This window comes from Manacus vitellinus, unplaced genomic scaffold, assembly GCF_001715985.3.
Source record: "Manacus vitellinus isolate BGI_N305 unplaced genomic scaffold, ASM171598v3 scaffold_5_pilon, whole genome shotgun sequence".
NCBI lineage: Eukaryota > Metazoa > Chordata > Aves > Passeriformes > Pipridae > Manacus > Manacus vitellinus.
Window position 1 is genome coordinate 40,853,491 of NW_021940682.1, and position 72,089 is coordinate 40,925,579.

Genomic DNA, 72,089 nt, shown 5'->3' on the forward strand with positions numbered 1-72,089 from the left:
CAGTCTTCAACACATAAGAAGACTTAAAATGGAGCCTCTATCAATTTTAAGTAATTAACTAATTCTCCATTTTACAGATACTTCTGAAGTTACTGGCATGACAGAGCAACCAACGGGCCAAGAACACTCAGTGCTCACTACCTGTATCTATAAATCTGGGGGAACTGAAATTCAAAACTTAGACTTTATTCTCTCTTCATTTTTAAATTCTCATTTTTTAAACCAGCAAACAACAAATGATGAAGTGAATTGACTGATTTGCTTGTAAGTTTTGGCATATTGGAAGACTGGCACTTAGTGTAAATCCAGCTTAAATAATTGGTATAAAGACAGACTAGGCCTAAGGCATTCTATTGCTTAAATTATTTATTTGGTAACGCATATTTTCAAATTACATTAAACATCTAATTAAACAACATTAAACAACACTAAAGATACTACTTGGAAGAACTATACATTAAAAATCTGTTTACTTGAAACAAAATACATACCATATACTTAAAGCAAATGGTTATTACCTGAAGTTATTGCAAATTAAAAGTTCTTTGGATCTCAACTGTGTATTTTTACAGTTTTCATTATTATTAGCATTTTATCAATATTAACTTAATTCTGACTTGTCTGGTTTCAAGATCTCACAGTGTTTCTCCCCTTACTTTTACCTACTGTTCCTCTCAACCTTTAATCTGTTTTTACATTATATAGGTAACACAGACCTGTTAGCTATCATATTCCAGGTCATGATACTTTAGGTTTCGCAGCCCTGTCTGCAGCCTCACTGTCTCTTGCACTACAATCAACATTTGTTTTATGGACAACTCAAACCATTTACTTCAACTGCTACACATGCCCTGCCTCCAATTCTCTCTTGTTCAAACTACGAACATAGAGGAACAATGTCCCATCTCCTTCCAACCCACAGCACTGACGTGATTATTGCTATGCTGAAGAACATCTGCCATGCCATCCTGTTTATCTTGATTCCTGAGCCTTTCTGGAACCCCTCCAAGTCAAGGGGCTCACACTATATGCATTCATTTGGACAACAGCCCCACAGAAGCAAGCAGAAATGAGCCCTTTCTCATATGCAAAGGGCGGAAGATCCCATCTAACACCTGACTTAAAATTTTGCTGTGATCAATAAATTATTTTCTGGTGGGATAGGTAACACGAGCAAACTCCCTTGCAGGCAAGCAGCTACTGTGACAGAAAACTGCCAGGCGGATTTTTGCTGCCATCACACCATGAGAAATACGACAGAGAAGCTCCCCTGCTGCGTTCGGTGCCGGGGCTGGGCAACACATCTGTTCCTTGAGGAAAGACACAAATGCTGCTTGAGCATAACGTATTTGCAAAATGACAGCTTGGACTGTGAATGCAATCTCCTCTTCCTGGCTCCACCTTCTAAACAATTAGCAAAAATGTCCAGACCTAAACCATGCTATTAATCATTAGCATTTTTCTAACCAAAATACACGGTCAACTTTTTGGTGAAGAGGAAAAGGTGCATTTTCATGATTAACGCATCCCATCACGCAGCTATTACCAAACACACAGAAGACAGCAATTCAATTTTAAAGAGATGTTTCAGTAACTGATTTATTCTCTCAAACATAGCTACTTGTTAGTAATTTCAATTAATACTTTGGCTGTTTACACAAAGACATGGGGAGTGGTGGTGTTTATTTCGTTTTAAACTAATGGCCTTAAAGTTTTGGGTTGAACACGAGCTACATATCTCAGCAAATCACATTTAAATTCCAAACAAAATGTGGACGCCCACTTTTAAGTATTTATCAACTTTTGCAAACATAATTTAAAGCAAAACCTCGAGTCTCAGCACAGATTTAGAGATTAAATTATCTAAAACCTTTTCAATATGTAAAGTTTTTACCCTAATTTGTCTAAGAAAGTTGAAAAAAGTACCAAAACCCAAAGTTGGTTTAATAGTTTATCTTCGGCTGACTTTACGTCCAGGTGAGGCCCACTTGAAGTACTAAACCCAGTTTAGTACCTACAGCTTTATTCTTCCATTTTAGTACTTTTTTTTTTTTAACGCAATTCTGTAAGACTTTTTTTTTTTTTAACAAAAAGCCGTATTTAGCTAATATATCAACACAGCAGCCTTAACCCCCCGATGAATAACTCCGTTAGTTTCGAGAGGTCACGACCGTCGCCCGACAGCGGATCGCCGGTGCCGGCGCGGGGAGCGACTCCCGGCAGTGGCTCCATCTGCTGGGTGGCCGGCCCGCGCCGGGGCAGGTCGAGTGCCGGCACCGGGCTCCGCGCCGCGGGTCCGCGCAGGGGGCCGCCCCCGGGACGCCGCTGTGGCCGGCGGTCCCCGCGCCCGCTGCGGGTGTCTGCCGGGCCGAGCCGCGCTCGGTGCCGGTCCCGCCCAGCTCCGCGGCCCGCCGCTCCGCTCTCACCTCCACAAGGCGGCCGGGCCTTCCCGCCCCCCCGCCGGACGCCGACCATGTCGAGCCCGAGCCGGCGCCTCCCGCTACGGGCCGCGCCGAGGCTCAAATGCCGCCGCGGCACCCGGGCGCGGCCGGACAGAAGTATTTGAAAAAAAACCCAAGCAACAAACCACCAAAACCCCCAACGAAACCTATAAACACCGTCAAGTAGTGCTTAGGCACGGAAGCGGGAAAACTGTGTTTGAATTACGACTGCAAGGCCAAGTGAGCCCTCTCCATCCTCTGGCACGCGGGTGACTCGACCACCTGTGTTTCCTTACACTGTACGGCGGAAATGCACGTTTTGAATTGGCCCTTGCAGGCAGGTGGGCAAACAGCGGGAAGTTCTGGATCTTAATAGCTCCACGGCTTAGCGAGGCAAACCAAGGGGAGTCTGAAAGCAGCTCAGACAAATGCTGTGCAGTGGCTCTGTGAACTGCAAGTGGGCTGGGCTGCTGGGGAGATACATTCTTTGTTGCTGTAATTGCTTCATCCCTTACTGTGCCCAGTTCTGGGCTCCTCAGAGGAAGCGACATGGAGCTCCTGGAGTGGGTCCAGCAGAGGACAACAATGAATGACTACGGGATGGAGTACCTCCCTTACAAGGACAGGCTGTGGGAGCTGGGCCTGTTCAGCCTCAAAAAGAGATGACTGAGAAGTGACCTCATCAACGTGTATAAATATCTAAAGGGGAGGGTGCCAAGAGGAGGGACCTCCAAGGGGCTCCCTGTGGAGGTACCAACCACTGATGAACAGGAAGTTCCACCTGAATATGAGGAAGAACTTCTTCACTGTGCATGTTAATGCACACTGGAACAGGTTGCCCAGCAAGGTTGTGGAGTTTCCCTCACTGGCGATACTCAAGAACTGTCTGGACATAGTCCTGTGCAACATGCTCAAGGATGACCCTGCTTGAGCAGGGAGGTTGGACTAGATGACCCACTATGGTCCCTTCCAACCTTAACCATTCTGTTATTCATCACAACTAGCCTCTTCTGCCTCTAGTCAAAGAGTACTAGGGCTGACACCCTTAAACATCTGAATGTGACCGCCTGTCTTTCCTGCCTCAATCATTCAGACAACTGATTCACAGGAATGTCAGCTGTCTCCAGAATCATTACTACTCTTCAAATTTTAAATAGAATAGGCCAACAGGCCTAAGAGTTATATGGGTTAAAAAATGACAAAAACAACAACAGCCATAAAAACTGTAACCTTCCCAACCAACCAACCCCACAAAACAAAAAATCCACAAGCTGTTTCCCTTTAACAAACAGAACAGTGGAACTCTCAGTTGCTTAGGGAAGGTCACATGCTTCAGATGCTTTACCATCATTCATAGACAGTATTTCATTAGTACTGTATCTATCCAACTGTGATTTAGGAATACTCTTCAGGCAACTATTGACACTTCTTGGTGAATATTTTACTTAGAAAGTAAAAAAACTCAGCAAAGTTTCTGTGAAATCAAACCTTTCTAAAAAATCTTCTTGCTATTCTACAGGTCCAAAACAATTGAGAAAAAATGAGGAAACAAAGAAAAACAAGCAGAAAACCTGCTGCTGATTCATGGAGATATGATTAAAAGCCTTAGAATGATCACACTTTTAAAGCATGTCAGCAAGACTCCCTGAAGCAGAAAAGGACAGAAAGGTTCTGCAGGAAGCAGTACTGAGCACAGCTGTGAGATGCTATTTACTGATTCACTGTCAAGCAGAAGACCAGAATATACTAGTGAGGCTCTGCTGTGCTGGGGACACACTTCAGATCTGCTGAAATTGAATCTTCCCACAGTCTGGATCTGAGAAGGAGCCTTGAATTTTCAGTGGCTTTCTTTTGTTATTGCCATCCTTTTCTCAACACCTCCAGTACTCAGAATCAAGATGTAGAAAAGTACAGCAATGACCTCAAAGGGGCAACCTACAACAGGTGCTACAAAAATATTTCAGAGAGATAGAGAAGAAATTAAGAACATGTAGTGAGAGATGAGAGTAACTGAAATAGAAAGAGATCAGTCACATCCTAAGTGGGTAAGCAAAGAAACATGATACAGGATCAACTGGAGGAACTCCAAAAGCCCTTCTAAAAAGCAAAAACTTCAACTGAGATGTAGAAGCTGAAACTGAAGTACCAAATTTAACATCTCTACAAGACAACTATTTTCTTGATGATAAGGAAAATAACTCTGCATTGATTTCACTGGATTTCAGCATAAGCAGATTGTCCAGAAAGAAAAGACAATATCTCCACCCCAAAGAATTTTTTAAAATGTTTTCAGTTTTTCAGATGTTTTTTAATAAATGTGCTTTGTTCTGAAAAAGTAGTGACATAAAAGACAACAGAAATGCAAATACACATTTTCTTCATTTTCCTCTCCAGCACCTTAAGAATGAGAGATCTCTTGCACATGCACAATTTTCAAATATTTCATAACCTAGAAATATTCTTCTTGAACCAAAGCCAAATATACAATAACTCCTGATACCTCCACTTTATTGTTCAGGGAGGTATAAGTATTTATGTAAATCCCACTTTCTTCCTCCACCACAATCTACTGTCCCTTGTGAAAAAAAATAATACAAACCAAAACAAAAAAGGAAAAAACCCCAAACAAACAAACCACAAAACCAAACCACCAATGAACTCACTTTGGGTATTTAGAATGATAGTCAAGAAAAGTAAGCTGTTATGAATCTCAGGTCCCTAACCCACAATGTTGTCACAAACCTGTCAAAAAGGTTTGAAGTTTGAATGTTAGTATTTTAAACCATTTTGGGGGGGGATAAATCTTAATCTGAATTGCCTTTTTTTTTTTTGTATTAATCACAAACCAATTTACATTAGTCAATGCCAACATATATGTTTTGTGAATCGGGACTCTTGTATGTCTAAACATAATTCTTTTTTTCATCAAAATATAATTGTTTGGTTTGTATTACCATATCATTTAGATTGAATGACAAATTTGAATCAGGTATTTGGGAATGCTTTAAATTCAAGAAGAGACACAAAAAGCTTATGTTAGAAAATACAGCACCATAGTCCAGACCACATTTGAGTGTAAGCTAGACCACTGCTGATTACTCTATGCAGGAAATAGTATAAAAGAAAAACAGGTAGGTTAAAGTGTGAAAGTTTCAGTGCAAAATTCAGTGGAAGGAGTAAGTTTCATTTTCGTAGCAACCACTGTAAAATCCACACTACAACTTCAGTTTATCTGGTAACTTCTGTATTATAGCTACAAAATGTCAGGTTAATATGGTGTATTTCCTCACAACCACCTGTGAAACTATATTAGTATTTTTTACCAATTTGCTGAAGTTGGACTTAAAACCATGACATGGCACCTAGTTCAATTCATTTATTAGGCACTTACATATAAATTTAACAGCCTAACATTCAAATCTGAAAATTCTGGCCATTATTTTTAAATGGAGGGAAATCTAAGCTAAACTCATAATAAATCCTCCTTTATTTTAACCACTGAACAGAATTGGTTTTTCTTGCAAAAACCCAGAGATTCATTACACAAGTTAAAATAGATGTAAAAATAGATGTAACAGATGTAAAAATAGATGTTCCATCTCCTTCCAGTGCAGACCAGTTCTCAGTCAGCTATGGAGTTTTTATTTAACTGAACAGAAGATTTTTGGGTCCTAATAAGCAAACAAATGGTGTATGTTAACTTCACATGTGTGGTCTTAAATGTATTTTGCTTTATGTAAATATGTATATCCTTGAAAAACTTGTATGATTATGTTCCTTTTTACAAAATCAGTCTGTAGTTACCAGAAAACTTAGAGGAGGTCTACAAACAAGTACAATTCAAGAAAAAGTTGTTTGTTTTTAAATGCATAAATAATTTACTTTAAAACATGACAAAACCCACCCCGTCTCCCCAAAAAACACAGTTGGAAGTGAATACAGAACACCGTAATTGGGGAAATACTGATATATGTTAGTGCTTGTACACTCATAAAATTGCAAAAACGTATTCCAGCTCTGAAGTGAAACATAATTGTCTAGACGTACCATACTTCTCTGGGGGGAAAAGCCTCTTCAGAAATCTCGTGTCTAACTGCTATTTATGCAGTGAAATTACACATGTATAATTACGGAATGAATATATTCCAGTATTTTGGTGTTATCTCAAGAGGGCTGCAATAAACATAAAATCAAATGTGCAAGCATTATAGTTTCTCCAGCCCAGGCTTAACCAGAGTGAAACAAATTTTGGAAAAAAAGTTTTGTTCCATGATTAGAGAAGGGACATTTGTAACCAAGTGTCTTAACCTATCTGCACATTTAATTAAAGTGCAAATTATTTCTTCCTACATATACTTCTCAAAGCCCACCAACTCCAGTGCCTTAAGCTCAACCACACTGAGTTAAAATACTGAAACAACATTTAACAAATTAAATAGAATTCACACTTCACAGCACTAAAGAAAAGAATGGTACCTTTCTGGAAAAAAATTAGTGACACAAATCTAAAGAAAGTAACAGCAATTTATGCTATGACATGAGTCATTTGCATAAAACTTGTATTTTTTTCACTTTCATACAAGAATAAATTTTAAAATTCAAAAGTAGAAAAAAATAGCAAACTCTGTAAACCTTTGCATTTTCTTTATGCAAACCATTTTTGTGTGTTGAGCCCATGTTAGTATAGCAAAATTAGTTAAGCAAGAGGTTTGAAAGGGCATTTCAACAACTACATTAACTTAGAAGCAATATAGGATCTTCTAGCTCATAGAAAGGAATTGAACTAGACTGGCTTTCTCCAGAGTCTGAGTCATAAGGAGCATCAGGCAGCTCCATAAAACCGTAAGCTAGCTGTTCGTCTTCTGTATCTGATCGAACATAGCAGGAAGTGTTGGAATACTCCTCATCCTCTATACTGTTGAAATCCTGTGGGATATACAACATTCCTGGGTAGTTCCTGCTAACTAAGTCACTGGTTGTTTGCAGGGAAGTTTTTCTAAATGCCATCAGGTGCATGTGAGAAAACTTAGAATACTTGAAGCGTTTAAAACCCAAGGACTCTATGGCAATTTTCCAGCTTTTCATCATCATAGCCCGGCGATTCTGGTGAGATGAATCAGGAGTTATTACAAGCAATAAGCCATTTAATACGAGAAGTTCATGTGCCTTCTTGCAGCATATCCATCGTTGGTAGGGTGATGGAAAGTAAGAAAGGAGGAGTGAGAAAACGACGACATGGAACAGTTCTCCAGGTAGAGAATCAATGGGATTTTTCAGTTGTTTAAGAAAGGCATCTATAGCATCTTGTGCCAGTTGGAGAGGTTGCTGAATTTGAAGATTTAGGAAGTCACATTTGTATACGCTCTGGTGGAATAACAAAAACAGAAAACCAAGCACCAAGGTTAGTTTAAAGAGCAAATACAACCAAGACCCACATTAAAATCAATGACCTCTCAGTTCCCTTGAGGAAATGTCAAGCCTGCTGAACATTCCTCTTACTATTAAATCAAGCAATCTAAAAGATAAATTTAACACACATGCAAAATTTTAGATGTGCAGTATTTTACTAGAGATTTGATAGCTGAGAACTGTTAATATAAAAAAAATATTTAGCTCAAATAGAAAAAGTATAAATTCAGCTATCTCAAAAATGATTTAAGAACTCAGATAAGCCTACACTGCTTTTTTTTTTCCAGGTGCTGAAAGCCTTTTGCAGGAAATGAGTAATTAGAAACTAAATTTGAGACCTCAGTATTTTCTACCAGTTCTTTAAAAAGAATCCAAGGAACTTAGTAGTTTGGTCATTTGGGAAAAAAGTGTCATTCTTTACTAGTACAGGAATAAAGAATGGTGAGGCAATATCCATTATAAAGTTACAGAACACTGACTGCTTTGCAGCAGTGATATAGGTACATGTTTTAACTTTGTTGTAAATGCAAAATGTAGTGGTAAACATTTGGGCAATTATCAAAATAAGGTAAGGACTACAAATCATTGTACACTCAAGCTGTCAAAGACAGGAAATGACAGCACAATACAACATACAGAAGAGTAAATTCTTAGCATCCTTAATCACAAAGCATGCTATTTAATGAATTTAAGTTTTGACTTACTTTATATCATCAAAACCTGGGACTGACTTTTCATAAATATGTATTAAAATGTATTAAGATATAAAGTTTTGATCTGATAGCAAAAAAAATTTAATTAATGCCTAGAGAACGTGCAGTGAATGACACTAAACAGGTAAGTGAATGTCAAAGCAGACACAAAACACTCTGTGGAGCACATCTGAAAAGTTACACCTGCTGCATTTTAATACCATGAAAATATTTGTAATGTGTTTTATGAAACAATATTAAAAAAAGATTACTAGAACACTATTGCAGAGGTGTTCATTAAGGAACTGATATGCACAATTGTTTCCAAGTACAAGATAATGTAATTTCTTTATGTACGTAAAGAAAAAATGTAATTTAGTTATATAAAATCACAATCTCTCCTGAGAGTGAGCAGAAAATTAGAAAAAGTAATCAATGTTAAAAAAAATCTGAGATTTATTTTTCATTAGCTTTAATCTTGGCCTTCAATATGTAAAAATCAAGAAAAATATTTGCATTATGTGGCTACAGCCAAGAAATTTTAATTGCAATCATTATACTTGCAGGGCTGTATTATGTTTTCTTGTAATACTTAGAATAGGAAATTAACAGTAGCAATTTCATTATATTCTCTTTTAAGTTTTAAAAGAAGCATTTGAAAACTAATTGTTCAGAGTGACATACCAACTTTACTTAGAACTTCAAAACTTAAAAGACTTAAAAAGTTAGTGGTTACACAAATACAGTTGAAAAAACAATTTAGACTGCAAGTATTTCTGAGTAGTGGAGAAATACAAAGCAGTTATGCAGAAATAATGTTAGACAGTTTCAGGACTAAAGTATGTTTCGAGTGGACTCGGAATTCTGTAGGCAGTTTTAGGACAAAAATGCTGCTAAACTGGAGTTTGCTACTAAACTCTAGATAGGGAAGTCTTGAACTGATGTTAAAGTCCTCACAGATACTGAAACACCAGTCATATCTCAGTGCATCTGCTGACATTTAGGAACACAATCCTACTTATGTGAATAATTTTCACAGATATTTCACAAAATATTCTGAGTTGGAAGGGACCCTCAAGGATCATTGAGATACATATTCTAATTTTTAATTCCAGTACGCTTCCAAACTCTTTTTTTTGTCTGACTGTATTTACTCCAATACAACATCTGCTGCATATTCAGCATGTTTTGTAGCAGTATGAAATTTTACTTGGATTTTCCCAAAGTGAAGATTCTCCCTTCATTTCAATCTTTTCTTTTTTTTTGTAGATAAATTAAACTCCTCTAAGAAAACAACCACTGATTCTGGACTATCTGTGTTTTAGGCAAAATGTTTGAAGGAATAACCAAGAAAGACTCTAGGTTGTGTCAGATTACCCCAGCCTTAGTTTCCCTCCTCCTAGTTTCTAATACTGCATGTTTCCCTCAGTGTACCTTACACCAAGACACTGGAAATGGGTACACACTGCCTAGCTAAAGGAAATATTAATCTTTTCTTGGTGCTGTTCCCCTCTCTCTCTCAAAACTCAAAACCTTTTAATGGAAATATATTTCCATATTCATATACCTACAGTTTACATTCTTTGTACACAAAAGAGATGCTAACATTTTGAAGACATTAATCCATTTGTTACATAACTAACATTCCAGTTCCTCTCCTAGTATTTCCACAATTATATCCTTCTTATTCCTCAAAATAACTGAATTATTTTACTCAATTACTTAGTCTATATCCAAAGCATTTCTATATGCAGAAAGTGGATTAATCTACTTTTATTAAAGAAATTATTTAACCCTCTACAAAACTTTATTCAAGACACTGACTCTGTAAGAAGACTCTGTACTTAAACTTATGTTTCAAAGAGTACTTTGGCATCTTGCCTAAGAGATCTGCAAAATCAGAAAATGTTACCAGTTCTATTCTCAGCTTCTACCACAAGTTATCAGATCAATTTTTCAGGTCAGAAGATGATATTAACTACCGTAGCAAACCTCTAGCTATTATTTAAAAAATCTTAAATCAGTCCACGCAACTGCTGGCCTAAAGATAAATTTATTCAGGAGGTTATGGTGCCGATACAGCTCATAGCAGAGTCATCTTCAAAACATCAGGCCTTATTAATTCTGTTTTGGAGGTAGGCCTAAGCTTATTCTAGCACATGCATTTGACTGTGCAAACTGTACTCCATGTCACTCCAAGAACACTTTCTATTAGGTTTCAAGGTGCCCTGAACATGCCAAAGTACCCAAAAGAATGGAGTAAGTTAAGTCAGCCAGAGAGAGGCCTCACAGTAAATATGTGTGTAGCTACATGTACAGTCACACTCTGGGAAGCTCCTATCATGAAGCTATGGTACTATGTCAGATGACAAGAAATCAATTATCACTCCCTTGTACTGAGAGAGAGTCTAAAGAACTGGTTAGTACACAGAAATTGTGTATGTTCCTCCACTAACTCTACAGAAGTTACCTTCCTGAGGCTTTTCCAGCAATCCAGCTTTCTTATGAAAACAGAATGATAGACTAGATAGAAAAATATTAACTATGCATACCCAAAAATTAATGGTTAGGTTCAAACGATATAACTTTAGGTGCCGAGGCTCCCATTACAGTCACTGGAGAACTAGTCAATACAAAATCCAATTAATCTCATCATCAAACAGCAGACATTTAGCTTTCACTATTTTTAATAGATCTCCACTAACTGTAATAAGAACTTAGAACTTGAGATGTAGACACTGAAGATCTATGTATCTTAGCTGGAAATTCACTTGCCATGTATTACCATTTTGGATGGTGGTGGTGGCCATTTCAGTGGCCTGTGTCTCTTGTACATGCTGTGCCATGCCCAACAGCCCTATGCAGATGTCCTACAGCCTCTGAAGTGGTGGAAGGCAAGAACATTTGGGCAACTGATGCCTATTTTTCAAATTAGGCAAGATGGTGTCCACTTGAAGTTTGTGTTTTACATGAAATTAATATTGAACTGCTTTTAAAAGCAATTAATCAGACTCAGATTTTTAAATAACATCTTTCAGTATCTTTAAGTATATACACAAAATACAAATTAGGTGTTAGTGGACTAAACGTGGTAGCCAGAACAAAATACCACACATTACACATGTAAACCACACTGCAGCAAATAAGAGAACACAGCTTTCAAAGTAACTGTGTTATTTTACTTGTACACTTCTTCTCACCTCTCCACTTCTAAGGAGGATTACCTTAGGCCACAGATTTTAATAGAGTCTGATTTTAAACTGTAAGTGGTCAAGGTGTGTATAGTCAAAGGCTTTTCTGGTTTCTGTCAGAAATGTATATCTGTGTCTTTTTCATTTTTATTCCACTTCATCATTTTGCTTGGTTGATAAATGTGATTAGCGCTGACAAAAGTTGGGTCAAGAGCAGAAGACAGAAAGAACATATGAATACAGTAGAATTAATGCATTTGAGAACCTTACTGCCTAGAGAAAATGAAGCAACTTACTCCATATGTGCTGATAAATTTGTCCTCTGGATTGTGAAAGTTCAATAATATTACTAGCAATAAATAGAAATGCTCCCTTATAATGCACTTCTGATTACTAAAGCTCCCCAGAAAAACTCACCAACTATAGTCACTGATCATTTCCTTCCGTCAGCGAATGCAGCTTCTGAGAGGTTCTTGCCTAAGCATAAGCCTACTTAAGTTTTATTTATGCCTTTTAAAATGCAAGGATTTATCTGAAATACCATTAAAAAAAAAGACGGCTACTAAAATTTTCCAATTTTAAGATTAATAACGCCATTATAAAGGCATAGTTCTTGAAAAATATATTTTTAAAAGAAAATACAACTAGGGTTTAGAGCCTGTTCATGGGAAAGGAAGTAGTAGGAGTGCCACAATTCCTATTATAGCACAGATATTTTGAAAACATACTTAAGTATTAAATATACTTTTTTCATAGTAATTTTGAGACATTCTAAAAATCTGAGAATCAACTTTATATTAAATTCAGCAAACATTACATACCTCAACAGCTGGAACAATGTCTATGCCAACTGTCAGAAATTCTTCAAACTTCAGAAATGGATTAAAGCAGCTACCAACATCAAGTAATCTGATCTTTCCCAAGGAGTGAAGGAACCTAAGAAGCAGCAAGAATTCAGTTTTATCAAATGTTATTTTTAAAACTATATTCTCAATTACAATTTCAGATAGCTAATGCAAAAAATTCTCACAGAACACCATAGTAGTGACTAATAGAAATGAATGTCTTACTTCAGTTGCTGAGATACCTAAAGAACCAAGCTCCTTCGGTAAAAGCAGTTGGTGCTCAATCAGAAGAGTCTTGTTCAGAGCAGCTGTAATATTATTAACTTGTGTACTTGTAGTAAGTAAATAAAAAGGCAAATTGCGTGTCCACTAGACAGGTTTTCTCTTATTGCTTTGTGTTTCTCACTTACCTTTTTTGTGGTATTTATTGGTGTTGAAGTCATACTAGACATCAGAGTTAAAACTGCAGGAGTTGAAAAGGGAAACTGGCAACACTATGAACTGTGTAGTTGACAATTTCATTTTAAAGGACATCTGAAGTCAAGTGGCATAATTGGTTTAATGAAGACAAGAAAACACATTCCAAGGTAAAAACCCCAGCAACTATAAATGAAAGCATTTAGTTATTCCTTGCAAATTTAAAACAATATTTTATTTGCTTTATGTTAGCTAATTTTTAACAGATGACTGCTGGAGGTTCACTCCAATTCTGTTCCCAATGGATGCTGTGAAAGAGCTAAATCAGTCCATGCAGAGCCACAAACATAAAAACTAGCTGTTCAAGTTGTAGGGAAGTTATTCTAAACATTTAAATGAAATGAAGTATCTCCTCAAAACTACTAGGGGGGAAAAAAGTCTATTCCATGCCATGCATTCAATTTTCTTTTTGAGAATCCAAAAGGTTTTTAATGAGAAACAGTCAAAACCAGCCATCTAGTTTAGGAAAGAGGGTCCTAAATCAGAGTATTTCTGAACTACTCTAAAATAAAGATTTATCCTGTAAGAATTCTGGGGAACATCTGCCACTGTGTGATAACCCTATTCAAGGTGAAATTATAAATAAGAAGGCCAATGTCTGTAATGCTAAACACTTAAATATGCTATCAAACAACAAAGGTAAAAAAAAAGGGGAGGAGGGATTAACTTGAGAAATCATGACTTCATTACTTACTCCTTAGACTGATAGAAAGAAGACACTTTAATAGACAATGGTGTTCCAGAATGCTACAGAGATGCACACATACCCTTTCAAAACTTCATGGGAAATGAGAAACAACAAACAAAAACCCCACACTGAATAACTGGCCCATCATCTTCTCAAACAGATTCCAAAACTTACTGAGTTAAAAAAACAGAAAGGTGATCAGAAAGAAAACAGCAGACTGAAGAAAGAAAAAGAGGACATTCTTGTACTGTCTGGTAGAAGTCTCCATTACAGCACAGCAGAAGATATGCTACAGGCTGGCAAATGAGATTTGCCTTTTCTTTGGAAGCTCTGATGTCACCTATGACCAAATGGAAAACCAATCTGAAATGCCTTTATGAAGATAAAAGACACCATTGTTCTTTTCTTGAAGCTAAATACATAGTTTAAGGAAAAAAAAAAAGATGTGTGGCAACTTTTGAGGACAGTGACTGCTGACTTACCTCTGAAAGCATTCTTACCTTCTAAAGGATAGCCTCCTTTACCAAGGCCCAGAGTAACATTCGTGGTCTTCAAGTTTGCAACAACAGGCATTTTTTTCATGACTAAGGCAGTTACTACCATATATAATGTAGCATCAGGTAACACCAATGCACCTGTACAGAAGTACTGGCAATCAGCTGTCTTGTCATTGTTTAAAGGTTTTGCCTTGTCCTGATACTTATCTAACCTGATATGCTGCACTCTTGAAAGAATTACAATTAGAATGTTGCACTCAGTTATCATGAATATTAAGGACTCAGCTGTTACATATCCTACAATCAAAGACACATTTTTTATTTTCCTTGCATTCTGAATTTAGAGACCCCTGCTGCTTATTCTTTCTTTGCAATTGCAAAAAACCAGTAAATGCTGGAGTTAAACAATTCTGTTGCAGCCCACGTGTACAGACTCTACACTCACCTGTTCTATAAAGCATAACTTGATGACTGCATCCACATAATTAAAAAAAAAAAAAGAAAAAAAAAGAAGAATATATACAGCACTACTACCACCACCCAACAGTTTGAGCTCTTTCTATTAGATCATTTACAGGGCTGCATCTAAAATATTTCCATGATGATTTGTAACATATTAGAACATCCAAACTCCATTAATAGAGGCAAACAAAGTCACAGCTTTCACAGGGACTTCGTGGAGAAGAGAACGGTAATAAACCTTCCAGTAAGCAAATTTTGTTTTTTGCTTCAAGTTTCTATAGCCAAAACCAATTGTGATCTCCAAAATATCACTTGTCATGTTTCTGGGAAAGAGTCAGCCCTAGAGAGATAGATAACTTCAAAAAACTTTCAGAAACAGATCTGCAGGGCCAGTGGAGTCCAACCAAGCCATGGCGGTACTCATAGCAACAACAAAGCAGTAAGGAATACTGCAGAAAAAAAAAGCCTTTAGGCAACAATAAAGAGACCTAGGCTCTCTGGGCTCTTTCCAGACTCCCAGTCACCTCCCAGAGAGAGGATGTTGGAGAAGCAAGAGAAAACATCTTGTTGCATTTGGCAGAATAATAATGCCAAGTTTAAGTATTTTGCTTCTATATGGAAGAGAAGACATCCAGGACTTACTTCTCTCAAAATACCACCACGACCAAGGCAAACAATGCAAAAATTATCTTTTAGTTAAAACTGAAAATATTACCAAGCTACTCCGTAAGTCAGTACCCAGTGCGATTTCAGAATGAAGAGGACAGCAACAATGTTTCCAAGCTTCGATAACAATAACACTGTAATCTGTGCAACAGGAATTTGCATAGTGTTGAGGCAGATCCTGGTGGCCATAAATCACAAATGTGGACTGAGATCAAGTAGTGTCTTTTCCCATATAAGGGTAGTATGAGATTTCTCAGACCAGCATATCTCCTTGTCTATCAGATGGAGACACTAATGGCAGATTCTCACCCATTCAAACACAAAAATGTATGTCTTTATATGCTTGTGCTCCATATGAGAGTCCAATACGGTAACAACAAATCAACAGACACATGAGACCACAGCAAACATAACGAGAAGGAACATGGCTCTACCGTGCAGAGAAAACTTCCCATAAAAAAGAGAGACAGACTCTAGAGATCTAAACATTTTCCTTTAAAGTGTTCAATGAAATAGAACAAAATTAAGCCGCACAACCCAGAATCACCTAATTTCCAGAAGAGCCCATTTCACCTATGGTAGAGTGAAGAAAATCACGATGATGTATTTATTCTGTCTTCCTATTTACAAAACCTGTATTCTTTGCTGCAGCGTTATTTTTGACTGCTTAAAGGGGGACACTACTTCACACTGCTACAGCATTGGAGCACATTTCTGGAAACCTACAACTCTGTATTCTGAACTAAGCAGAAGCAAGAACCTCCCATCTACACTAATGCACAACTAAGAGATTTGACACAGGGCAAATTCACTCTGATAAGTGTGTCACATCTAAGGAGTCCTGTAGTCTATGTTCAATATATAAATATACTTTGAAACCACAAAAGTAGCAGATTCAGATGCTCACTTGTGTCTTGACTTCCTGTTGCTTGTCAGGTTTTGCTGCCTTTTGGAATCCTGGTACAATGAATCACTTAGTAGCAATCCTCAGATTGCCAGTTATCAGTAGGAGCAGGATGCTAATTAGGTGCTTAAAATAATTTTGAAACTGTTAAGAAGCACTTAGATTCTGTTACCAAACATACACAAAGAGCAAGGACCACTGATTCCGGTGGTCTGAAGATCACCAGTTCAGATACCTACTTTTCAGAACTTTAACTCTTAAGTCAGATTCCTCAGTGAAACTGTAACTGTTATCTATGTGACGATCACCGACCCCATAAGTCACTGATTTTGTTAGAAATGTACTCTTGCTGAATTAATTGTTAATCACCCTTCAATGTCCTGTTTCCTAATGATTTTCAGTCAAGGCAACATTAAAAACATGGGAAGTACTTTGCCACTACAAGCAATCTCCAAGCATATCTTGAATCCTAAGTTCTTTAATGTAGGTAGTAATGTGCAGGTAGAAAACCAAAATGCAAACAGTTAAACATCAGAAACTGGTAAAGAAGGAAACACAACCTGGAAAATCAGTGCATTTTAAAAACATCCCACACTTGTTCAGTTTAAAAACTTGTCCCTGCCCATGGCAGGGTGATGGGAACTAGATGATCTTTAAGGTCCCTTCCAAATCAAACAGATCTATGATTCTAACTTGATTGAATGGACAGCAGCTCTTGATTATTAGCCCACTTAAAAATACATCTATTATTCAACTAAGTGCTATGTACAGGTAAGTAACATTTTCTCTTGGAAGTAGATAAAAAGAGAACAATGGCATGACCATAAGAAAAGTCACCTAATCTCTGACATAATTCACTTCAAGTGCTGATGTCCTAGTTTACAGTTTTAAGTTACTCTACTATTTATCAAGGATGGGATGGGGAAACAGTTCAGAAGCCCTATGCCGCTGCCAGAAGAGCAGAACCAAGATATACATAGGGTTCTGAGTGGTAACACTGGGAGGCCTCAAATCTTTCATAACATCCACATATAAAGATATCCAATGGGAAGGTCTGTCTTGCTGAGACACACATGAAAGAAGGAATGTACTGTCAGAGATCAAATCAGCATCTGAGAAGAATCCATACTAAAAAGTAAGACTGCTCAATTTGACAGAAAAAGAAGAGAAACAATACTCAGAAAGAAAACAAAGGAGGGCCTGATTTATTGAAGGGAGGAGCTGTTAACCAGCAAATAACAGTCACTTTTATCTTGCAAGATTGAGTCACTTTGATGCTCAGCTTCACAACAGATGCAGTTGTAATGTTAGAGACATTAAAATGTCTCTAATCACATGTAGAGAACTCATTCTGGGATGGAAGGAAGTACTGTGGACAATACCTTACTTTTCATATAGACGAAAGTAAAAAAAAGACTGCCACATTAGTTATTTCTGAGAGAACTCATCAATTTTATTCTGGCAAAGAGGTGAGCAACATGAGCAACTGGAACTGGGTTCATCAAAGTAGCTGACTTTCTGATCTGCAGCAAACTTTGCGCTTCTGGTTCCTACAATATTTCCCACCATCGCCTTTAAGAGCTGAGTGCCCGAGTGCCTACTTCTCTCCACTTCTCCCAGCATCTTTTTTACTAGATGGTGAACTTTCATTACCATTTATTACCAAACTACCTTTGCTCCTTACCAAGCACAGGACAGTCTCTCTATAATAATTTGCCAGTACAGGTAAGTTCAGGAAGAGTTCTTACCTGGTTTTAATACTACTTGAGAGAGGATTATATATGGAAAGAAAAAAATTATTGTCTTTACACTTACCAGAGTAAAACAGAAGAGTCACAGACTTAGTCATAACTATAGACAAACTCACAACTCCTAATTGTAATACTACATGATTGGAATGTAGATTAGACCACTTATACCTTGTTGATTTAAGGTCTGTACAGCTACTAAAAACCTTACTATCATTTGTAGCTTACTCAGGTAAGTATTATAAAACTTGCCTTTGCCAAGAATGTCTTTATGGGTGTATACATTTTTAAAGTTTTGAGAATGAAAATAAGAATAATCATCACTCACTATATTAACAAATACTTTTAAAATAAGTTATAAAATTTCTCAATAACTACTTTCTATACACACTAGTCAGAACAAAAGGGAAGGCTACAGACTACTTGAAGCAAGAAGTAATTCCGGTGAAGTTAGCTCTGCAACAGCCACTATTAACTGTACAAAGTATGAAGACAGAGTGCATGCAAAGACAGCGTTAATGCTTTTTGACAATGCCTCCCACTGGAAGACAAACGAGCTTTAAGTAGTGTATGATCATCGAACCTATTGATTTAAACAAACATGAGAGACACAAAAAATACCAGTTCCTAAGGACAAACATGTGCTTATAATAACATCAGCAACTTGTTCATTCTTTTCCTAGCTGATACTACATCTAACTTCAAGTAAGTGCTGATCACAGAAGACGTGCTACAATAATGAGAAAAAAAAAATCTCTTTACACAACAGAACAAAAACCCAGTACTGTGGGCAGTTCTAAGAACTGGTCTATAAAGAATATAAAACAAGTCATAAGTGTAGCATATACAGACTCTATGCTTATGCTTTCATTATTTCATTGTATTTGCAAAATATGATTTTTTTTTTCCCATCACACACAGAATAGCCAAAAACATGACCCATATTATTTAGGAAAAAGAAACAGAGGGTGAGACTTCACTGAAATAATATAGTTAGTCCTGAACACCAAAAATAAAATTCTTACTTGAGTGAAGGTCATAAACAAAATTAAAACTGTTGTTAGGAAAATACCTCAAGGATACTACAACTTTTGCAGAGCCAGTCATCGGAAAGCTAGCACATTAAAAGTTAACGGTTGTAATTCAAAATTGCTTTTGAAGTATATAATTGGAATCAAGAGTTTCTCTGCAATTATTTATGAAGAGAAAGTTTTAAGTACTCTGATATTTACATTTGGCACTTAATACTTACATAAGCAATTGACTTTTCAACAGTGCTGAACAGCCATTAGATTCTAACTTAATTAACATCTCCCTTATTTCACCTCAAGGTTTAATATAAATTGCATTGCATACCAATGACATACTAAAGTGAAACTGCTCTAGCACTTAAATGAAGATGACTAAGTTGTCATTCTCAAGCAATTTTTTTATGGCATCCACCAAAATATACTACAACATAAGTAGTTCTTGAAATGTATATATTCATATGAAAATGCCCTTTCTTAACTATTAAAAACACATCAGACTGATCTAATGAGTTATGGGGAAAAATGTCAGTGTAAATTCTAAAACTCACAAAGGGGGAAAAAGTCAGGAAAACAAATAAAACTTACTCTTCCGTCATAGTTTCATGATTCGTCAAGCCAAAGTTTGGCAAAGGATCTTCAATCTTGGGAGTCTGAGGAACATTTAAAACTGGAGTGGTCTTAGAAGCAAGAAGGGCTCTTTTTTCATCTTTCTCAAGTGCTTTTCTTTTTCCACCATTCTGAAAATATTCTCGGCATACACTGAAAAAACAGAAAGAAAAATTCCCCAGGAAAACTGAATGCTCTTTTTGGTCATTATTATAAGTAAGACACAAACCAAAGGTTTGAGAGATACAAGTGCTGTCAGCTTTTAAACAAATCTGGGTTTTACTGCAACTTTGGTAAACCAGCTTTAGAAAGGATGTGATACGCCCAACAACACATTTGAAGTCCAGTGGTGGGGTTTTGTATTTTTTTTTCCCCTCAAATTAGGCCGTAAGTCACAGTTGAGTAAACAGATTCAAGACAGTTTTATCTGGATAGACCTTTAAGCAAGACAGCAGAAGTCTTGTCAGAACATCACCAGAGGGTAAACTGCAGCTGTCACCTGAGCACCACAGTTCTCCACTATGGTGCGAAGAGTTATTAAGTAGCTCCCCGTAAACACAGAGGATTTTGAAACATCTGTGTCTTGTCAGGCACATAATATGAGAGAAAAGAAACACAATCCAGGGTTATGGGCTGACTTACATTCACCAGTTATGCAGTATTTTTAATTAGATGTACCAGCCAAGTATTTGCATGGAAAGTTTAACAGAAATAGTACTTGTTTGAATAATGTTTTCTGAACAACCCACTTTTGTGATGCTTTCTTGAAATTCATTCCATTTTCCTCTAACAAAGCTGTAGAGGTTTGAAGGAAACATTCCAGAAAACATAAATTCAAGCGTAGTATAGTAATATCTTATACAAAGCAGATTCAAGATAATGGTATTTCAGATAATAAATTCAGGAATGGACATGTTGGTATAATGCTGCATTTAAATCACAAATTGCAACAAGGACTTGGAATACACGTGCCTTATCCAAACTTTTTATGGTATTTTAGGCACCAAATATACACCATATAAGATGTGAAGGATAAAAAAAAAAAGTCATTGGAGTGGAGTTGCGTTACGTTTCTTATGGAAACATACACAGTCAGACAGGTACAGACAGAAGTCACGTTACTCCAAGACAGGTAGGGAAGAAGCACCTTGAATCAGAAATGTATAACCACAGAATCAGTAAGGTTGGAAGGGACCACAGTGAGTCATGTAGTCCTACATCCCTGCTCAAGTAGGATCATCCTAGAGCACATTGCACAGGATTGTGTCCAGACAGTTCCTGAATATCTCCAGTGAGGGAGACTCCATGACCTCTCTGGGCAGCACAGTCACTCCCACAGGAAAGAAGTTCTTCCTCATATTCAGGTGGAACTTCCTGTGTGTCAGTTTCTGTCCATTGCCTCTTGTCCTATTGCTCAGCCCCACCGACAAGAGCCTGGCTCCATCCCTCCCTTCAGATAAACACACTGATGAGGTCCCATCTCAGTCGTCTCTTCTCAAGGCTGAACAGGCCCAGCTCCCTCAGCCTTTCCTCAAAAGAGAGATGCTCCAGTTCAGGTTGCAATACTACCAGACATATAGACTGTAAAACCATACCAACGCCATCCATTACAGATTGCACATATGGAAAGACAACAATTCTAAAATCAAAAAAGTTAAAGCAGAAGGAGCCAGTCACTTAAACTTGGCAGGAAAGAGAGTTAAAAAAAAAAATCAATAAGCAAAAGAGAACCAAAGAAAAACACTTGAATTACTGTTGGTATGCTAATTAAAGTGTATTTTACACTATATTGGATTATTTATTTATAAGCATGTGATCAATTTAGAACTATTTAGTTCTATGTGTCATTTAGTAAAAAAAATGAAACTTGGAAAGAAAAATTTTTTTCCTCAATTTGTCAGCTATTGGTACCACTTCGTTAGCACCTTCTAGTCTCTTTATTTTTATTCTAAGTCTTTTCCTTATTACATCTCTTAAAACATCCAGAATCAATGGCAGTTTAAATAGTGTTATACTGCCATTGACGCTGACATATAAGCCACAACACAGTTCACAACCTTGGGAGAGTGTATTGTTTTTTTCCTCCACTATTCATGTTATCAATTAATTCCCTAGAAGCTGGTAAACTGCCCAGCTTAACTCTTAGTGAGCTGTTGCACAGGAGAACCACCTACTCATAAAGTACAGTATAAATTCCTCTTGTCACTGACAAGGCATTGTTTCCTCATTTTTGGTACTGATGCAAATCAGTACTTTTTCCATCCTTCTATCCCTGTCCATCATGTCAACTGAGTTCTCATAATTCTGTATTCTTCTCAACTGATCTTGCTCATCTGCACATAAGACACTACCAGAATCAACCACAAGGAGAAGCATCTTCTACTCCTTGGTTTTCCCTGGTGGACAGAGGGTAAGAGCCACAGGAAGGCCCAAGAATGGATAAAATTCTTCATGTTCAGATCCTAGTCTGCATACCAGTGCAGTACCATGAAGTACAAAAAAACCTCCAGCCAAATCCACCTATCCAAACAAAAAAAAAACCCAGGTCACAATGCACTTCATAACCACTGAGGGTTATCTCCCTTTTATGCTTTTCTGAAGACACAGTGATTCTGGCACAATTACTGCATGTTGCCCTTTTGGCTCCTGAGCCTTCAGAGGAGCTGCCTATGTACTCCCCCTGTGGAACTGAACCACACACCCACTGTGGGGTAACAGTGAGCATGTGGGCAGGCACTGTGTTAGTAGCTAACCAGAAGTAATGCACTCTGTAGTTACCCCACAGTAACTTGTTGATGTAGTCACATGTTTAACTTCATGGCCTTTAAAAGCTGTCATTGGTCACTGGTTTTGAGTATGCAGTTATATAAGATTCTGCATTTAACAACTGTCTCAAGTAATGAACACAGCATCTCAATTATCCACAAAGAGAAAATTAAGGAATCTATTTTATAATTCTGAGAACTGATGTGGCTCCATTTTTAACTGACATTTAAACATTCGGTCTTTAATGACACAATATTAGGTCTACAATTAACATACCTGCTTGTGAAGAATTGTGCAATGTAAATGCTACCTGAGCTGACACTTGCTACAGTTCACACAAAATGTGAAAAAAGTATTTCAGGTCTAAACTGTTTTAAATTTGCTGGCAGAGATTCAGGTCGGGTTTCTGGGTGAAGTGTGCAGTTCATGTTGTTGCTTTAAAAAAGAAACAAAAAACCCAAACCTGTGTATTTCCTCAATGAAACTTGTTTTCAGTAGTTCAAATCTCAAATGGTAAATAACCTGTTCAAGCTGAGCCCCCTGCTCTGCCATGTGGGTTGGACACGGAAAGGAGATCTCAGTAAAAGCCAATATAAATACTTAATATTGTGTTAATACTCTCCAGCAAGAAAAGAGAAGCTTAGTTTTCAAAAAGAGTGATGACCAAACCTAAGCATTTCAATAGAATATGTAAAGAAAAAAATGAGGGTGCCATTTCCAAAAAACACTATATGAAATTTAAAAGCCGTGACAGAATTGGTGAATTAAATTAAACTAAATTAAATGGCGTGGTCAACTTTTATCATGGCAAAAGGCAGCTTCTGATAGATGTAATCAATGCTTGAGGATTTCAAGCACTCAATTTTACTGGCTGACTGACACAGTCCATCTCTTTCCTTCTGCTTTATAATGAGGAAAAGGAGAGCTTGACTCATGTTCCTTACAATATTTACTAACCAAAACCTAACACTGAAGATGACTTTCAGTGAGGACAGAGAGAAATAACAAACTTCCCTTCAGAGCTGAAGGGAAGTCTGGACTTCCCATCATGGTTTCTGCCAGCAAAACATTTCTCCCCTCCTCCCACACGCTGAGGAACAAATTTATAAATGTCAACTGTCAGAGCTGCTAGCACGAAAAAAATAAAACAGTAAATGCTTCTACAGGTTTAACCCATCCAACACCTCCCAACATCCAAAGTGAAAGAAGGGAGTGTCAATTGCCCTTGTACACATTAATCATACCTATAAGAGCAGAAGTTTCCTTTGGACTGGAAAATATTTTGCGATTGTCATGCACACACAGCTTCAGGCTAAGGAAATTCAGTATTCAGCACAGGTGAGAGCAGTAGGTTTCTCAATGTAAAGTGTTATAATTTTTTATCAGTATAATTATATTTTTTTAAACTTCAAGTTGAGAAACTTGTATACAATACATTTTTCCATTTTGTTTTTGATACTTGGTCTCAGTTCTAGGGTTTTGAGACATTTTCTTTTTGAGAAATGCAACTAGATCTGTAATCAGATGTTTCTCTGGTGGTGTGTCCACCCCAAGCCAGTTTCTGGAGGAAGTATCTTTTATTATGAGAGGATTCAAAGCATTTGAAAATAGCCAGCAGTTATCATATGATCATTGCTCTAATTAGATCTAGTGTTCAACAAATAGATACGGTTTTGTCAGAACAAAGCAGTCATAGAATATCCTAACTTGGAAGTCATCCACAAGGATCACTTAAGTCCAACTCTTGGCCCAGCACAGGACAGCCCCAAGAACTACACCATGTGCCTGAGAGTATTGTCCAAAAGCCTCTTGAACTATGGTAGGCTTGGGGTTGTGACCACTTCCTAGGGAGCCTGTTCTAGTGCCCAACCACCCTCTGGGTGAAAAATCTTTTCCTAATATCCAACCTAAATCTCCCCTGACACAGCTTCATGACATTCCCTCAGGTCCTGTCACTGGTCATCACAGAGATCAGTGCCTGTCTCTCTTCTTCCCTTCACAAGGAACTTGTAGACTGCCATGAAGTCTCCCTTCAGTCTCTCCTCCTCCAGGCTGAACAGACCAAGTGACCTCAGCTGCTCCTCATCCACTTCCCTCAGGGCCTTTCACCATCTTCATTGACCTCCTTTGGATGCTCTCCGATAGCTTTATATCTTTCCTATATTGTGGCTCCCAAAAATGCACACAATATTCAAGGTGAGGCCGCACCAGTGCAGAGCAGAGCAGGACAATCCCTTCCCTCGACTGGCTGGCGATGCTTTGCCTGATGTTGCCCAGGACATGGTTGGCCCTCCTGGCTGCCAGGGCACTGCTGACTCATCTTCAACTTGCCACTGACCAGGACCCCCAGGTCCCTTTCTGCAGTGCTGCTCTCCAGTCTCTCGTTCCCCAGTCTGTACAAACATCTAGGATTGCCCCACCCCAGGTGCAGAATCCAGCACTTGTCTTTGTTAAACCTCATACAGTTGGTGATTTCCCAGCCCTCTAATTGTCGTGGTCTCTCTGAAGGGCCTCTCTTCCCTCAAGGGAGTCAACACCTCCTCCCAATTTAGTATCTGTACACTACAGTATCACTGGCAAACAATGTGTTTCACAGCAAAAATTAAGACTGTCATACAAATGTGAACACTGAACGCTGTCTTTTCCTATTTTAAATGGTTTCCCTCCTCCTGTTTATGCCACCTCCCTCTTAATTCCATTCTCCTAAAAGTGAATTGCTTGAATAACTGCATTCATCAAAAAACCTGCAAAACAGCATTTAAGGGGCTTGCAAACATTCATTCATTCAATCTTCCAAACCAAAGATGATCAGCTTTCCCAGCAGAGACTTGTTATTCTCAAAGATCTTGTATGAGATTACTTAGTCTTCCCCCCTTCTGAAATTACTTAGCCTTCCCCCCTTCTTTTGACTAGACAGGTCCAGTTTCTAGAAAAGAACCCTAAGGCTTTTGTGGAAAAAATTAGAAGATTTTTCATAATTTCTTTATCATTCTTGGAGTTGAGCTGCTGTCTGTTGTTTTTTAAATGCAGTAGCCAAGGTGATATTTTGTCTAAGAGCAAAGCTAAATAAAGTCAGAGCAATACTTTACATATCTTGTTGACAATCTCATCCATACCCTCCAGTATGATATTTGCCTTTATTGCAAAAGCATCCCATGAGTGCTTCATATTCAATTTGTGGCCTGTTACAGAATCCAAATAGCTTTTCAAAAGACTGACACAACCAATTATTCCCTGGCCTGTATTTCTACAGCTGATAATGTTTAATATAGTTGATAACATTTAGTATAGTTAACAACAGTGTTAATTTTAATTCTGCTCTTAGAGTGACAATTCCTTTCTCTTTGCAAATTTACAAATTTAATAAATAAACTTTATTCTAGCAGACTTCTAATAAAAGTATTGATTAGTTATGGATACAGAGCAGACACTAGCAGACTCCTTCTCAGTAAATCACATTTTAAGATAAGCTCCTCATATCTGTTCTCTGCAAATCCTTCCAAACAGTTCTGCATTCACCTGACAGTAATTTCAACAGAATCATATTTCTTTGCTCACAAAACAGTCAAAAGAGTTTTTTGAAAAAATATAGGTCTAAATAATGTTTTGTCATGATAGCAAAAAATAAAATCTGCACTTCTAACTATTTAAAAAAACAGTCAAGTCAACACAAGTCTTCACACTGATGCAAAAGCAACAGAAAGAAGCAAACCTGCTGGTCTAGCTCATTTTGTTCTAACTAGAACCAGAATAGGCTGGCATTCACTGTCCACACAAATGTTCATCAGCCTACCTATGCCAGCAAAAATTAAGAGTTAGGACAATAGTTAGGGTAAGCACCATCTTACCCTTTTCTTCATTTTGTGTTGTAATACAAATGAAAGAGCATCAGAAGTGTTAATTTGCAAATACCATTTGCTATTTGCAATTTTCTAAATATATAAAAAGAAAGAAAGGAAAGAACAGTTGAGTGTTGCTCAGGCTTTTTACACCACTGCTCAGGGGATCATTAACCTGGATCTGGAAGTGGATGAAGTTTTAATTGCTCTTCTGCTGTCTCCCTCCCCAGTTCACAGTTCTATAATGTTGCCTTGAAACAAATAAAACTGGCCCCATACCACTCAGCATATGGCCACCAGCACAGTCTATAATGTACTGCTTTCCATCTTTTACAGTTCCTAGAGCCTGGATATGTGCTTCTTTAAATCAAAACTAAAGAGGTAAAATAATAAGTTTTATGTCATCTGGTTAAAGAAGTAATGTCAGAATTTTTCTAGTATCTTCAACTAAATAGCTAGAAAGACTTTAGAAAGGAGAACTCGGCAACAAAACTGTTATTCTTGATCCTGAGAAGTACACATAGCTTCTCTAGTTGTTATTCTGTCCTCTCTGATTTATTTTATCAGATGCTAAGAGAATATAAGGAAAATGAAGGAAAGAAAAAAACCCACAGTCTTTTGTGCTCTTTCTTTTTTTTTTTTTCCACTTCTCAGTTTCAGATCTCTGAAAAGATATTCCTTCAAATTAAAAACAAAACTCAAGTCTTTCCTTTCTTCAGCACAGATACACTGGTGGTTCCAAATTATTTTCAGCATTTCAGTCCCAAATTAAAATTCATCTAATATAAAACAGCTATCTTCCTGCTGTCATGCTGTCATGGTGACACAGTAATAAGCATTGAGCAAAAGCTTTCACTGAAGTCTCATGTAAGTTCTTTTGCGTGCAATTATGCAATCAGGCACAAGGAAGAGTAACAACAAGGGGACCTGCCACCTGTCTGGCACACCTCTTGGCCCTGTGAGAAGGAACAAAATATTGCAGAACACTAAGTCAATCTGGTATGTTCTGGTATTTAGCAACCCAGGCCTCGGTTTATCCTGAGACAGAAATGAAAAATACCCCTCTCCTTCTGCTGATGTAAAAACTCCTGACCCCTTGACTTCGCAAACTGAAGTTACATGCTTTATCTGAAGCTTTATACTAAAACAGAGCATTTTAGTGTCTCTTAATGGGTGAATTCTCTTCTTTATACAAGCTCAGGCTGCAAGGCCCAAACTGGACACTTATTTAAATGTTTACTTTGTAAATGATCTATAACAGAAACCAAGTGAGAGCCCAAAACCTTCAATACACAGGCCATCAGCTGTTCTCCTCTGTCCACAAAGAACATTATCCTGTCCTACAGGGTAACTGACAAGTTTGCCGCATGCTGAGGGAACACTGCTTAGCTGAAATTAAAGTGCACGCAGCCCTATTGAAAAAAGTTTCACACATTACATGACAATCAAATTGCAAGAAAATATCAAGCAATATTCCACAGAATCTGCCCTGGGTCCAGTACAACTAGTTTTTTCACAGATAACCTGAACTGCGGGTCAGTTCCAGTTCCTTAAGGGATCTGAGAATGACGCTAAACCAGGGCAGGGTGTGGGGAAAACATTGCAAGAAATTACAGTACTAGAATTCAGTATGATTCAAGAAAGTGTAATGCAAAAAAGAGAAATACAAGTATCAGCATTTCCACAGAAGTAATGAATAGCACAAATACAAAAAAACAACTAGCAACTGAGGAAGCCTGCAACAGAAACAGGCAGTTGGGGATCACAAGTGATCATAAATCAATGCCCTGCCAACTAAAAAAAACCCAAACAAAACAAGCAAACAGAACCCAAAACACCACCAACAAAAATACCAAAATCCCACCAAACAAGATCAACAGCATAAACAAGAGTTTATTACATCATCAATAAAATCTGTTTATTTTATTTATCCCTGACAAGGCCATTGAAATGCTCTGTCCATTTTTAGGTATAGTTCTTTATAACCGAATCACCTCTCTTGTAATTGGGATAAAGATACATAAAGCATGTCCAGAAAGGGCTCTATAAAGAAACACTTATCTGTGGTGGGTTATATCCAAGCTAAAGGATGAAAGTAAGTACAGGAATGGTTTTCAAAGATGTAAGAGTCTATGACAGGAAAAAAATCCCCTAGCTTATTATTACTTGCTCCATTTCCAGAAGCCATAGAACAGCTCAAGTTGCCACCAAGGTGTACTCTAGATCAACTGTTTCACAGTCAATCACCTCTCCTTTCTGTTTGATGGGCTCAAGGGAATTTAAATTTAATGATATCACATTTGCTATTCTTTGCTGCCTTTTACTCAGCACTTTGAAACACTCACCTGCAGGACCTACAGACTGGCACGCAAGATTACTTTTCCCTTTTCTGAAGTCATTTGCAAAGGCAGGACCACTGATAAATTCTCTTCCTATTAAAATTTCAACAGCATTTTGTTTTATTCTGCTGTACAGATTCTATACGACATCTTGGATGCTAGCAATTCTGAATGACTAACATTTCTCCTCTTTTAAGAATTTATTTTCCTCAAGGATTGAAATAGTTTACCTTCTCATTTCATTACTTCACAATTCGGATAGCCCAACAAAAATTAGATGCTTATGACTAATAGGAATTTTGAAGTTTTAAATACATTTGAAACAAGTTTCATGGTGGTTAAAGTCTGTTGCAGGAGATTAAGAATCGAAAACTAAGTACCAGAGATTTACATCTAGAGATCAAGCACTATTATATGCACCTATTATATTAAACCAAAACCCTGAAAATTAAACTTTAGCTACACTCAACACATTTACTCAGTTTAGGTTGAAAAGCATGGAAAATTAACTCACAGGATTACTTGCAAACAGCTTCAGTACGTCAGGAAAAAAAAACTGTTTGTTGAAAATATTGCAAAAAAGATCACCTCATAACAGAACACTTCATAAGCTATTTCCTTAGCAAGTTGGAACACTAAGAAGGTATTTGTTTTAGGAAGAAATAAATAATGAACATGTTATAGAACAAATCTAAAATACTGGCAAAAAAGTAAAAAACACTTAAGTTTTGTATTATAAATAATTGCAAGTAGAAGAGTGCAATTGTGTGTTTCAAATACATTAAGATTTACCTGCAACACCATTCAATTCGGCCTTCCCCTTCACAAGTTTTTGCCCAGTGATTATCTGCAAGGTTTTTCATTGCCACAGCATATTCACACAGAGTTTCCTCATCCTCACAGTGTTCACGCCAGATCTTATCAAAGTCTCCCACTAAACAAAACAAAACAAAAAAAATGCACATCAGATACAAAGTCTCTCATTATCTCCTTGGCAAAATCCCCATCTTCCAGTTAAAAACTTACATAATGCACCAAGAGATTAGTTTACCTGCTCATAACAAAAAACAAGGTCCTCTTTCTCTAGTCAAATACAAAATTCCAAGTTTTGGAGCAGGAAGGGGTTATCGGGTACTTGGGAAACTAGAAATATTATCAGTACACAGATTTTGTTCAGCTTGTTCTCTGAAATTAAAGTCCCTGGGAAGTTTCGCTTTCAGGTTTCTGTGCATGAGCATTAACATGACAAACATTTTAGAAATAAACGACTGAAAGGTTTTTTACTAGCATTCATGCCCATGGCAAATACTGTGGATGATATTACATGAAAAAGTCACAAAAATAAAGTTTAACCCAGAATACAGATTTCTTTGGATACACTGGAAAAGAAATTCAAGCCTTCATTGATTTCTGTCTAATCAAGCCAGGTCCAGTGAAATAGCTTCTAGGGGACAATACTGAAGAATCAAACTATGACCAGGAAATCACAGACAAACTCATCTGCAGATCTCTAGGGACAGATTTATTTCCATGCTCATTCACATGTTGAAAAGAAGTCTTGCAGAATAAGTTCTGGCACTTTAAAGTAATCAAACATGATGATTTTCCTTCTTTTGCTGCTAAGTATCCACTTCTAGCCTGCTTTACATAATGTACTGCTAAACAAAAACAAGACAAATGCTGGTAGTGGCTAGCCACAATTCTTATCGTGCTTTCTACAGCATGTAAACCCTTGGTGTACCTTACTAAAAGCGTGTTCCTGCTCTAAGAAAGAAAAATACATGTTCGCTAGTATGAGGTTCACTAATTTCTTTTGTGTTTCTTAATCATAAATGTGTGCACACATCTAGAATTTATGTCAATCTGTAGAATAAAAATTATGTATCGATTTTGCACCTACAAGCTAATACAGCTGAAAATAAGTCTTCAGGAGTACAACTGTACTTTAAGCTTTGATGTGGACAACCAACACACTTTTCACAACACGGTTCCGGAACCAGTTTTTGTAGCACCTTTATATTAGAAGGTAATACTTTGACAGTGTATCAGCCATAAACTAACAATTAATGTCTGTTAAAGCCTGAAAGTAGCTTACGGTAGGACCTGTCCTCATATCAGCAAGAGATTTCTGTTTCTAACCCACTTATGGTAGTTTCTTTGATGTGCTTTGTTTCAATTAGCAGTAACTAATGAATTTCTTCCAATGACAACCTTTATATTTTTTCCCCCCTATGCAAAGCAGTAACAAACCTCACCTCATCTGTCCTCCACTTACAGAAAGACTGGCTATGATGGACAAGTATAGATGTATTACTTAAAAGATTAAAACCAATCATCCAGGTTACTCCCTATTTAAGTTTGATTTAGGGATGTCATAGCAATTTTCTATTAAAAAATAATCATACAGCTCACTTGTATAATCAAAATGAGTCAAGTTTAAAATTATGTGTTTATATTCCCTTGTGTGAGATGGCAGTTGAGATGGAAGGGAGTGGCTACGATTTAGTTTTATCAAAACAGGGAAGCTATGCAAGAAATCACGTACTCTGCCTGCTATTCAACAAGCATATACAAGACAGTTGTTGCAATGGACAAAAAAAAAAGGTATAATACTGAATAGCATCCCTCATTATTTCCCAAATGATCCAAGTTCAGAGAGATATGCTTTATACGAAAAGGCACCAGCAAGCTGACCACCAGAGCAGAGAAAATGCTCACGTCACAGGCAGGCCCCCACAGCAGTTTCTGCTAAAACCTGCGGGCCACTTTTCCAGAGCTTTCAGGAGAGTCTTATGTACAAACAATCATGCAGAACAGAACATACTGTACTGAGAAAAGAGAGCAGAAAATAGCAGAGACAATGGCCTACCAGCAAAGGAGGCAAAACAAGCACAACTCTGAGGAATCTGTATTAATCTGTATTTCTCGTGTCATCGAAGTGCAGAATCTATACAGCACCAAGCCAGAAAGCACTAGCCAAGTTCAAAGTAATTCTCCATAGCCAATTAATTCTGGTGCAAGTTAGATAGTGTCATAGTTTCTTTGACACAATACTCTGAATCTTATTGAATGCTCCAGATAATTGTGAAATGCTTGAATGATCTGCACCTGCTAAAGATTTGTTTGAAGAATACATGGCTAATTAGAAAGTAAAATGTAAATGAATGAAGACTTATTGAAGGAAAATACCACAAATACAGAATCCAAAGTTTAATACTGTTCAGTACGTCATCTAGTCTATTCTTAAGAGATTATTCTATTGCCAAATACCCCTTTTCCTTAACATTAAAAAATAAGACAGATGGGAAAGAAGAAATATGCAAAAACCAGATGTTCTTAACTAGCCAGTCCTTACTTACAGCAAAGTAGTGATGTCTTGTAACACTGAATCCTGCTCTCATAGCAGCTCTTATTTCCTTCTGAACAAGGCATAGATTTGCACCTCTCCCTCAAAGTCAGACAAGGGTCAAAAGCATCCACAGATAAAAGATCTTAAATTTAGATATACAGCAACAGACCCAAAGCTGACAGACAGCAGGCTGGGACATGATCTTTGGGTTACAATAGAGCTGCCTACGACAGTAACAGCTTCTCGGCTCTGGGCTGACAAGAAAATAAAACTGAATTATATGAATGACATAGGATATAGAGTAGAATGATTTAGGAGAGAGATGCAGAACAAAATTGAAAAATTCATCACGAAGTAATCTCATCACACATCCTATATCAAGTCAATTCTGTGTGCACTTCTGGTTTGTCTTCATTTACCAACACAGAGATACAGAAAATGGCTACGTGAGACAGATACGGCACAACTTTTGTATAAGGAACACTTAAATAGAAGAAAGAAGAATATAGGTGAAAGCAGGAGAGGACAGACCTCCACAAGATCACAGCTGACAGGAAATGTAAATATGGAGCAACTGTCTGGTTGTTCTAAGAGTAGGAGACATTCAGAAAGAGCAGCTTAAAAGCAAAAAAAAAAAAAATTTATTTCCTCATAAAATGTATAATTGAGTTTAAAGTCCATGCAGCTGTGCAAACTATGAGAAGAAAATCCATGACAAACTCCATATTGAAGATGCAATTTCTACCTCAGGACCTCCTAGACCATGAAATCACTCAAAGATAGAATGGTAAGCAAGCACGCAGTGATAATCCAGCAGCACTTCTCACTTACTCTTGCCTAAGCATCTGCTGCCGACCCACTGTCAATACTGACTTATATAATGCCCATTTCTCTGCCCTTTCATGAAGAGAAGCTCCAAAACAACTGCAGATAAAAGGGTTATCTTAAAACACTGGCACCATTGTGCAGGGACTTTCAAAAAGAGTCTGAAGTCAAGCTTCCCTTGAGCAAGCAGAATGGCAGTGGATTGTTTGGTTTGGGTTTTTTGTCCCCATTATTTTCCAGAGTGAGCTTTGAGAAGACACAAACGGGCATATAAGATTCACAGAAGCCTTAAGTCCAGAATCATGCTCCATTACTGAGTTGAAAATGCAAATAATCCTTCCTATCTCTTGAGATTTTAAGTGACTACAATAGGTCTTGCAGCATCCAATTTCAAACTGATACCTAGAACACATAAAAGCTATGTATTGACTTTTTTAATCAATACATTATAATGCACTGTGTATTAATTTTTACAGCAATACATTATAATCCATGTGCAAATACTGCATTAACTCTACTAGAGTTAAACAGTTATTTATGAATCAATAAATTCTTGCTTGTATAACCAAAAAGGTAGTAAAATAAACAGGAAGGTTTCACTACAAAACTAACAGTTACTAGAAAAATAAGATAAATAAAATCTTCTGTTAAGCAATCAGTAACACTGCAAATAAAATAGCAATTTGTGGTAGGCTACTGTAATGGAATAAAAAGTCTTGCATCGCTGATCACATCTTAAAGTTAATACTTGATTTTGTGTATTAATTTTTTCATCTCACATACTCATGACCATATCATAATATAAAGGCAACTCAACACTCTTATTGTGCACCTAGAGATCACCTTTTAGGTAATTTAAAACCTCTTTTGAGCACTGAATTTTCAGAGATCTTCATACAGCTCAGATCTCCATCAAGGAACCAGGTATGCCAGTGTTCAACTGAAAAGTTTGTTTGGCAAACCTAGCTCATAACAGGAGTTTCACAAACTCAAATCACTACAGTGACGTTATTCTAAAGTTATTTAATATTTGCTCAACTTTATCCAGAATTACCTAGAAAATAAATAAATTACCTACTTTTCACCTTGAAGATGAACTATTCCTTTAAAAACAAGAAAGGCCAAAGCCCACCGCTTCCAAGAATTCTGTCAGTGAACAACTGACTGACCAACTTGTTCTCTCTAGCACACCCTTTTCTAAGGCAGTAACAAAAATCTAATACTATTTACCTAGAACAGATGAATCCATCTAAGTAATTTCCACCCACATTAATATTGCCTGCAGAATAGCCAAGTCATAACCCTGAACTCTCCCACAGAGTAATCAGCAGTTGCTGAATACTGTCACAAAGAGAACAGGTCAGGCACATAGAAGTTATTTTTCAATTATGAGATAATTTTAATTGTGGGTAACAGCAACAGAGACCTAACGTTAGCTGTAAGCTTCAGCAACTGAAAACATTTCTAACAGAGAAGAATCATACAAGATTGGTAAGAACTCGCCTCATTCCACATTTATTTACAAGGTCTCATCAAAGCTCCCTAGAACAATGTGAGAAGACCATTCTTGATGGGATAATCCTACACCATAATTCTTCCCTCCAGGAAGTCTATTATCAAGAACAAAAAAATACATTTTTCTTCCATCCCATTTTTTAAAAAAATTATTTTTAAAAGACACTTATTTGTAGAGTGTTAAACTCAACTGTCATTTAAGGTATGCTTATGAAGTTAACAGAAAAATTAATTAGTCCATTATTCTCCAACTTCTGACAGAACAAATCATATCAGTTGGCATTTTTAACAAAACACAACCCTCTGTAACGTAAAGGAAATAGAGTTCAGTTTTGTTAAAGTCAGTATTTTTCATTTTGGAATGGGATAAAACCCCAAACAACTAATCTGAATAATTCTGTTTTATCGAGCAATAAAATAGTTGTCATATACAGTTATAAAAGTATTATCTGCACCCACAAGAAGAGATGTATAACTACTATTTTCCTTAATTTCATTGGTACTCTCCAAAAAACAGCGCTGCCATCTCTGAAAATCTCAACACTAAGCACAAAATAGTTCATTCATCACCAAATAAACTTCGCATCCCAAAATTTAACTGACACTGTGCATTTAAGCCTTCATGTACACACAGTGCAGGTTTAGATATTAAGCAACAACTTCCTCCAAAAGAAACATTACTTTAGCACTTGAGAAAAAATGGGATTAGAACTGCCACTATTTCCTTTTGGAAAACTAAAATGTTCTGAATTCAAGGTAGCTGTAATTGAGTTAAAAAAAAAAAAAAAAGAGACCAAACAAGGGTTTAAGGGTCTGAAGCCTTGGCAAATACAAATAATGTAAAAAACCAGATTCAATTCATTCCTTTTTCAATACTTCCATTTACAGCAAATTGCCATCCTATTTTCTTCTCTACCAGAGCTTTGAAGGCTCTGGTAGAAGAGAAAATAAGGTCAATACATTGACTACCAATGAAAGACAGAAGCAAAACTGACATGTTAATATCTGTATAATAGTTATTAATGTTAATAATAAATTAATAAAAATAAATCTTGCTCATTGTAAAAAAGCAAACCTATCACAAAACTAACACGTGTCCACGACAATACTGGATACCTTCTAGATAACTGGATGACAGGCTGTTGGCCATAGCAATGTCTAGCAAAATATCTGAGTTTTCTTTTTAGTTGTTGATGGCAATGCACTGCAGAACGAAAAAATCCATCTCATTTTCAGTCTCTTAAGACCACCTCTCACTTGCTGGAAACAGTAAACTAGCTTCTACAACATATTAAACAGTAAATGGGAAAAGCAATCTTACACTGTTCATTAGGCTAAAGCTGAAATTAACTTTCTATGAATATCTGATAAAATTTCCTCATTAACCTTGTCAGTTGAAATTTAGCTGTACTACTAATGTATGGATGCAGTGGCAATGATAAGAAAAATTAATTATATGAAGAGTATCAGCAATTATACCTTCATAATTTTCAGTATATACAAGATAAACTAAAAGCACATCCAGCATTCCTTGTGAAAGACATTAGGCATTTTTGGCTTCAGTGTTTTCCAGTTTTACACATCTATGTACAGAATATGAACTTCAACTTGGACAAAGTTCAAGCAATCAGAGCTAATATTTTCCTTCTCTTGTCTGACTAGTATTTGTTTCGTATTTCTCAGGATTTACCTGAAATACTTCAGAATAAAATATTTAAAAAACCTGAAGTGTAAGAATCTAATTTTCTCTGTCTCAGTATCAATGGTCCTTCCTTCTACTTACATAGAAAGGATTCATTTGACCAAACGTGGATTTTTACATTTGACCTGTTAGATAAACCTCCTATCCATCTGTTTACGCTGAACAGACTCAGAGGGCACAATTCATCTGATATTTCAGCATCTACGGGGGTCAGCTTAGATCACCTTGAAGACTGATCTGTGTCTCTGATCTGCTACAAGTCTCTGATGGCTGTCACACAAACGCTGAGGAGCTTGTTTGTTATATTTTAAGCAATTACTGCCCCCAGGTGTTGGATCTGCTCTGCTGGAAACTTCACTCTCCTCTTCCCCAGGCCTGACTTTGTGGGATGGAATATGAGCTCACCATAACACCACCAACGCGGAGATGAACACTTTTAACAGAAACTACTGAATTTGGTAATTTGTACAAATGCAGGAGCAAAAACTGGAAGCAGTTGATGCATAGGTACAGATTTCATTATGCTGATGCTGCAACAGGAACACAAACTTCCCTACTAGGGCAATAAAGGAGCAGGGAAGAAGGTGACATATACCTGTTTGTTCAATGGGTGCAAGCTTGTGTTGCAGCCAGTGCTTTTTCAAATTTATGGGCTAACTAAATGATAGCAATAATTAAATCCTGCAAAAAGTAAAATATTATGGGATTTCTAATGAAAGCTTCCATGCAAAACTGTGGTGTGCAAACTTTAAAGGCAATCGAACCTCATGTCATAAAATTATATCAATTTTCATTTTAATTAAATAAAATTTAGTTTCTATTAGTTGAAAATGGAACAGTTAGTATTACAAAATGTCTTCTTCTTCTTCCAAGAAATTAATGCAAATGAGGAAACACAACTTGAGATCTTGAAAACATAGGTTTATTTCTACTGTAAAGCAGTTATATTTAGCAAAAAGGACTAACAACTGTAAACTTATCCTGTAGAGTTCAGTGATAAAGTTTTCCTGTCCTGTCAAAAATGACACCATTTCAGAATCTTTCACATAGAGAAGAACTTAAGCTCTCTCAAGGTTTTTCATGAAAAATACGAGAGACGAAGGCTCCATGAAGCAACTGACTTCAGACCAACTCTTCTGTCTAAATGTCTAAACCACATCTATTCAGGCTACATATTATCATCAGGCAGGGTCCTTAAATTCTTCCTTATTTTCTGAATTTGAAAAACCTTTAAGAAAGTTGTTATCCACTTCAATGAGTTTCAACAAATCTTTCTTTTAAGGAATCAAACTACTATCTAGAAATGCTTCTGCTAGTTTCTGTGATATCGTAACTAGTAAAACGACAAACACCAATTCTGTGTGATTCTTTAAGCCTTAACAGCCTTAACAGGTGCATGTAAGGAAAAATGAACTGTTTTGGTGAACATACAGGAAAATATGTCATAAAATACCTTTACAGACACCTCCGCAATTTTTTCCACTTGGACTCAACACGGGATTTTGAGGGAGAAGTACAGTACAGTACAGTACAGAAGAAATCATCTTTCAGACTACACACAAAACCATCTATAACTGAGGGTCATGTTGCAGAGAAAATGTTACTTGATAAATACAGCTCTGCATGACTAAGGTAATAAACAACTAAGAGAAAAACAGGATGCCTCTATATCAGGAGAAGGGATTTTTATCCCAGTAAAAATTAAACCTACTTGGTTACTGCAAGCAATTGGAAACAAACATACATCACACAGCAGATGTTCAGTAGATCTCGTGTAGTTCCTTATGAACCATTAAATCTGCTTTTACTAGTCTATCTGTCAGGCTCGACAGACATCAGCCTACAGGCAATACATGAAACATCCATGCATTTATGCAACCAACACAACATGCTCCAGCCCATGGCTACAGGTGCTCAAAAGATGCATAGAGGAAAACTGTAAAATTTGGGGTCACCTGTGATACAAAGCAACAGAACCAAGTTCAAGAGACTAAAGTACTAGTCACACAGTAGAAAAACTAAAATTGTTTAAGAAAACAAAAACATGCACTTCAATGCAAACTTAAAAGCATTTCAGCTTCACCATTCCAAAGATGGTAAATGCTTGTCCCAAATACACTGGCATGCTCTGGGACTATGATATGACATGAGTCACAGTACAGAAGTACATAAAAAACACACGATACTTACTAGTAGAAGCAATTCAACAAGTGTAGAAATTAAAAAACAAGCCAAGGTTCAGTTTTGATCAATCTCAAGAGTTAGTTTTTAACCAGAAAAAACAAATTTTTTAAAAAAAATCAAACTCTTTAGATGACATGATGCTGACTAAACTGTAGCAATTCCTTAGTAACAGCAAAAAAATTGCTGTGATGCATCCCTAGTTAAGAAATATTGCTCTTGCACTTTGACAAGTATGCAACTTCTTCAAAAACATGTTAGCTTGCAGTTTTGGACCACATTGTTGCTTTTCCACTGGCTCATCTTCAAAAAAGAGGTGAACCAATGCAGAAATGAAACAAAATTATAGCAATGGTGAGTTATAAGCAACTCAGATAATACACTAGCTTACCTTTTACAATTGTCCATTAGAACACAGACCTTGCTAACATCAGCAAGGCAAATGAATTCTCAAAGAAATCAACTTATTAAAATCAAGTCTGTATAACTTCTATTAACACACATCTCAGTGTCTCAAGGACGCATCTAATGCAACACTTCTAAGAGAAGACAATAACTTAAGATCATATTACAATATCAAGGGCTTTCTTAGACATATCTATCCTGTGCAAAATAATAATGTAGCTTTCAGAAGGATACTCAACATGCTTTTTCATCTACCAACAAAATTAATACGCGATTCTACTTTAGTTCCTACAAACAACTGAAGTCCATGCAACAGCAATTTTGCATGTTTGCTTATCTAGACAAAATGGAAACTAGCTCACAGAACTCTAGTAAATGTAAGAAGAGGCAGAGAGAGTTAAAAAAAAAAAAGGAAAAAAGAAGACAATACAAGATTCTGGAATAATACATAAAAATGCTTTTGCTTCATATAGAGGTGAGTGCACTGCACTGTGGAGTCAAGACACTTTCCTTGTGTAATGAGCTGTAAGCACATAAGCAAGGATGTGGGTGTTTTCTCTTTGCTTTTTCATATCCAAGTTATAATTCAAACTGTACTGAGAAATTACAGATTATTTGTTGATTTTTTACTTTGCTTTAGCAAACTGCCATCTTTGATTTTTTCAAGCTCAGTTACTTGCCAGTCAGTGTCACCGAGTATTACAGAAAAAAAAAAATCCAAGAAAAGATCCTTCAGAGGTCAAGCATGTCCTAGTATTACAATTTCAGAATGGCACTAAGGGCTTTTAAGAAGGAGATTCTCAGATCTGCTTTTAGAAGCATAGAGATGTAGGGAGAAAAGACACCAAAAATAAAATTCTTAAGTTAAAAGAACCTAACATATGAAGTACAACTGACCACTAACCACTATTAACTTGTAAGGATCACCTGTTATTGGATGAGTAGGTGGAGCTCTCCTTGTTGTACAGATGTGATGAACGGTTGGTTTGAACTCTCAGTGAAATGACATATCACGTTGCTAATTTAGAGGGACTAGAAAAATCACTCTAAAGTTTTCACTAATGCATGATTTACAGGACATACGAAGTAAATGAGGGTGCTATTCTGTCTTTTGCTTAACCAGTTACACACAACCTACTCTTGCACACAAACTTGTTCTTTGTTGAGAAGTAGGCTTACAATGACTTCCATGTAATTTAGGCTCTCATCTAAAAAAATTCAGTTGTTACAAAGACTGCTCACTTAAAAAAAAAGTTAGTAGTGCCAACATTTTTCTGTCTTAATCTGCAGGCACTCTGGAATGACAGAGAAATGTGTACTGCTAAAAGCTGGACTCCTTTCCCAGAATTTCAATATTTATATATATTAGGTTCATTCTCCCAACATCCGAGCGAAGAAAGGAGATCCTTCAGTTTTGACTCACCAAGGCCAAAACAAACAGCAACATTCAATCAGTGTCTAGATAGGTAGGTATTTGTGCCCAAATCCAATGAACTGGCTCCAGGGGAGACTTTGGAAGTCCAGAAGGCAGTATGATCTTGTTTCTTCAACTAAGTGTCATATGCAGATATAGAAAGAGGCAAGAACTGCTGCCTACAACAGGAAGAGCTCCCATTTTATGTGTGTTCTTCTAGAGGTATGCACCAAAGAGCTGTGGACACTGCAAGAATGAATAGATGAATGTTCTGCAATCTGTGCTAGCATTTCAGAGAGGTTTTAAAGCATTCCAATACCCCCACAGGAACCTTGCACAAGGGCATTAATACTGATGACAAAGTAGACTTTTCAAGGACTCCGAGTAATTTATTTCACAACAGTTTTACCGCAACCCTTTCGCTTAGTGCTCCATACCGAACTACTGCTCTACGACTGAAGGACAGGAGGCACAAACAATTCACAAAGACCTGTGCCTTTCCAGATCACCGTTCAATCTCTCTTGGCATTCATGACCTACTGTCCTCTCTCTTGCAGATCCTCAGTTTGGAAAACTGCTATTCGACTGGGACGCTCCCACCCCAGCCAGGAAGGAGGCTCCGCTGCCAGCAGCTCCAGGAGAGCGGCACAGCCCCGGCAGCCCCAGCCAGGTGCCCTCGGCGGGGCTGCGGGCAGCCAATGCAGCGGCGACCCCGCTCTTGCCGGGAGGAGCAGGAAGCGAGCGCAGAGCTGCTCACCGCCGCTGCTCGGCCACCCTCCCCCGACCCACCCTCCGTCGCAGCGCCAGGGTACCGGGCCGGCCCGCCGGCCCCGCCCGCGGGGGGACGCCCCGATCTGCCGCCGGCGGGGGCATCGGGGCCCGGCCGGGCGGCCCCCCCCCCCGCGTTACCTTCTCGGTACTTCTTGCGCAGCCGCCGGTGGACGCTCTTCACCACCCCGACAGCTTCTCCGCCCCAGCTTTCCGCTCCTGCTCCGGGGCGCGGCGCGGAGCGGCGGCGGCCCCGCCGGGCGCGGGCCGGGGCTGCGGAACGGCCTCCATGGTGTTCCGCTGCTCCGCCGCGCACGCCCCGGCCGAGGGGCGTGAGCTGTGCCGGGCTGTGCCGGCCGGGCATTGCGCGCCGCCCGCCGCTCGGCCTGCCGGGACAGCGAGTCCGACGGGTGATGCTCCCGCCCAGCCGCCGGCCGCATCCTCGGGCTGCTTGCGGTCCCTCGTCCTGGAAGGCACGGGGCTGGCCAGACCCCCAGGTGTGGGCTGGGTTATTGCCAGCGAAACTTCCCACGCTTCACATCTGGAGCGAGTCACTGCGGTGATCGGTAAACCAGCGGGAGAAATGAGGGAGAAAATACCCCCCCCTCCCCTCCGTGCATTACCCCAGTTCGCATCCTTCCCAAGAGGCCCCCGTAGCAGATCCGTCTGTGGGTTCCTCTGACGGATTCTCTTTACGAGAATGAAAATGAAAGAATACCTGAGGAAGAAGCTTTATGCTCACAGGATACACAGATACTTTCCTCAGAATACGTGGTGGAAGTTGGGTCCCAAAATGCAAAGTGATTGAAGGAGGTGCTTTGCCTAAGTGCTGTATGGAGATATCAGTGGGTGATGGAATGGGCCATTAAAGCAGGACCAGTTCTGTCAGGCCAGATGGAACTGATGTTCCAGTGCTTTGCCAAGCTGGAGAAAAAACATGCGTGATCTATACATTTCTTGAACATGGTACAGGAAAATGAAGATGAACATAAATCTTGTGTTTGTCCCTAAGGCACGAGAGTAGAATGATCAATAAGGATATCCAAGGTGATAAAGACAATATATAAATATAAAACAATGCCTGCATCCTGATAGGGATGATGGAGTTTGACTATCTGAAAAAGAATAGTTTGTAGCAGCTGGTCTTACTACCTTGAATGTAGAAAATGGATGAATGGATGAATGATCCTCTGTGTATTAGTTACTTTCTAAATAAATAAATAAATAAACTAAAAAGGCCAATTTAGGGCAGACTAGAACAGCTTCTTTTGACATTTCTGCAATATTTTAGTGCCCATCACTTTTTGTGAGTAGCATTAGAATCAAAAGTCTCATTTCACAGGCTGGAAGGAAGAATAATCCCAGCACTTTCCAGTACTCGGGTGGCTGGAACATTCACTGAAGATGTGGGAAAACCAGTTCACATCCCTGCTCTGCCCGAGGGCGTCTGAACCCACATCTTCACTATGAGATTATATAAAGTGGAAGTGCTCTTCCTTCCTCAAGGTAGGGTGACAGTAGCCTGTATTTTCAGTCTTTCTCCCCATGGAAACTGTGGAAGAAAAGCAACATAAAAATTTTCTGAGTTGTGCAAATCAGCAGTGCTTTGCTTCCATCTCTTTCACTGGTAGTTTTGACAATCAAGTCTCCTCAGCCTCTTCATCCCTTCTATCTTACAGATGCTTGTTTGAAAAGTGTCCAAAAAAATTGATGTCAAAGAGAATAAACCTTTCTAGACAACAATCTCTCCAGTGTGAAGACATCATCATAAGATTCTCTAATGTAATGTAATCTGAAAAAATATTACTGAAAGCATGTTTTGATTTTAATGGAATACTGAAACACTGCGGTAATTTAAAAGGAATAAAACATTCTTTGTTAGATGTGGAAATGTTTTTGCTACATGTATCCAATGGGCAGAAAAACAGGCAGCAATGGAATATTAAATGAAATTACTGAAGATTTTTCTTCTTCAGTAACTGTGGAGTCTTATAAGCCATGGAAATAAGATAATGTGACTTAAAAAGTAGGAGAGCTGGTCCATTATTACATTTTCCAAACACACTTCAGTAATTTAGTAATTAAAATTACATAGTAATTAAAACTGCTACCCCATAACGATAATTGTATAACTACAGATCCTGGATTCCATATCTGGAGACTGACACCTCTAAAAGTATGTTTACACCAGCAGTCCCTTTACTTAGTCCCCTGTGTATTTTAGAGGAAAAAAATAGGTTTGCTATTGACTTTGGTTTGCATCTGAAGTCACAATATTTACATAAATAAACATTTTGCTTCTGGAAAGCAGATTTTTCTACTGAAGGACCAGTTAAAGTTGCTCCTCAAGTAGGTAGAGGCACACAGCTTCGAGAAGGCTTAAAATAGGGGCTCATTGTAGAGTCTAATTAAGTATCCTCAAGACCATGAGAATTAGATACTGATAAGAGATTTTATTTATTGAAATCGTGTCTTTTAATTGCTAGCTTGTGTTGCAAAATGGCAGGAATAATTTTAATGGCATTTCTGATAAGCAATAAATTCTCTGCCTCCATTGTGGCCAGCATATACCACCTATGTCTGTCCATGGAAAGGAGCTGTTTCTTTTGACACAGGAAAAAAAGTTAAGAATTTGTTAATCCCTTCAGACTATCACTTGTGTAATAGTAAAGTGGGAATTAAATTTCATGGAACTACTGAAATATTTACTGAAAAACCAGCAGAGTACTTTATACGTAAGTTCTTCAAGATATTATGTACATCTGTAGGAAGTAAAGCAAACCTTTATTGCTGAGAACAGACAGTGCATTTTTTAATAACTTCTATATTCATTGTACAACTTCTTTGCAACATGAGCATTGCAAACATACTTAATACTCTGTTAACAGAGATCATTAAATATAAACGTAACTTAATGAAAAGTAATCCTGAATTCCCTTAAAAATCTGGTTGTTTTTTAAAATAGATTTTAGTCTGAGCTCGTTCCCCTGTTATTTGGAATTACTAAATGAACAGAGTGAATGTTGTGATTGCTTTAACAAAGACTACTAGCTACTCTTTCTAGATTGAGTTTCTTCTCAGCTGATTTCTTGCTGCCATAAAAGATTATCTCATAAAATCACTTTGATTTAGCAAGAGATGTCAAAACATCCAGCAGGTCTAACTGGTTTTCTTCCAATGTCAGTCAAAATAGTGTGTGGTTTTAACACTGATTCATGTTTCTGTCAGCAGCTGTGCATAAACTTGCTGAGTAATCAATTCAGACACAGTAACTTTAAGAAAGTTTAGTGCTAGTAGGAAAAGTTTTGGGTTTGATTATTTATGCATGTGTGGAACCTGATAGTCCGAAAGATGTTCTCAATTCCTGGGATGCAAATTCCAGTCTTCCTGTATGGGTCAGGTGTATATAATTCCAGTACAGCTCAATAGCAATGTAGCTATATAGTAGGTCATTTTCAACTTGGGAAATAGTGCAGTATCCTGTAATCTTGTATCGCAGGTATGATAACCTGACTCATAAACAAAGATGACCTGACAGTCTGATTGGAGTTGGCATGTGCTAAAAAGTACCCAGAGAAAGACTAAGCTACATGTGAATTTTTAAGACAGGATACAAAATAATTTTACAGGGATGTTTCTGTGATGCCATGGATAGATCAGGGTATGCTGTGTCATTTCACTTTTCTCTTTCTTTCTTCTCCTAAGTCCTGGGAGGGTGTAGGTGAAGATATTTTGGGTATCATTAGATATAACCCATACAGGAAATACATCTCTAGAATGCACAAAGTATTCTTGTCTGTTCCAAAGATTGGCCAACTCCTTTTAATCTTTTCTGCCTCTTGAATACTGTCATGTGGTTTATTTGGGACTCTACCAAAATTCAAGTCAAACTTCCAGCTAAAAACAGCAAAAAAGTCTATTCATACAACATCAAACAGAGCTCTGTCTTCAGGACAACACATTGCAGGTGGTGTAATATACTTCAAGAAGACCAAGGAGTGCCAAAGCTCTCGCTTACCTTACACATGTGGTATTCCGCTTATTCACAGATCGTGTTTTAGGTTTGGTTAAGTCTGGCCTCAGTGACGCTAATGCCTAAGATGTTATCAATAAAATTTAAAGGGTTGGTATTCTCTTAATCCTTTTTAAGGATCAGAATTTAGGAGCCTAAAGAATGGTCGAAGGAAAAATGAAACCATGAATATTAATGTTGTTTCAGAAATTTTGACAGTGAGTACAAAAATGTTCGCAATAGTTTTCCCATAGAAGCACCACAGATAAATATTGTCTACTGCTAGAAGAATGGTTTCTCTTTACTTCTCCAGAACATCTAATAAAACAACTGTAACACAAATACCATGAAGTGAGCATTCTCCATACTAGATTTTGTTAAAATTTTGTCTCCTATTACTATGGATTAAGAATGATCTGATAGCAGCTGCCCTGAGGTATGAATGAGACTACAGACTGCAGAAGAATAAGGCAGTTCTGAAATGCTTATTTGAAGGTAGGTAGAGTTGTGATAAAATTAAATAACCATTTCAATTTGTTGAGGATATGCTGATAGCCCATTGTGTTAAAAAAGGTAGGAAATAGAACAGAAAGATACTGTAGCAGTTAATGGAGATACGTTTCATACTGATGTACAGCTTTAAGTCTTTCATATTTCTGGCTAATAAAATTATCTGTAACCTCTCTTTATGTGTAAAGGTGTTCTTGAACATTAACCATCTTGTTAACTCCTAGAAAAACTTTAGTCTGGAAAGCTTCCTTTATTGAGGGCTATAATTCTGGTTGGAGTATTAAGTCTTGTTAAACTAATGAATTTTCACATGCTGAAAACATTTCAGTAATAATTTAAGTAAATTTTTTAATTAATTTTTTAAAATAATTTTTGAGTAATTATTTGAGCTACACCTATTAAATTAAATGCAGGTTAAAAACTAAAATAGTTGAACTACAAGGAAGTAAATATCTATCTTCCAACACCCTTCATTCAGTTCTATGTGACTTTTCACACACAGTGGCCATAGCAGCACCTCTGCCCCAGTCCTCTGTGAGACCAGGGGCTGTCATGCAGAGTTTTTTGCTGTTCTGCCATGTTTTCCCTCCCCTAGAAGGTTGTGCATGGCTCCTACCATCTTCTCCACCTGAGCCTGTGTGATGGCAATGCTGCGCCAGGACTCCATCCTTCCCATGCCAAATCCCCCCTCAGGCACTCACTACTGTCTCGTTTTCTTGCTTGTCTCTAGGATTTCCACAATTCCCATCACTTTGTCACTGGGCACAACTTCAGTCTCACTAAAAGCAGTGGAGGGCAGCATTGCTGCTGCAGCCTGGCCTTGCAGCCATGCAGAGAAACTTGGAGGTGAAATGGCTGTAAACTCATTTGTCCAAAATGGAAGGTGGTTGATGAAGGAGGAAACACGTGAGGAAGAGGTGACATCTGTCTCATGGCAAGGTTTGAACTACTGCTATCAGGAGAGCTGACAGTGCTGACAATTTATCCAGGGAGGTTGGGGTGATGGGGAAATGCAGGCTGAGAGACATGTCCAGCAAACCATGCAGGAGACACATGTGAAGATGCACACAAAGATAAGGTTGCCACTACAAAGCATGGACCGTGGGAGTCTGAGACATACAGCAGTTCTGTGCTTTCTCCCTGGGCAGCTTCAAAGCATTTTGGAGTATGACTGTGATCTCACTGGCATCTTAACAGGAGCAGGAAGAAGCACCTCCAAGCCACATAGCAGCCTGCACCTTCATCTGGCTTTCGCAGAATCCCAACTGTATGACCTGAATGACTCTGTAATTACAATCACAACATATTTTTGAACCCCTACAAATGCCATGTCTTTTTCATTAATTAAAAAAAAAAAAAGGAAGAGCTAACTGCAAATACTTAAAATCACAGAATCATTAGCATTGGAAAATACCTATAATATCATCAAGTTCAACTATTAACCCAGCACTGCCAAGTCCACCACTTAAAGATGTCTCTAAGCACCATATCTACACATTTTTTTCAACTCTTCCCGGGCAGTAACTTAATTCCTTCAAATTTGTGGTTGTCAAGTGAACCCCTTTATCTTTACAGACAATGTGTTCTGTTTTTCAAAAGAGGCTAAATTTTGCTGGGGATCCAGTATTGAAGTCCTCACATTTGCCATTTCAACATGTTCCTTGACACACATTGCATGTGATGTGTCAGAAACATTTTCAAACCGGTCCAAACGCTCCTTATAATGCCGATGACTTCATTACAGAGAGACGATATTAAGAATGCTTGACTAATAAAAATGTCTCTTTAGGCTATTCCCTTCTCTGCACTGGTCATCCAGGAGAAGACATTGTTTTGGAAGCCATAATGACAACATACTAAAAAAAAGGTAAAATTATAACGTAGGAGGTTATGTATAAGATTGTAAGAACCAGAGACAGAGCTCCTGCTTGCTGAAACATGACAGGTGGACTTTTGCTGAATGGCTCCTTTAAATCCAGGGGAAATGGCTTTCAGCTGTCAGGTCATATGCTCAACAGGAACACAACTTCATATTATAAAGTTATAATATTTGCCTCTTTTGGAGCCCAATGTGGTCAGCATGAGGCTTGTCACACAGCCTGACAGGTATGAGAAGTATTGCTGTCCTTGCCTTTTCAGAAGTTAGAATGGTCTCCTGAAGGCTTTTCTACATAAATAGAAACAGTATTTTCTTAGGAGACATAGAAATAATTCTGAAGCATCAAAAAAAGTAATTCTGGCCAATTACCTGAAATAATGTGTGACCTTTCTATCTGTATTTGTACTCAATAAAGGTGAATCTTATCCATCATTACTTAAAGGTCCCCAAACCAGAACTAAATGCATAAACAACTTATTTTTATTTTTTTATTTACTTATTATTTACTGGTACTGAAACCTGTATGAGAAGGTGGGAAGATGTTTTTGGTTTAAAAGTATTTCAGGTTGTACTTCCCTTTGGTAAGAGGCCACCTCCATTTTTTTTACCATTCAGACTAAAGTCTAAAGACTCATAGATATATCAAAAGTTCTGTCTGTCCTTACAGTCGTTGGAGAGTTGTCCATGTGTGTAGTTATTTTTACGTAATTAGCTATTTCAAAAGAAGTTGCCCGTGTTGGACAAATAGAATCCCATTGGCCTGTGAAGGCTAATTTATGAAAGAAGTATCTCAAATTAGATGGTATGAAAGACATTGTTTTTGGTATGGACATTGGTTATATTTAGATCGAGAGCTCCTGAGGGCACATGGATTTTCCCCCTGTTCACAGATACAGCACAAGACATTCTATGAATCCTTGTTGACTTATTTTTTTCAGGCTACATACAAATATTTTGTATTCTATGGCCTTGACAATGCTTAGGATGCCTAGGATTACCTAGGACAAGTATGCGTTCTTAGTCATGATTTGTGCCTGATGTTTTTCCTTAATTTGAGCATGCAATTTGTTGTGGCCCAGCAGTTGCATTATGAATAATGGAGGCAGAAACCTCTGAACGAGGGGCAACATGTCCAGCTGGGAACAACAGCTTCTGTAGCCACCCCAGTGTAACCTGCTGGAGCCAGAGTGGTAAGAGAAACAAGACAAATGGCTGTTGTACTTTAAATTCACACTTGACTTGTTTGTTTTGCAATAGCTTCTAGATGCACATGGACACAAATGGGACCCTAGACAATTTTCTTTTGCTGGAAGAAATTTGTGCTCCTGGGGATTGAATGGGTCTTCCTACCTTAGCAGTTAAGAGTACTACATATATGTTTCTGTGATGCGAATCGCCCTTGCCTGTGAATCTCCTACGCTTGATGTTCTTTAAGTTACATCACTTAAGGCCTTTGGAGGACAGGAACTAGACTTCTTTTTGAAGAAGGTTAGCTGGAAATTACACACTAGAGATTTTTCTAACACACCTCAAACTTAATGGGAACATGTAATCTTTGGGTTGTTGAGAAAGAATACAGAGGTTGATCCTGTTATTTTGAATTGTATTCCAACATAATTACCTCTTTTATCCTGAATAAGAGAAATGCCAACACAAAGGTGAACTTTTAAAGCTCTCCATTTCTGAGATGTCTATAGAAGTGCTAGGATTTCGTTTTGCAATCTGAGCAACTTGGTGAGATTTTTGAAACTGTGAAGAGAGGGGCTTTCCAAAATGCCTGTGTTATTGCTATGGCATAAGAGACTTCCAAAAGACTTACCTAATCCTCTGTGAGTCATGCTTTTACTGGAATTTCATTTTAAACAAATCATCTTCTAAATTCTCTCCTCTCTAGAGTATATGCTCAGTGACTACAATACTTGTTGTTCTGATATATCAAGTTACCAGGTAATCTGTGGATGTTTTTGAGACTTCTTTTCCTGAAGAACCTGGCACTTAAATGAAGGTGACAAGCAAATGGCTATAGTCTGAAGTCTTCTTTTGCTGCTGGAGATTGCTGAATTCACATGTGCTTGCTGGGTCTTGGAAATGACTGACATGAGCAGCTACCACTTCTGACAGCAGGTGCTTATCAGGTCTAAATTTTAATCTCTTAAACTTAGTGGCAAGACTTGCATCAATATGTTTAGTAAGTGATTTGTGATCACTATTCCTTTGCATATACTCTTTTTACAATAGTTTTACAAGCAGTTGGCTCTAGGCTAGTGTAATCTGTCTTTTCTCTAACACAAAAATGGTAATGGCCATTGGATCACATGTAGGCATCTGGTGTGTAAACTTACAAATCTTGATTGGTAAATAGGCAAAATAGCTGCACAGTTTTGGAACAGCCTGTAATTCTGACTGCAGGAATACTAGTCAGTGTACTCAGAGGACGTGCGTTTTCACTTCAGGCCTTCGCTGTTTCTTGTGTGGTTTTATAATTTTATGTAAATAGAAGTCTGATGTAAATTTCTTTATAGACATACTTGTAGACTTGAGACCTTAAATAAGAAGACCAGAAGAGATTGCAACCAAAGAGATTTGTAAACAAAAAAAACCAAATAAACAGGTCTACAATCTTATATAAAAATTAATTGGCACATTGTGCTGTTTTTACCATCCCTGTGTTGAATGTCGTCATGAATGCCATAAGAGCAACTTGCAAGTCTCAAAATGGGCATCTTATCCAATGTGCAAGACCCCACCATATTCGTGATCATATGGTGTGGAGAATTCCTGGTGTGTAGGAAGTATTCTCTGGTTTTGGCCTCACTGAAGGATGACTGTCACCGCACTATGGGTCCTCTCTGGCACCACCACCTCTTAATGCTGGCACAGCAATCACAGTTTGCCCAGCTCTGTCTAGTATGGAGTTTACCAGCACAGAAGGAAAGCACTGTACTGTAGATTAATGACATTTAGACACCAATACAAGGAAGCATGAGGCAAAGACCTATTAAGTGAAGGTCACGCACAATCTAGAAAATCTGACAGGTCCATGAATAAATTGAGATTTACAACTGTAGCAGGATTAGAACAAACTGGGCTCTAGATACACTTCAGCCCTAGATCAAGTGCAGTTCTCCACTTCAGTACTGAGATTATTTCCAGGCAAAAAGCAGATCATTAATTCCATCTGGTCCAGACTTTGAGGAATTTCCTAACAAGGAGCAGGACTGTATTTCAGATTATATATTCTAAAAAAATTAAGAGATGTTGATGCAAATGCATCATCTCACAAGCCATAGGTAAATTATCCCTGTAGAACCTATGCCTCAAGGTAGTGCAGATCAGAATATTACTTTTAAGAAAGGAGATTTCTTTAACAGTAATAAGTGGGGAACTGAGTCCAGTTCCATCATGTTTTATAAATCAAGAGAAGTAATCTGTTTCTTATCAAATCACACACTTTTTGTAATCACTTGTGTACAGATTACATGCTAAGAAAAAAATGACCCTTTGCATTATATAGGATGTTAGACCTACTGTCTCAGACAATTATTTATTAAGTTCTCAAGTTGTTTATGCCACCTGGTTTCAATGTGGAGATGATGTAAAGACACTCGTTTGTCAACTGTTTTGGCACAGGGTCACCTCTGCTAGAGTGCCACAGAAATCTTGTAATTTCCAGGACACTCTCCAGAATTAACAAAGGGGCCTAACCTACACTGCAAGTTTTGAGCCATCCCTCTTTGAATAGCTGAGAAAGAAGTTGCTATCTGCCAATTGACTCTTAAGTCAAAGCAAGGTGTGCTGGTTTTGGCTGGGGTAGAATTAATTGTCTTCACAGTGGCTGGTAAGGGGCTATGTTTTGGATTTATGCTGAACACAGGGTTGATAATAAAGAAATGTTTTTTCTATTGCTGAGCAGTGCTTCCACAGGGCCAAGGCCTTTTCTTTTTGTCCTGTCAAGCTGGCGAGGGGGTTGGGGGTGCATGGGAGGTTGAGAGGAGACACAGCCAGGACAGGTGACCCAAGCTGACCAAAGGCATATTCTAGACCATATGACATCATGCTCAATATAGAAAGCTGGGGGAAGAAGGAGGAAGGAACGGTTTGGAGTGATGGGTGTTGGTCTTTCTAAGTCACCGTTGTGTGATGGAGCCCTGCTCTCTAGGAGGTGGTTGAACACCTGCCTGCCCATGGGAAGCAGTGAATTAATTTTCTTTGCTTGTGTGTGTGGCTTTTGCTTTCCCTATTAAACTGCCTTTATCTCAAGCCATGAGTTTTCCAGCTTTTATCCTTCTAATTCTCTTTCTGATCCTGCTGGTGCGAGAGTGAGCGAGCGGCTCCATGGGGCTTGTTTGCTGGCTGGGGTTAAACCATGACAGTCCTTTTTGTCACCCACTGTGGGGCACGAAGAGTTTGAAATAATGACAGATTTGATTTGGATTTGCTAGACTGAATATAAATCTCTTAGTGGTGTTTAGCTAGTAATGAGCAGGCTCCTCTGCTTGCCATGGGGCTCTTTTTCCCCGACTGCATATTGGAGTCTAGTTCTCATTAGTGGCTGCTTTTCACTTTCCCTGTTTGCTCTAGTACTATACTGTTTATCACCTTACTGTATTGTGCCTGGGAACATTTTGATAACAGCCATGGTAATGGACTCGGGCTGGCAGATGGCCACGGTATTGCTGCTGTTTTTTGTGCTGCTGTACCGGACAGGCTGGAACTCCACTGTGAAATTAAGTTGAAGGGACTGTGACATACTGAGTCCGTGATGGAGGAGAGATCCACATGCAGCCCATGGAGGACCTCAAGCTGGAGCAGGATTGCTGAAGGAGGATGTGACATGTGACCCTATGAGATGCCTACTCTGGAGCAGGTTTGCTGGCAGGACTTGTTACCCCGTGGGGGACCCATGCTGGAGCAGTTTGTGAAGAACTGCAGCCTGTGGGAAGGACCCACACTAGAGAAGTTCAAGGACAACAGTCTCCTGTGGATGGGACCCCATGCTGGAGCAGGGGAAACAAAGATTCCCTTGCAGCCCATGGTGAAGACCATGGTGAAGCAGACTGTCCCTCTGCAGCCCGTGGAGAACTATGATGTGGATTATACTAATGGTAGCCTCTAACAGGAACTCCTTGTTACTAGCCAAGCTGGGAACAAGGAGAGAGTACATCAAAATGTTGAAACAGATAATCTGGACAAAAGGACCAGGGATGGGGATCATAATAGATGTGCCTTTCAATTGTTGTAAGCCATGATTTGAGTTGTATGTTTCAGGAATTACTACCACCCAAACCAATGGAAGAGAAGCCTTACAGGAAGCAGTTGCAGTGCAGCAGTGACCTGACCTGAGCTGGCTTTGGTTTCCGGTAACTCCAAGCAATACACCACTTCTCCTGTCTCAAGTGACCACCATAACAGATGGATCCCAAAGTGATGGACAAGATGAATGCAAAATGAAGAACTGAGCCATAAGTCAGGTTTTTGGTATGATTTCTGGCTCCCAATTCAGTATTTTAATTGCAAAATAGTACTTCATTATTGAAGGGTACATACTTTGAAATGGTAACTGTGAGAGGCTGAAATTAATTAATGGCTTAAACATTGTTAAAATCACTGAAAGACTTTTGTCCACTGTAGAAAACTGGGAAGAAGCAGATTTCCACCAAAGCCCATTCCTCTCTGAATATGCCTGCTAATTTGGACTGGGGTGGGAACCTGAGATAAGATAAAGGTGGTACTATTGTCTAATTATCCCAGAAGAATGTACCCACAAGTGTGAAAGACTGGAATGCCAATGGCTCAGACAATCAAGGTGCAAGCTGATGATGTACAGAGTAATCGCCCAAGTGCACAGGGCATGCACACCCATCACCCCGGGCTACAAGCTGGGTGTTGAACAAGAAAAGGAAAGAGACAAATCCTACAAGGTAGGTAGTTTTTCTCTGGCCTTACACAAATTACTCAGCTGTGATTACTCCCTTCCGGGGAAGTAGGGAACATTCACATGTTCAAGGTATTCATCTCTGCTGACGGGTCATAATGGGCTGCAATGAACTCAACTGTCCTGATGTAACAGGCAGCTGTAACATCTTAGAAGGTGTCACAGACTCACGAAATGTCCCGTGAACCAGTACTACATTATCCATTGTAAAACTCTCTGTCCCAGGGGAGTTATTGGGGGTGTTCCCACCTAGCCTAAGCCCAGTAAAAGATACAGACTCCTTCCCTCACCTACAGACTCATTCTCTCACCACCCGGCTTCTTCCCTCCCTACACAGGTTTCTTCCCTTACCACTCAGGACTTCCCTTACCACCACAGACTTCTTCCCTCATTGCCCTGGTTTCCCTCAACAGTTCCAGACTGCAACCATCACTTTGATGAGACTGGGACTCTCACCACCAAGTAGACCACAAGAGGAGGATCAATGGGATGCCATTGGAATCCATAGAATGGTGACCTTTTTCCTATTTAATCTGTCTCTCTGTCACTCTCTTTCTCTCCCTCACCATGTTTCTTTTCCCTATTTCTTTCTACCTCACATTTACTGTTAAATAAAAATTTGTACTATTGACTTTGGCATAGGGTCTTGTTTGAACCTTAATTCAGGTAGAGGCATCTCTCTCTAATAATTTAAAGAACCTGATCATAACAGAGCCAAATATTATTTATTTTTAAAAAAATTTGCAATATTTGTTGTACATGATTGGAGGTGACATAATGGACCACAGAAGAAAAGCAAAAATTAAAGCTTAAAATAAATATTTGTCTTTCTAGGTTTCACTAGATGGATTTTAAGTTTATAGACTGAGTGAATATAATACTTATGAGACTGCAGTTTCACAAAGATTTTTTTGACTTTTACTGGTGAAGCTGAATTATAGTACTTGCAGATTTTCTGTAAGTAAAAAGTGTACATTTCTTACCTGTAGATGGAAAGTGATTGCATAAATACAACACTTAGATACAGAGAACATAACAGAGTAATACAACATTTTTCTGTATTGTTTAAAATAAGAAAAGATACAGTAAGGGTAGTCTGCAATCAGAAAAATAATTGCAAACTGATTTTCTATATGCTTTAAAAATTTGAGAAATAGAAACCAAGAGGAGGAAAGATCACATGCCAGGAACACAATTAAATTCAGTCAACCAGTTAGATGATCAATTAGACAACATAGCAAGGGCGAACAGATCAATGGTTCTATCTTCAAATGAAAACAACATTTGCATCTTTAAGGTAAGCATAACCTCCTTTCACATCAGTTGAAATTCCAAATCTTGTTGGTTTTGCCTCCTTTTTTCCCTAAATAATTACTTTTGCATTCACCTATTTTGTCCTTACCTGGCCTTGAGAAGAGACTGGCTTTCAGAAAGGAGTCGACTGCTGATATCACATAGTTTTCCTTAGAACTTCCCATAGTAGGAGACTGGTTCATAGAACTCATTCTCCTTCACCCTGAAGTCACAGATTCAGATCTATCTTAATTGGAATTAAAAATAATTAATTTCTTATGACTGCTTTTCAGTAGCTTCTTATCTGTCAGGGGCGGTTCCTAATGGGCAAATACCTGTGTGGCAGCTGGATCACCAGTGGCATCTGCGGGTTGTTTTAGGAGTGGTGAAAGGAGTCACTGCATTTACTAGGACTGATCCACCACAGTCTCAGGAGATCCTGTGATATGTGTGTTCTTCTCAGAATCTATAGATCATCTTACTTTGTGTGCAACTCAAAGTTTGCTGCTCTTAAAACTGAACTGAACTTGAAGTAGAAGGTCAGAAAGCATAAAGGAGGAAGAGACTTCTTAGGAAAGACTGTTTCAGCATGGAATAAAAGTGTGTCTTGCAGTATCAAAGGATTTTATTCTTTAAAATAAAGAAGCAAGTCCTCAGGAAAGAGGAAAGTGCACTGCCACTTTCCAAGCTATTTTCAGAATGTGGGAAAGAAGGATCCATTCCAAGGTATGAACCTGAAAGATTCCACCAGCCCTGCATTGAATGTTAATGGTCACTTTGGCCCTCGTGTTGGTGAATTCCACAGGGAAAACTTCCAGTCATAAAGCTCGTGCAACGTGGAGATGGTTCTTTTTAGCCTCGAGCTGTACAAAGCAGGCATAAGATGCCCTTATTCTGCCTGGTGTGCAAGCAGTAACACATTGTGTACAGTAAAGACAAGAAAAGCCAGATTTGTCATTCTTACACTTGAGAAATTTGGGGAATGCTTCTTAAATCATAATTCTTGTAAAACAACTTATTTCAAAAAGAATAACTGATATTACTGGTGATTATGACGATATTGTCTACAGTAAACTAAACCCCTCAGAATCTAAATATTGTGCTGTTCATTTACCCCAGGGAAGAAAACCAGCTGGAGCCACAGCTGCATTTGCAGCAGATGTCAAAGCCATACTACTCATTGCCTTTAGGTGTATATGAAAAATCCTATTTACATGGAGAAGCAAGACACTAATATGATGGTGTCTGAGCTATGGAAACTAAAAGCTAGCATTCATTGATGAAGGTCAAATGAAATACAATTCAACTGTTTGGGTCTAGTAAATATAATAGTAAGTTAAGCTGATACACAAATGTATCAATTTTGCAAAACAGAAGTGAAAATTTAAACCCAAATCTTTACTGCAAGGCTTTGTCTTCCTATTAGTCTGGAAGGGCATGATTGTGAATAGCCTTCTCTGGGTATATAAGCTGTGAAAATGCATGGTGAAATGTGCCATCAATGCCTCAGGAATTGTGTGCAATTACAATGTATAGGACAAAAATTAGTTAATTATAAAATCATACTCAAATCCTGTTTCCTGCTCCCCACAAGCAAAAGCTGCCTTTGTTTAATCTTTAGGTTTGGTTTGTAAGTTAGAAGTCACAAGGAAAGCTACAAATTTTGGTGGGGAACAGAAGTACAAGGACACACATTTTTCTGGCTGGCAGTATGTAGGTGTAAAGGGATCCGAAGGCACTCTGAGTTCTGGGAAGAAAAGTCTTGGGAAAGGCTCAAAATACTGCAATTCAGAGCAGCTGTGGGATGTGAGAATGCTGGGATTTTCTCAACCTGCTTTCCTGTCACTTGTTTTTTAGCTGCTTTGCAAAGTCTAAGTTTTGGTGATTGCTGTCCTCAGCTGTCCTTGGCATTATGTCTTATTGACAAAACTGCTAGGAAGCAGCCAAGCTCCCTCCTTCTGTCCGCAGTTGCATGTCCCAGGTCAGGGCTCAAAGGCGAATTTGCTCAGTGCTGACAGGAGCAGTATGCAGAGAGTTCATTACTTGCTGTGAGTCACCCACCCAAGCTGCCAGAGAGAAAAAGATCCTTTGTATTTTCTGCCTGCTCCTGGTTCTTGTTGCTGTTGTGAGACAGGAAAAACAAGGCATCCTTTGACTCCGTTTTTATTTTTAGATGCATTTCCTCCTCTTGCTTTATTCAGTATTTGACATCTATAAAGCACTGGGATAAAACTGACTTTTTTACTGCTTTCACAGATAGACTAGATCCCCAGAAGTGTTTGGAAGGAACCTGTGGATGCCATCTACCCCATCTCCTGCTTGAAGCAGAACTTGTCCTGGAACTGTATCAGATCAGCCGTGACCTTGTCTAGCCAAGTCTGGAAAAATTCCAGGGATGAGGGTCCCTTTGCCTTTCTCAGCATGTGCAGTGTAACATGAGTAGAAACAGAAGCTGAACATAGTCTTTCCTTTTCCACAAGTTTTCTGCTTAGTAGGAATACAATCAGCAGAGGAGTAACTTGTTTTTCAAATCAGGAAACTAAATTTGCAACAGTTAACCTTGTTGATACAAAGTAAATCATGCTGTAAAGTGGTTTATGTTGTAATGTCTTGATTCTCATGAAGCATCAACTTTTAGAATCATATCAACTAAGAATGTCATCTTACTCTGCTTTATGTGTAAGTTTGTAATGGTATTGATTGCAGAAATGTAGTGTAAAATGTAGCTTCAGCATATTTCAAATTTAATACTGCCCTTTCACAAAGCAGAAGAAAATGCTCACCTGTGACCAAGCAGGAATTTTCCAGCTGTGTGGGGCTTTGAGGGAATCCAGAGATGGTAGTGAAATGCTTCAACAGGTGTTGTTAATGAATAGGAGCAAAGGATCATAAAGCAGCAGTTCTTATTTCTACCCTAAGGTGTAAATAGTGGTAGGCTTGCAGCAGGTACTTGAAGGAATGCTTACCTCTCCCTGATAGGACTGGAGCCTCTGGCACAGTTATTTTATGTTCTTCTCCATTTCCTCTCAACGCACAGCAAAGGTTTTCTGAGAAGTAATTATAACAGGATTACTGTGTGGTGGCAGTAAATGTGCTTATTTGCAGTGTGACTAGAGAAGATGGAGTTGGGAGAGTAGGGGAATATTCCATTGGATTGTCTGAATTCACAAAATTCTGAGTAAGGGTTGATTGAGTTGGTTATTTTTACTTAAGGCTAGTTCCCTAATCATGTTGCAGAAATGCAGAGGAAGACCTGAGGGTGATGGAGAGCAAATGAGACAGGAGTTCACAATGTGATGAAGTTGCAAAAAATTAGTATTGTACCAGATACATAAATAGGATATGACTTTTAAGGACTGGAAAATAATTCTGCTTCATGCAGCTTTGCTTACACTTGCAAATGCTATGTTCAGGCTTAAAAATATTTTGGAAATGTGATGGAATCCTGGACAGCTGACAGTAATCCTAAGGTTTTGGGGAATCATTCCCATGGAATTAAAAGGGAATTTAAGTCTAAAAAGAAAAAGCTGAGGCTACACTCTGTTCCTTGTCCTGGAATAACCTATGATATTTCAGTCATGTAAGACAATTGCTGATGTAAAACAAAGGGAATGTCCTGAAATCAAAATAACTGTCCCACTATTCAATTCGAAATGAGCTTTGGTGATTTGCCCTCTTTCAAGAGTGGCTTCATATACATTTTTAGGCCAGTGAAGCATTTCCTGCATCACTGAAAATTGTCAGATGCATCAGAACGAGGATAGTGGTAGGCACTAAACTCCCCCGTATCAGCTTGTCTGCCAGCATGTCTTAAAATACAAGTTATTCTTTTCCATAATTTTACATGTGAGTTACTACTTCTGAGCAAACATAAATGAAGAATGCAGATTTCTTTCCATGTATAACCATGCACAGAGATATCAGTATATTTCAATCATGAAATGTGCTTTATCTAAAAACATGGGTCTAGAAATGAGTATTAGTAGATTGGCAGATTTCTAAAGACCAATGTTTGCTAGCTCGAGGTATGTAACCATTGGCTTAGGATAGGAAGATGTTAACATCCTCAATTAAAAACAGGCAAACAGCTGATGATGTAACTAGGAGTTGCCAGACTGAATGCATCTACCAACTCCAAACAGCTTCAAAGTTTCCATAGGCTGTTTGTTTACTGTAGTTTTAGTATCTAATGCATAAAAATACTGGATGTGTCTATAACATAAGGTCAAAAAAAAAAAAGTCCAAGCTCTATAGCTGCCCAACTGCTTTACAAGTCATTTGGGAAAAGCAGAGCCTTACCTTGTGTGATCTCTGTCCATGAATCACATCTCTAATGCATCTTCTGGAGATAGAAACATCATGGGTGTCAAATACCAACAGGATGCCTGGTACATTTTGATGCTGCTTTAATGTACGAGTAGAGTCGGCATGGCTAATTCCAAGAAAAGCATATAGTCTTTAAATTGCATGCTGTTGTAACCCAGTTTTGCTCCAAACTAGGAGAACCTGAAAAAAATTGATAACTGGAAGTGAAAAATCTTTTCTTCTAGGCCTAAATAGTTAGTAAAAAATCATCTCTTATTAAATATCCATCATATCATATCAAATGAGAGAAATAAAAGACACTATTTTTATAAGTAGTCTCTACATAAGAAAAGGACAAAGTTGAAAAGCTGAACAAAGTTTCAGTTACTAACTGCTCCTTTTGAGGAGGATATTTTTCCCTAGGGAAAAAATATTTATGAACATAATCAATCATAAGCTTTCTTTAATTTTATTTAGAGAGAGAAGTAACATTTATGTCAGATGCATTCAAGCTCTGCTGCCATCCTTTTTCCAGCATTTCCTCTATTACACACAAGCTACAGGAAAGCCAGGGATAATACTGTGAAAGATCTGTTTCTGATGTTATGAGTGGGAGCTTGCAGAAAGTAAGTGTTGTTGCTCCTTGATGTTTTCGTGCCCTTGAGTTGCCTATGCATGCCTGCTGATGGCTGAATCCCAGATAGGGGGGTTGTTCTCCTGACTTCTTCAGTGCTGTCACAAGTACATCTCATAAAGTACAGAAATTTCCATGAGCACGTGACTGGTCTTGCCTTCACAGTTTTACTTCTCTCCCCCAAATAAATACATTAAGTTCAAGATCACCTTCCTCTTTTATAAGGCCCTTAAAGACATTTTATGATATGCGTCTGGGTTAAGACAGCAGCTGTCAGCTCAGGTACAATGAATCTGACTATCACAACAGAAAAGTCAGGGGATGAGGCAGCACTTTCCTGGAGACTGATTCAGGATCACTTCCGATCTCATTACTCTGCGTACCAGATAGATGAGGAACTTGAGGCCTGCCTTCATGTATAAAAGCTCATGGACTTGATGATGAAGGAATGCATATAGAACTTCATGACAGATGCTGTGGGTTGTGGTTTTTTTCTCTTCCTTGCTCTGTTAAGATTTGAAAGCATGGCACGAAAAATGGCATGGAAACCTGAATGGTGCTGCATAGCCAGGGCTGCTGTTAATGCAAATTGTCTTTTTCCAGAGGCCTGGTCCAAGGCAGAAGTAAGGCTTTTATTCTTACATACGTATGTATAAATATCATCTACGTACGTGGACGTATCTTTCTCCTCCTTCACTATTCATTTTCCTGAGGTCCTTGTGTCTTGGGAGGCAAGTTTGGATGAGGACCACAAGGATCTGTTTCTTTGGGTTTATGCCTTTTCATATGGATTTTTTCTGAACATTGCCTCATAGTAATTCCTTGTCCTTTGACACAAATAATATGCCGATATTTGGAGGCTCTTCTGGCTTCTTTCTGTCACTAGCAGAATTTGATAATCCTTGGTATTTATTCATTGCAACTTTGTTAGCTTAATTCCTCTAACACAGTATATAAATAGACCTCCACAACCAACTTTTTAACCTACGTTAGCCAAGTTGGACTTTCCAACTGGTTCTGTAAAACACCAAGCCCTGCATTTGCTCCCAATGAACACAACTTGTGCTGTCTGCTAGGTTCCTCTAAGTGCTTTGGTTTCTTTCAGCACTTAATAATGCAGAGCTCAAAACATCTATGCCTCTACCCATTACCTTGCAATCAACTGAGAAATCAGAGAAGCCTTTTGACTGAACTGGCTTAACCATACTGACTTTAACCTTGGGCAGGAGTTTCTGTTTCAGGTGTCATCACACATGGGAATATTTAACTACTCCTGCCCTTGAATAAAAGGTACTTTCCAGAGTAATGGATATTGTTGTGGGGCAAGAATACATAGCAGTTTTAAAATTGTTTGGATTTACTCCATGTTAAATGTATCATTCCGATTGGGAAGGAAACTGTAATTTTGGAATGACACTTCTTTTAATTAAAAAATCATTAAAACTTTTCACTTAATTCAACCCAGTTGTAATTCTTTCAAGTTTTGCCTTTCCTCACATAATTCCTGATCTCTAAAAATGTCTTTTATGTCTAGTGTTTAGTATATTCATTTACTTTAATGGTGTTGGTAAATTAGTGGCAGCCTTTCTTATGAATACTAAAAATAGACTTTAGGGGATAGCTTGAAAGTGTCTTTTTCCATCTGATATTAATTTTCAAAACCTTTTTTTTTGAGGGGGATTTATTTTCTGATTCCTCCTTTCCGTGTTTGCTCTCCCCAAATACAGACCAGTGCAGAAAGTGGTCTAATGCTCTTTTCCCAGCACTTTATTTAAATGTGAAAGTATTCCTTTACTTGCATTTGTCTACTTACATTAGTGGCTCATCTTCTCTTAACACATGCTTAGGCTTCCAGACTGTGTTCAGTATTGTAGTAATTTTTGAATCATTGTTCATTTCTGCCCCAGTCCTTGACCTAGTGTTTTTTCATATATGTATTTGATAAAGTTCTTCATAATCCTCTTACACATTTGCCCAGCATTGCTAACATGGATTCCTTTCTTTGATGTTCTTGCTCTTTCTGAAGTCCCAGAAGTTCATTCCTTGGAAAATAGCTGTTTACATTCTGAAAACAGATCTTTTCATGTTATGCCAAGAAAACTGTGATCATTGGGATTAGTTCTTCAGAAAGGTGGATTCTCCCATGCTTCAAATTTTTGATTTCAGGATCATAAAATTGAAGCCTGTGTGATTTAGTCCCTTGAAGCTTTATGCTAGCTTCAACTCATGATCAGAAAAAACATACAGTTGGAGAATCCACATCTACTGCTAACTTTCACAGATTTCCAGGGAAAGATGTGAGGTTTAGATGTTTTAGTAGACTAGACTGGATAGTCACTCATGCACTTAAGGCCTATGATGGTACAGTTATGTTTACTGGTTTCTGTTGATTGTCTGTCAGTGGAGCCTTGAAGCTTTTCTGATATGAATGTGAACTCCTTGTATTTTGCTTTTTGAAGCTTTACATTGTTTCTATTTTTGTAAATGGTATAACGATATGTGATCTGGTACCTTTATTATGCACTCAGCAAGACAGGCTTTGGGTGACTTTGCATGCTAAATCCTGCATAATTTTAATGTACTCTATAAACAAGTCATAATGTAAAAAGAATTGAGATGTATAATGTTGATGTATAATTCATGGACTCATTTATAGAGGGTGCAATATGCACATGCTAACTGTTTCATCTGGGGCCTGCAAACTGAACTGAAAATTGTTTTGACTTATGTTCAGTGTAGTGTATAGTTTAGTAATTTTCCAAGATATATCTTAATTGTTAGAGGAAGAGGTAAATTACTATCTAAAGAAGAAAGTAGGACAAAAAAATCTACGTCTTGTCAAAGTATTTAGCCCAATCAGAGTATGAACAAAGAGGAGGGACCGTGGAAGTGCTAACCTTGTCAGTCGTAAAGGAGAATAACCTCAAATTGAGATTAATGTCACTCTGATTATTGAAATGTTACGACTGTCTTCTTTTATCAGATGTTGTCAACTCATAAAGAATGGTGTCTGACAAAAGGGATTCTAATGGATGATTAGTTGGGAATAAGAGAATAAAATCATTATGTATTGAAATCATATTTATTTAGTCTTCAAATTTGTAGGACTAATGGGAAAAGCAGATATCAGTCCTATTCTAGAACTTACATTGTATTTTTCCTGGGCTTTTTAGCAAGGAAGATATACCCATATTTGATTAAACATGTATTGTGATTTTAAAATTACATTAGGAATGCACAAAAAGTGTTAACAGGAAGAATCAAGAGTAATGTTGTGGTAAAACTTCTTGCAAATGTTCGGGGAGCTTTTGATTTCTGTTAGTTTTACTTGTGTTGGTTTGGGTTTATTTTTGGGTTTTTGTTTGGTTTGGGGTTTTGTTTTGTTTTGTTTGTTTGTTTGTTTTTAATTCAAGTGTGTTGTTTTTCTTCAACCTGTTGTCTTTTTTTAAAATGTGTCATTTCGCCTCTAAAAAGGCTTTACTTTTCTTGGCTTTTTTCCCCTTTCTTAGTTGAATTTTCATACTTTCTCTTTCCTTGTCCCCTTTGTGGTTTTGTCTTTCCTATCCACTGTAAGCTACACTACCTTGAAAGGCCCTTGTCTCTGTAGCATCGCCCCTTTGAGGTCAGGCATGACCTTTCTTGCCTTTATTTCCACTGCACAGTGTAACAATTTAGAAATGCTTAACTATTTTCCATTATGATTCACACCTTATCCATTAATGTTAAAGTCAGTTATTAGGGTAGGACAGGGGTTTACATTCTTACACTGTGCTGTAAGTATTACATCAGCCCAGTGTGGGCAGATATCTTGCTCTGTAGCTGAGGACCCTGGGACAGGACTTCCATTCCTTCAATCAGCAGCAGAGTCCAGTTGAAGCTGGGCTTGGCATGCACTCTCCCTCATTGAACTATTGGTGTTTATTCCTTTAGACTGAGCCGTGTACTGGTCACAGAGGTCACGTACATTTGCAAGTCACTCCTGCAGCTTTAGCAGGAAGCATGTGATGGTACTAACAGCCCTGGAAATTTCAAAATAGGTTTCAAGCTGCCTCTAAGAAGCAGGGGAGTTGTAGCCATAAACTGGCCTTCCAGCCCTGCATGGGTACATGGAAGAAAACTAAAATGAATTTTCTAGAGAACTTCGTGTCTGTTAAGTCCAGAACATTATGAGAATATCCGTGAACATGCTTGAAGTGAGTGTTGTCATTTCTAGCAGCTCCAAAGCAGGAGAGTAGCTGGACCCCAAAGGTCAGCTCTGAAATGAGCAGTCTGGCTTGGGGAGGCTTAGGGACACCAGCCTTCTCTTGTGTGTGCTTGAATGCTGTGCCCCTTTTGTGATCCCTCATACATCCCTGCAGAGTGCTATGAAATACTGTCAAGCAGAATATCACTTTATATCCACTTTACCCAGATGTAGAGACTGTACAGAAGTCACTAAAGTCCATAGAAGCAGAGAACAAGTACACAGTGTTCTGAAAAGTAATTAGTCACTATATGCAAAATATCAGTGAAACCTTTAAGGAAGAAATTGCTAAATGAATCAGTCTTGGAAAAGTACACCCATTTAATCAAGTGGATTTAAAAATCAGTCTGGTTCATCTGGTGCGAATCTCTAATGTTCATTTCCGTTAATCCTTTTAACACTTGTGTATATCAATTTTGCTTGTGTCAGTAAGCTACTGTTGGAGAGCAGATATAATAAAGGGCTTAGAACCCATGAATTAGGTGTTCCAGTGCCTGAATTCTAAGTAATGGAGTAAGTGGGGAGTAAGTAATTCTAAGCTTGGAGTAAATTACAATCATACAGTAAAGCATACAGGCTCCCTGTACAGACAATGGAAAGAATTAAGTGCCTGACAGGGACCCTGAACCAGCCCTTGTGCAAAAGGAATCTCCTCTGAGTTAGTGATGGGGAATGTTGAGTAGAGGGTCATATCTGATCATTTGCTCCTTTATGGAGTTTTAATGTCTAGACTGAAAAAAACAGGTTGTGAATCTGTGTCAAGAGCTCCAACCCATTTTTGAATGTCTGCAAACCCACATAACTTTAGAAGCCTTGCCTTCTGGTTGTGCCTTCCACTTTCTGCAGCTACAGATGAGCAGATGAAACAGTTGCCCAGTGCAGGGGAGCAAGCCCAGGCCATCAGCTTCCTTAGCCTGGAAAATTGCACTGGTAACTGCCTGTTTCACCAGAGGAGGCACCTCTTGCCCCTTCTGCAGATGTAGGATACCAGGGAGCAAGGCCCACAGTCATGACATGTTTGTAGAGCACATAGGTGAGAGTCTAGGGTGGTAAGTTAGAGATAGGGTGTTTCCCCAGAGCAAGGAAATTCATGTTTGTCCATAGCAAAGTCACAGGGTTTCAGCTAGTGAATGTAACAAAATGCAACCAAAATGTAAACCAAAATGCAACATATCAAGTTTTCAGGCAACAGGATGGCTTTCTGGAGACACCTGCCTCTCCCCGTGTACTGCACTGATGCCTCTGTGCCTTATCCTGGGCTCCTGTTAGAGGCAATGGCTAAGGATTCATTTTAACACATCACCAAGTGTACTTAGACTGAGGTCCAAGGCCTTGTCTATGCAGATTTTTGGAGCTGCCCTTTTTTTTACACCTCCTCTATGTTGATGCTGTGTTTTCATATGTAAGGTAAAGCCCTGCTTCTGCTTTCAAGCAGCAAAGAGGGGATGTGCAGAAGAGGAAACACAGTGCAGATTGCTGAAACACAGCTCGGGACTGCTGCTACCTGACCTCTTGTGCTTCACGTATGTGTCTGAAGCACAGTGTCTGGGGAAAAGGCAGGACTGAAGGGAAAAAAACCAAGAACAAAGTCAACTTCATACTGCACCAAGCAGGTCGGCAGAATTTCTGGGTCAGAATGGATGAGGCGTTCAAGTGCAGAGTGGAGAGGTTTATGGAATAAACAAGGAGGCACTGTGTTGCCCTTGAGGAGAATGTTTAACTCTTGATTATTGTAAGCGTATGCTATTTGACCTCAGCAAAGCAATCCTAATGCTGTTTTCATCAAGCTAGTGGAGAGTTTTGCTTAGAGACCTCTTGGAGAGCGCTGGGTTAGGCTGATGTCTAATTGAGTTACCTGAATCTAATTCTGTTGTTGTAATTGCCTGGGGGAAGTAGAAAGGGCTGGTTACCAATTAAGATTTTAATGTTATTAATTTAAGAGAGTTTGAAGGGCATATGTAGTCTAAGGAATCTATTTAATTGATAGAAAAACAAGGTAAATATCCTCCTGCCTCAAATTCTAGCTGTGTTCTCTGTCCAGGGAATTTAGTTTACTATTTTTACTTTTGAAAAGTCAGGTCTTTGCAGCCTGCGGAAGGACTGGCATAGCCATGTCATGAGAAGCTGAAATCCAAGCTGCAGCTCTGCTTTTTCACAATGAGGTGCTGGGTGATGAATGGGAGACACCCTCTTCTGCAGAAGAACAGCTGTAATTTGTGTTACAGCATGGTGTGACATCAGTGTTCAGATCTTTCAAAACCTAGCTGCTGTTTTCTGGTACAAAGAGTAACAGAAAAAGAAAACAACTCACCAGAAAGAAACAGTAAGGACAGAAAGATTGTTTTTTGCTTCATAGCTCTCTATTGAGCAGAGATGAACCCTCTTCTAGCAACCATAACAGAAATGTTACACAGAATTTTTGTTACAACACCCCATCCAGTTCATCTTTGTGAACTTCAGCTCACAATCGACCTGAAGTACAGAGTATTACATAGTTACAAGGAGGACTACTAAAATGTGTCAACCCTCCTTTCGCACATGAAGATTATTAGATCTTCAGGACTGAACGGCTGGCCCCAGACGTTTGTGATAATGCAAAAAAACCCCCAAATCAATTAAATATTAATCAAGTTCCTATTACATTTTTTTTAATTTCTTTTTTCCTAAACTTCTTAAATAAGAGAGATAAAAGTGTTTTGAATGACTGCTGGAGCATGGAAACTGGTAACTCTGAAGTTATAAAAACTGCAGCCAAAAATTAATCTCGTGGTACATTTTGGATTTGTGTTTGTCAGCCCTGTAAACAGCTCCTGTGTGGGCAGTGCATCCACTTAGCCTGGTAAGTCTTTTGGTATCTGAAGTGACTTTTGAGATGCTGACACTTGTTTCAGTGAGGTAGCAGTGACTTTATATGGAGCAAAATTGCAATTTATAATAGAAGCTGAAGAGTTCAATTTCCCAGAGTTTGGCATAGGGCAGGTCTGTCTTTGTGATCCAGAGGGACTCTGCTTGTATGACCTAGAGGGCAGACCATTGTCTACTCAGCTTCAAGAATGAGACAATGGCATCAAAGCAGAACTCTGTGTCCTTAATGGGTTCTTGGAAGCCATGGTAGCAGAGAAGGTGAAGTACTGCAGCTCCCTCCTTCCTTCTGAAGAAAAGCCAGGACAGCACAGCACAGCTCAGCTCTCTAGAAGTTACGTGTATAAAAGTAAAGAAACTAAACATGATTTTATGGAATATGCTGCTCTTGGGGAGTTCCTGTTTCTGTTGAGTTACATTATTTGTCACTGAAGCTTTAGTTGTAAAGCCCCACTCTGCTTTTGATAACACTTCTCTGGTCTGCAAGTGGAGAAACCTTGTATTGCCTTCTCTACCAATGCAGTCACTGTGTAGTAACTTGTACAAACAGAAAGTGATACCTTCACTGGTACCTCCATGAATTTCACGTAAATGAATGTGAGAAAAAATCAACAAAAAAAGTTAATTCTACTCTACAGTGAATAAGGATTGGTTGACACTTCAGCTATCCCATTTGTTAAAGAAACTCAGGTAGCCTATTTTGATAGTGTTTTGGTGGTTGCATTCTGCAGGGCTAGCAATGAAGTTAGCTAGTAGAAGCGATTGCCAAAATGGAGATTAACTAAATATCGCAAAATATTGGTGAAACACAGTAGTGAATTCCTGTCTTCACATTGATAAATTTATTGTCTCCTCAGTCAGGAGGCCTGCTGGCACAAACTCTGTAAGTTCTTTTGGCTGACGTCCTGGGTTTAAGTCATTTCATGCATTTTGACTTGGCATTAAAATCCTTAAGGCAGCTTGACTAGTAAACTGCAGCCTAACTTTGCCCACCTGCAGAGCATCTGGGCACCAACTGTAGGGACATTAACAGAGCAAGAAATCCAACTTGTGACCCAGAATCTAAAAAACAGGTGTTATCTTCTGTGTCTTTTTGTGGATTCAGTACCCCAGAACCCTAGCTCTCCTCTGTTTAACAAAAATTAGCTGGTTTAATGCAGAAATCTATTCAAATTCCTAATACCTTTTCTATCCTTCACTACTGAAGACTGAATGTGAAGTAACCCTATTCTGATTATTTGGTAATGTTTTGGTTTTTTTGTGGTTTTTTTTTAGTACTTCTAATTGTGCACTGAAAGCCAAACCTACTTGTAATTTTCTCTAGCTCTTATAATTTGTTATTTGCTCTTATAGATTATTCAGTAAACTCAAATTGGTTTTTGTATTAATTGGGTCTTGTCTGCATTCTTCCCTGGCCAATTTTCAGCCTATCACTTAAATTGCTTTGTGCCCTAATAAGATTGACCTGTTGATAAAAGGTATAACATTTATTTTACACCTTAGATTCCCCTCAGCTTGCATAGAAAAATAATTTTAGAATTAACATATTTTGCATCTGATTCTAGTGGCCACCAGTTTGCCTGAGTGTCTTGCTAGCTGAAAGTAACCAGGAGAAGACTGTTCATTCAGACTTTCCTTCAAAAGTTTATTTATTTTTTTTTTAGCCATCATCCATCTAATAGTAAACTTTTCTGAAATCAGTTTTTGGAATTTCAGTACTTTACTATTCTCAAGCTTGAACTGAACTTGTCTGGTTTACAGTCTGGGTTGGTTTTGTTGGCATAGAAATCTGAGGTAACTGGAGTTTCATAGTTCTGTTTTCTCAGAAGTTATTAAACAAATACTCATGCACATCTTTGCCTCAGACCTCTCCCACACCTGTGTCTGTTTTTTAATGCACTTAAGTAACCATGTGTATTTTTATAGAAATTAAGTGTTATATTGTGGGTAATAGGCCCTTTGAATACTCCTTTTCAGTGATAATAAATCTCCTGATCCTTGTTCTAAAAAGGACACAACCTTGTTTCTAACTTCTCCCAGTTTATAAGAAACGGTAATGTGAAACTCAAAAGGGATACATCAAAGTTTTGCTATATGAATATAGCTGGTTCCATTTAACTTACATAAAAATTATCCACAGATAACCTGTGTGTGTAACACATAAGAGAAATGATATTAGAACAGTAGAATTATTGGGTTTTTTTTTTAGATACTCATTCCAGAAATCTTGTGAAAGGGCTTGGAGGGTTTTTTTGCAAATTAAGTAAAACTATAAGTTTATCTCACAAATTAAAGTTAAATGAGCCTTCCCTGAGTCTTTTAGTCCACAGAAATCTGCATATGAAATCTGTATCTTTTTTGCCAGCCATGATTACAAGGTAATGATCAGCTATCTTTCCTTACATTATCTTCCCTTGCTTACTTGTAGGTGTCATATTCTCTTTCCTCACTTGTGTTTCAGGCATTAAACTGTCAGAAAAGGCTAGTGCTTTCATGGTGTTGAAGGTGCATTTGGGATTTTATGTGAACATGGTTTTGTGGATTTGTTTGTTTGTTTTTTTTCTTAACTGTTAAAAATTGCAACATGTATGTTTTTCTACTTCCACTGCAAATTAATAGGTGGTTGTATGGCTGCATTCTTCCACAACCTGGTTAGGAAACATGAAATAAATGAAAATTTTACAGTAATTACTTGTTCTTGGAAACTAATGTCTAGTAGAAGACTAAGAAAGATACACAGAACTTATTAGAATTAATATCAGCACTGTATATTCATAACTAAGAATACATACATCCTTAAAATGGTGTGCACAATGCACTTAAGAAAAGTTTTTTTCCTGTTTTTATATCCCCACAGTAACAAAATGAAAAGCAGAAACTGTCATTTTCAAGGACCAGTAAGCAAGTAAAAAGGTTAAACTTACGTGGTCCAGAAATAGGATTTAAAAGGTGACCTAATTTCATAGTGCTGATACAGAAGAAACTCATATCCATTTTTCTTTGGCAGCATACTATCTCTATGTAGATTCATTATAAAGTTTTTAAAACAACTTATGTTATCAAACAATCTTAAAACTGAGGATATATATAGGCTTTATTATTACTACCAACCACTTTAATAGAATATTAATGCCATATATGATGACATCACTGTACACAAAGCCAGCCATCCTATAAACCAGTGTAACACATCAGTGTTACATCTGTATATTTTATAGGACTCTTCATATGCAAGCTTAAATTAAAATACCTTGTCTTTCTATAATTAGAATGTCAAAATCTGTGAGAAACTGAAGTGCAACTCTAAGAGTAGAATTTCAAATATAATTTTAAATTTCTGTCACTGTTCTGAGAAAAAGTACTTGATGTAAATGTTCCTTTCCAGCTTCCTCCACCTGCCCTCTTTTCCATTTTTTCATTCTAGGTTTGGGAGGAGCATCCATTTTTTAACTTATTTATTGCATTACTGTGAATTTTGTGTAAATATGGATTCTTCTTCTATACTACAGGAAATTTGCTCTAGTGTTGTACGGAGAATTTTGAAGAATATAAGGTTTTTTTCTGCTGATGTCTTCCTCATATTTTGATGCAAGTACTAGGCAAATACATTACAATTTTAATGCCCTGAACTAGCAGAAGCATTGATTAAATAATGAGAAACCATAGGCCATCTTTCTCCTCCCAGTTCAAACTAATTATAAAACTTCTTGTTATAACATACTAAAAATGTGGTCTTCCCTTTGAGGGAGGAGAGATTAGATGTGGTGTTGCATAGGTTGTTATGTGACCTCAATGTTACAAGAAGCTTCAGGACCCATGGGGAAAAAGGTGGATTTATCTCCAGTCTGCCTTGGAGCTGTGGAGAGGATTTTTCCTAGCCTGTACTTTTAAATTACCTTTTCAGACAGTTGTATTAAGGAGCTAAAGCTGGTGTCATTATGCAGAACCTTCCTGTTGAGAATGAGGTATGTTATGGCAATGTATCAGAAGATGTAACTATTTGAATAGCTTTAGGTTTCAGATATTTCTCACCATTCAGGGTTTGTAAAGGAGCTATTTGCTTTGACCAGACCTCAGCATGTTGGAAAGGCCCTTTCCAGCCTGGGGCTTCTCCTGTTTCTACTTTCGAGCTTTAGTTGTTATAACGCCTGGTTTCATACCTCTGACACAAAGTAGAGTGTCATGTAATTGTCTGGTACTTTAATCCCAGACTTGGCTGTGCTGAGTTTAGAGGAGCCATCCTGAACCAGGAAGTGACTCAAGGCAGGTGCCTCATGTGTCCTCCCCCCACCCTCTTGGCACCTGTGCACTGCCTGCACCGGGTTTGGTTCTGGGGGCTCCTGGGGACTTGCAGCTCTTACAGGGTGCACATGCCTCTTCTGTTACTGTGCTCATCCGGATTCCCTCCACTATTGTTGGCCCTGAGGTCTTTAAGGAAGGTGATTTCTGGGCTATTTATGTAATAGTTGATCATTAATGATAAGCTAATTTCCTTCTAACCAGGGATATAAACTGATAAGTTTGACTAATTATTACGTCTTACTCAATGCTGTCTACTTTTCAAGTGTGACACGAGGAGTTTTGATTTACTGCCAAAATCCGTTTGGGTGGTTTTTTTTGTTTGTTTGTTTGATTGGTTGGTTTTTTGTTTGTTTGTTTTTTTTGTTAAGAAAGTAGAAATCATTAATGTGAGTAAAGTAACAGCTGGTTAGTGGTTTACTGTGGTATTCACCATTACAAATAAATAGAGCAGTTTCTCCCCTGCCTCTTCCTAGCAAATTTCAGTTCTGTCACCCATCTTTCTCGCACATATAATGCTTGCTTGGTACAAAATCAGTGTGGCTTTACTACTGTAGCAATGAAAAAAAATCTGCTCTATTTAGCAGCTGTCCTGTGGATATTAATTTTTCTGTCCACTGAATGAAGACACACTCCCTATCTGCTTTTCACATCATTCTTTATTCCTGATTGAATTGCTTCTGTCCACTGAGCCTTGTAAGGACTGAACAACATTAAATATCAATTGTATCTAAAGTATATTTAAAGTGTTTGAATAAAAGAAAAAAAAGGTGCGTAGAAATAAATACAAGTACAAGATTTCTGGAAGGAATTTTTTAAAGGATCTATTTTTCTAGTAAAGATTACAGTGCAGTTTTAGCTAATTTTCCTCAGACATCTTCTTTTCTATATACTTTTTTTAATACAGCAACTGTGGTTACATATAATGATGTTAATTCTCCCTTTATTCCTGTGAACCCTAAGCCTACAGACTTTATTTGGCTTTCATCCATTTTTTTGTATTCTGGAACTTCTTTGGTACAAATTCTCTTATGGTAGATTTTGCTTTGGCCCCTGGGGACTGTAACACAATATTGGATGTGGAGGCAGTGGAGACCTAACATAGCCTATTCCTTGATCTGCTGGAACTTCTATTGACTTCTTGTTCTTCCCCTGCCATCCTTCCCCAGACTACTAGACATAGAGAAGAACTACTGAAACAGAGATATGAAAGTAGGGATTTATAGTGCTCTAAACTCAAATGTGCAGAAGTACAGGGATGCACCCTTTGTTAAAGGTAACGATTGTACTAAACAGAAAAAACCCAAAAACCAAACCCCAAACTTTCAGGAAAATAAAAGGAAAAGCTAAATCAAGG

At 38.2% G+C, this 72,089-nt stretch overlaps 1 protein-coding gene across 1 annotated transcript; it reads right to left on the bottom strand.

Annotated features, from left to right (window-relative positions):
• Positions 1-4,727: 4,727 nt before the first annotated feature.
• On the bottom strand, positions 4,728-41,051 carry BMT2 (base methyltransferase of 25S rRNA 2 homolog). The gene is given in 6 exon segments (XM_029963536.1): positions 4,728-7,805; positions 12,555-12,669; positions 19,637-19,810; positions 29,394-29,535; positions 40,902-40,952; positions 40,955-41,051. Coding segments are annotated over 6 exon segments (1,209 nt in total). The 3' UTR covers positions 4,728-7,175.
• Positions 41,052-72,089: the final 31,038 nt, after the last annotated feature.